The sequence below is a fragment of the Malania oleifera genome, chromosome 6 (genome assembly GCF_029873635.1).
Source record: "Malania oleifera isolate guangnan ecotype guangnan chromosome 6, ASM2987363v1, whole genome shotgun sequence".
Lineage (NCBI taxonomy): Eukaryota > Viridiplantae > Streptophyta > Magnoliopsida > Santalales > Ximeniaceae > Malania > Malania oleifera.
The window spans coordinates 40,737,385-40,803,577 of record NC_080422.1 but is presented as its reverse complement, the minus strand read 5'-3'; the positions used below and the strand labels follow the sequence as shown (position 1 = coordinate 40,803,577).

At 36.6% G+C, this 66,193-nt stretch overlaps 1 protein-coding gene across 1 annotated transcript; it reads right to left on the bottom strand.

Moving 5' to 3' along the window:
- Positions 1-25,446: 25,446 nt before the first annotated feature.
- Positions 25,447-39,121, bottom strand: LOC131157441 (protein MANNAN SYNTHESIS-RELATED 1). The gene is made up of 6 exons (XM_058111610.1): positions 38,749-39,121; positions 38,186-38,330; positions 38,001-38,074; positions 28,153-28,238; positions 26,720-27,299; positions 25,447-26,063 (listed from the first exon to the last, which is right to left on the bottom strand). Exons 1-6 carry the CDS (start codon positions 38,848-38,850, stop codon positions 25,785-25,787), a joined length of 1,266 nt encoding a protein of 421 aa, XP_057967593.1. The 5' UTR covers positions 38,851-39,121; the 3' UTR covers positions 25,447-25,784.
- Positions 39,122-66,193: the final 27,072 nt, after the last annotated feature.

The window sequence follows — 66,193 nt, the reverse complement described above, 5'->3', positions numbered from 1 at the left end:
CATATCAGGTTGCATAACGTATTAGCACAGAGGGGAGCTACATGTATAGGTGTGTAGGTATGGTTTGAGTATGGTTTTATAATTGTGGTTAATTAACAACTGATGATACTTTGTATACATTCAAACACACGTTGGCTGCACACTGATACTAACTTAATCTATCTTACTGAGAAGTGTCTCACCCCAATATACAAATCATCTTTTCAGGATCATATCGAGATTATGCTTAGTAAACTCCAAGGTGGGGTGATAGATAGTTTCATTTTTTTGTGAGTGTTTGTTAGAACTCTAATGTAATTAAGTTATGTTTGATGTCCCTGGATGTGTATTAGTATTGTATGGGCTGAGATGGTTTTTTGTATTATATTATGGCCTGTAATATGGATATTTGGAGACCTTTGTGTATAAAGGTAGTTTAGAACTTTGGTAATATGTTTTGGAGAATGTATCATTTATTTCCAATGCATTTTTATATGATGAATATGCTATCAGGTACGCAGACGTCTAAAGTAGCACCTTGGGTCCCACGTAGCGGGTTGGGGCATTGCAAGTAGTATTAGAGCCTAGTTTTCTAGGTTCTGTAGACTTCGATGGTTAATAATTACCATAACATAGGTTGAGATAAGTTAAGGATAAGAGTGGGTAGAATAGGCGAGTCTTGGTATGGAAGCTTAGAGGCGGAGATCCTTTGATGGTCTTTTGTTTTTTTTTTGGAATGAAGATTTCAGGAAAACCACAGTAAAACCATCGATGGTTTCGTTTCTAGGCGGAGAGACTGAAACTTGGATACTTAAGTTGGAATGTTACGTTGGGTGAGTATGTGGTAGTCCCGGAATTGTGATTAGGAGCCGATACGTTAATGTGATTAAGTTTATACAAGAAGCAGAGGGTAGTGTGGTTTGCAGGAGGCAAACCATCGACGATTTTTTGGAGAAATATAAAAACCGTCGCCGATTTTCTTCAAAAAAAGGTCTCTGTAATTCAGGTTTTTCATCGACGGTTTTGGGCCCCCCCCCCCCCCCCAGAAAAACCGTTGACAGTTTTGTGGCGGAATTGTTTAAATGATTCTTTTAACTGCAAACTCAAATGTTATTATTATATCTTTGTTCCATACTTGCATTAACCATGATAAATGTGAAATTTCTAAGTCGATTTCTATCCTATCTTCAAGATGGATTCCAAGGGGAAGGACATCATAGCCGGAGGGGATAATCATGTGGATACTTCCAGTGAGGATGATGTCGATGCCTCGGCAGTGCTGCGAAGTATAGTGCGGAAAAGTAGGAAGGGAACCCAGAGAGACTCTACAGAGCAGCATCAACCACCGGTTGGTTGGGGCTGCACTTTTCAGCATTTTACCCAGACGAATTCGCCGATTTTTGCAGGAGGACAAAACCCGATCGCAGCTGAAGATTGGGTTTGGGAGATTGAGGAATTATTAGGTGTGCTGGAGTACACGAAGGAGTAGAAGGTGCGGTATGCCACTTTTAAACTAGTGGGGGAAGCGAAGAGGTTGTGGAGATCGGTAAAGATGGTGGAGGAACAGTGGCTAGGACTTGCGACTATAACCGGGAGCCGTTTCAGGGAGGTATTCTTCGACAGGTACTTCTCTAATGCTACTAGAGAGGCAAAGGTAGAGGAGTTCCTGAATCTTACTCAAGGACACTTGACCGTACAATAGTATGCGGCCAAGTTTATGGATCTATCCTGCTTCGCTCTATACATGATCCTGGACGAGCCGAAGAAGGCTTGGAGGTTTAAGAAGGGTTTGAGGCAGGAAATACGTGCACAGGTGGTGGCATTGTTAACTTAGAGTTTTTTTGAGTTGGTAGACAAGGCCATGGAAGTTTAGGCCATTATCCAGGAGGGTGAGAGAGCAGTGAACCAGAAGAAGAGGCCCTTGCCTCAGAGATTTCGGACTAGTACTAGCCAAGGTACATGGAGGAGGCCTGGTAATTTCATGGGCTAGTGGCAGGATATGGGATATCGAGCCCATCAGGGGACTCCACCACATCCTACCTGTCCCAGATGCCATTAGAGGCATTAGGGTGAGTGCAGGGATGGACCTGCTACCGGTGTGGTAGGGCAGGGCATATAGCGTGATACTGCAGCGCGACGTTGACTCACACTCCTCCACAGCATCAGTATTGGGGAGGTAACTAGGCACCCTGAGGTGGTCACCAGAGGGGCTCTGCCTAGGTGCGAGTGTACTCACTTATGCTGGGAGATGTGGAGAATGCTAGGATGTGGTGACAGGTACTATTTCCATTTTTTTGAATAGTGCTGTTGTTTTATTTGATTTAGGTGCGATGCACTCTTTTGTATCTTGGGGATTGGTTAAATTATGAGGGGTAGAGACTCAGTTGTTAGATGCCGAGTTAGGTGTGGTCTCACCAACAGGGTCAATTGTTGTGTGTTAAGGTGATAAGAGATTACCCAGTGGAGATTCAGGGGAAAATGCTGCTAGCTAGCTTAACTTTTTTTGACATGCATGAGTTCGACGTTATTTTGGGGATGGATTGGCTAGCATCTAGCTATGTGAGCATTGACTGCCACAGGAAGGAGGTAGTGTTCAGACCTCCTGGGGTGTAAGAGTTTAAATTCATCGGGTCATGTGTGCGCTCTGCACCATAGATCCTTTTAGCAATTTAGGCAAAGAGGTTACTTTTGGAGGGTAGCAGGGGGACCTTGCATTTGTAAATGAAGCACCGAAGGAGGGACTTAAGCTGGAGGATATCCCAGTGATAAGGGGGTTCTCAGATGTTTTTCCTGAAGACTTACAGGATTGCCTCCTGATCGCGAAGTGGAGTTTGCCATTGAGTTAAATCCGGGGACAGCCCCAATTTCTAAGGATCTATACAGAATAGCTCTGGTTGAATTAAAGGAGCTAAAGGAGTAGTTATAGGAACTTCTTGGTAAGGGTTTCATCAGGCCAAGCGTATCACCTCAGGGAGCGCTGGTGTTGTTTGTAAAGAAGAAGGATGGGCGATGAGGATGTGCATTGAATATAGAGAGATTAATAAGATAACAGTAAAGAACAAGTACCCCTTACCCTACATTGACGATTTGTTTGACCAGCTAAATGGCACACAGGTTTTCTCCAAGATTGATATGCGATCCGGGTATCATCAGGTGAAGGTGAAATCAGAGGATGTACCAAAGATGACTTTTCGTATCAGGTATGGCCATTGTGAATTCTTGGTTTTGCCGTTTGGATTGACAAATGCTCCTACAGTGTTCATGGATATGATGAACAGGGTCTTCTACCAGTATTTGGACCAATTCGTGGTAGTGTTTATCAACAACATACTGGTGTACTCAAAGAACCCAGAGGAACACGAGGAACATCTGAGGATAGTACTTCAGGTATTGAGAGAAGGAAAGTTGTATGCTAAATTTTAAAAATGCAAGTTCTGGCTAGAACAAGTAGCATTTCTGGGATATGTAGTGTCCAGGGAGGGAATTTTAGTGGACCTGAGCAAAGTAGAGGCTGTAGTTGATTAGGTGAGACCGAAGAATGTGTGTGAGGTTAGAAGTTTCTTAGGTCTGGCAAGATACTATCGCCGGTTCGTTGAGGGATTTTTTAGGCTATCAGGTCTTCTGACTCAGCTTACGAGAAAGAACAGGAAGTTTGAGTGAACTAGTGAATGCGAGCAGAGTTTCCAGGAGTTAAAGCAATGACTAGTCACTGGCCTTGTGTTAACCATTTCATCAGGAGAGGGTGGATTTGTGATCTATAGTGACGCATCTCAGAAAGGAATCAGGTGTGTATTGATGCAGCAAGAAAAGGTTATTGCGTATGCTTCTCGCCAACTCAAGGAGTACGAGAAGAATTATCTGACACACGACTTGGAGCTAGCCGTTGTAGTTTTTGCATTAAAGATCTGGAGGCACTACCTCTATACGGTGAAAAGTGCGATATCTTTACTGATCATAAGAGCCTTAAATACTTTTTCACCTTGAAGGAATTGAACATGAGGTAGAGAAGATGGCTTGAGTTGATTAAGGACTATGACTGTACCATTAGTTACCACTCAGGAAAGGCTAATGTGGTAGCTGATGTTTTGAGTCGGAAATCGGTGGATGCGTTAGTTTCAGCGGTTGTTGTTCAGCATCAGATTATGATGGATCTGAAGAGGTTAGGTGTAAAGTTAGTGGATAAGGATCCACAGGAAATCATGGCTAGTTTGATCATTAAGCCAACCTTACAGGAGAAAATTAAAGCCGCTCAAATAAAAGACGCGGAGTTGATGGAAATTGTGGAGAAAGTATGGAGTGAGCAGCAACTAAACTTCAATGTTTCTGAGGATGAAGTTCTTAAATTTCACACCAGGTTGTGTGTACCTAATGACACGAAAATTAAAAAGACGGTTCTGGAGGAGGCTTATCACTCTCTCTTTACTGTTCATCCGGGAAGTATGAAGATGTATAGAGATCTGCGAGAACCGTCTTTCTCACGCCTCGAACCCACAGATGGGTCCAAGGTGTGAATATAGTAACCTAACCTGTCTTTATATCAGTTCAAACATACATGATACAATACAATAAGAGGGTCCAACCTCATGAGGTACATGGATGCCCTATACACATACATATATACATCCATACTCATCAGTTACGTAGCAGAAAATGCTTCTTCTATCTATATAACATACCATACCAGAGTCCGTACAAAGTTAGGATACACGAACCCATACAATACTAAGGTATACAATCCTATAAATACCATACATACTCCGGGTGTCTACAAAACCATCACGACAACCCGCTTATAAAATCTCGTACCTAATCAAGCACTAACAGCAGCTAACAACACCCCCACTTCTGATTGCTAGGATGCTAATTACGGCTACCTGATGGACCTGAAAACATTGTACGTACATTTGGGGTGAGACACCTCTCAGTAAGGAAGAAAGTAGGTTATATCAGTGAGTGGCATACCAGTGTTAATACAAAACATAACACTATACAATACGATACAGTTCGAAAACATTTCCATACAGTTCCATAAAGTTCCAGCATTTTCACAAATTCATTCTAGTACATACGATACCCTAAACATACGGTCAGTGTCGTCACACTCATACGCAACTATGCCATGAAACCCGAAGCTTCACAGCGATTACATTGCCAATACGATGTAGCTCACACTAGTATGCAACTACTCCATGAATCCAAAGCCTCACAACGATTACATTGCCAATACGCAACTACTCCGTGAAACCCAAAACTTCATAGTGGTTACATTGCCAATACAGTGTAGCTCACACCCCTCGGTGACTAGCCGAAATACATAGTGATATTTCACACCCTCAGATATAGAGCCGGACACTCTCGCTCACGGTTTTCACACCGGTACATGGCGCAGCGTACGGTATTTAGCCGCCACATAGCTGTTTCGACGTACGGTAATTAGCCGCCACTAGCCGATTTCACAAAATCTGGAATCATTTTGGAGCTCACACTCCTTTACATATCAGCGTATGGTAATTAGCTGCCACTAGCTGTTTTACAAATACCTGGAACAATTACATACAACCATACATACCACACTTATTTGGTTTACAGAAAATCATATCGTCTCCCAATTCAAGTATATAGTTTATACAAATATGGATAACAGTCATCTCCATAATACAGTTTAAACAAAACTAACGGTTTTCCAAACAAAGCAGAGATGATACCCGAAATCTCCAAATTTTCCTGAAACTGTAACCCAAAAATCCCATATTTTTACCCAATAGATTTCCCCAAATAAGATACCAAAACATACATACGATCATAACCTACAAGCTTATCGATCCCGATTTCGAAAATAAACTGATATAAACAGAATCCCCTTACCTTAACCCGAATTCCAACTACGAACTCTACGGTCCCCAAAACTACGAACCGAGACTCCAAAACCTACAAACCACAGTACAATACATGCTTACAATTCATACTACTACCCATATTTTGAATCAGAAACGAAAAACAAGCCTTACCTCGATTTTAGTCCAAAACCCAAAATCGCTCGAAAAGAAATTTCGATTCGCTCGAAACGTAGAGAATCCTTCCCTGATCCTCGCAGTAACGTTCGATTTACAAATCATGCGACGAACAGCAAAGAAATCAAGAGAGAGAGAGAGAGAAAGAGAGAGCTTCGAGTTTTAGAGAGAGAGAGGGAGAGAAAATCATACTAACTTAGCTTGGAAGCAACCCTTTTGGATATTTATAACCCTTTGACTCGGGTGAATTCGTCGACGAATTGGCGTCCTCGTCGATGAGTCCATAATTACCTTCGTCGACGAGACGGTGGCCTCATTGACGAGCCAAGGTTCCAGATTTTTCCCAAAATCCCTCAAGATCTCCTCGTCGCTGAGACACTGAATTTCGTCACCGAGAACAGAAGGGACTTCGTCGACGAACTTTGGCTTCATCGACGAACTTTGGCTTCATCGACGAAGCTTGCCCAAATTACCATTTTACTCTTCTTTCAAATATTAAATCCACATACCACGGTTCGGGTTCTTACAACCTCCCCTCATTTCGTCCTCAAAATTTGCAATCTCTCATTACAAACACATTCATACTACTACATACATACACACTCTGAGGTGAAACGACAGCCATTTATACGCAGCCCCTTTACGATACATACATACTTTAAAGAAAACGGAGGCCATTTATATGCATCCCCGTCACGATACATACATACATACATACTCTAGAGAAAACGGCGACCATTTCTACACAGCCCTATCACAATACATACATACATACTCTAGAGAAAACGGCAACCATTTATACGCAGCCCCATCACGATACATACATACATACTCTAGAGAAGACGGCGACTATTTCTACGCAGCCCCATCACGATACATGCATACATACTCTAGAGAAAACGGTGACCATTTATATGCAGCCCCATCATGATACATATATACATACATACATTCCCTCACTCATGGCGGAGGAATACCGTGGTTACATACATACGTTTCCTCGGGAGCTGACAATACAACAGGACTCTCCTAGAGACTAACCACCAAATACTAATATGATAACAAAGTATTACATACATACATACATACTCATACCACCCTGCTATCCAACTACTACTCGGAACAACTGCGGATACTTTCGGCATATTTCCGTTTCCACTTCCCAAGAAGCTTCCTCAACCTCGTGGTTTCATCATAATACCTTCACTAACGGTATATCTTTGGTACGAAGCTTCTGAACTTTACGATCCAGAACATGAACAGGTATTTCCTCATACACTAAAGTATCCTCAATTTCCAACTCATCATAACTGATAACATGTGATGGATCCAACATGTACCTTCTCAACATGGATACGTGAAACATATTGTAGACCCTTGAGAGTGCTAGGGGTAGTGCAACTCTGTAGGCTACTGGACCCACTCGCTCAATAACCTCGAATTGTTCGATGTACCTCGAGCTCAACTTACCCTTCCTCTCGAATCTCATCACTCCCTTCATCGGAGCGATTCTAAGGAATACCTTACCCCCCCACCTCAAACTCCAACTTACAGCAGCGAACATCCACATAACTCTTCTGTCGACTCTAAGCCGATCTAATCCTCTCCTAAATCAAACCTACCTTCTCAGACGCTTGCTGCACGAGTTCAAGTCCTAAAACCTAACATTCACCGACCTCATCCCAATACAAAGGTAAACGACACCTCCGACCATACAAAGTCTCGAACGGTGCCATCCTTATGCTAGCCTAGAAGCTATTGTTATAGGCAAACTCCACTAGTGGCAGAAACTGAATCCAACTACCACCGAAGTCTAATACACAAGCCCGTAACATATCCTCCAAGATCTGTATCATCCTCTCTGACTGTCCATCAGTCTGGGGGTGGAACGTTGTACTGAAAGTAAGCTTTGTTCCTAGTGCTTCCTACAAGCTCTTCTAGAATCAAGAAGTAAACCTTGGATCTCGATATGAAACAATGGACACCGATACGCCGTGCATTCTCACTATCTCATGCACATACATGTCCGTTAGCTTACTCAAAGGGTAGCAACCTTCATCGATACAAAGTGAGCATATTTCGTCAACCTATCCACGATTACCAAAATAGCATTCTGCGTGCGAAGCGCTGGCGAAAATTTGGTAACAAAGTCCATGAAAATGTGCTCCCATTTCCACACCGAAATAGGCAAAGGCTGCAACGGCCTTGCCGGCCTCTGATGTTCAGCTTTCACCTGCTGACACATCATACACTGCTCCACGAATCGTGCAATATCCCTCATCATACCACTCCACCAGAAGGACTCGCGCAAATCCTGATACATCTTCGTACTACCTGGATGTGCCATATACAAAGAACGATGCACTTCCTCCAGAATCGTCCTTCTGATCTCATCGTCGTTTGGAACACACAACCTGGTCCCAAACCTCAATGCACCTTCATCAGAGATGTTAAAATCCGCAGCCAAACCCCGCTACACTTTTTCCACAATCTCAGCTAACTCCGCATCACTAGCTTGCGCAGCTTTAATACGCTAAAAAAGGTTGGCTGGATCACCAAGCTCGCAATGAAAGCCTGATGATCACCTGACACCAACTCCACGCCAAGGCTTTTCAGATCCCGTCTGACATGATGCTGAGCGACAACTGCAACTACTGCTGCACGTTCTGACTTCCAACTTAACGCATCCGCTACCACATTAGCCTTCCCTGGGTGATAACTGATCGTGCAATCATAGTCCTTGATCAACTCTAGTCACTGCCTCTGCCTCATAGTTAGCTCCTTCTGCATGAAAAAGTACCTGAGGCTTTTGTGGTCAGTGAAAATCTCACACTGAACACGGTACAGGTAGTGTCGCCAGATCTTTACAGCATTAACCACCGCAGCCAATTCCAGATCATGTGTAGGGTAATTCTCCTCATACTCCTTAAGTTGCTGAGAAGCATAAGCTACTACCTTACCCTGTTGCATAAACACACATCTTAAACCCTTCAGGGACGCATCGCTATGGATCACAAAACCATCATTCCCCGAAGGAATGGTCAATACTGGAGTAGTAACCAGTCGGTGCTTCAACTCGAGAAAACACTGCTCGCAATCACTAGTCCAGTCAAACTTCACCCCCTTCCTGGTCAATCGTGTCAGAGGTCCAGACAGTTTAGAGAAACCCTTTACAAACCGACGATAGTAACCCGCCAGTCCTAGAAAACTCCGAACCTCCTGCATACTCTTCGGTCTCGCCCAGTCGACTACAAATTTAACCTTACTAGGATCAACTGAGATACCGCCCTTAGACACCACATGGCTTAAGAACGCGACCTGATTCAACCAGAACTCACACTTCTTCAGCTTGGCATACAACTTCCTCTCTCGCAGAATCTGTAGCACCAACCTCAGATGATTCTCATGCTCTTCCGGACTCCTCGAGTATACCAGAATGTCATCAATGAACACCACTACGAACTAATCAAGGTACTCATGAAAAAACCTATTCATCAGATCCATGAACACTGCCGGCACATTAGTCAATCCAAACGGCATAACCAAGAACTCATAGTGGCCGTATCTGGTTCGGAAAGCAGTCTTCGCTACATCCTCAGATCTAACCCTCACCTGATGATACCCTAACAATAGATCAATCTTCGAAAAGACTTGCGTTCCCTGTAACTGGTCAAAGAGATCATCTATACGAGGCAAAGGGTAACAGTTCTTCACCGTCACTTTGTTGATCTCATGGTAATCAATGCACATACGCATCGACCTGTCCTTCTTTTTCACAAACTAAACTAGAGCTCCCCAGGGTGAAACACTCGGTCGAATAAAACCCTGGTCCAGTAATTCCTGCAACTGCTCCTTCAACTCTCGAAGTTCTGTTGGAGCCATCTGGTACGGAGCTTTAGAGATTGGTGCCTTGCTAGGTAGCAACTCTATCGAAAACTCCACCTCACGATCCAGAGGTAAACCGGGTAAATCATCAGGAAACACATCTGGAAACTCGTTGACTACCCGAATATCCTCAAGTCTCAACTCATCCCGCGGCGGTTCCTTCACACAAGCTAAGTGCCCCTGACACCCGTCCAAGAGTAGCCTCCTTGCTTGTAACGCTGAAAGAACCTGTGGCATCGAATGCACACATGATCCTACGAACTCATACTCCTGCACCCTAGGAGGTATGAGCACTACTACCTTCCTACGACAATCAATCACTGCAAAACTAGAGAATAGTCAATCCATCCTCAGTATGACGTCGAAACCATACATGTCGTATACTACAAGGTTCGCTGGTAGTAGCCTCCCCTGGATTTCCACTGGGTAGTTCCCTAACAACTTACTACAGATCGTTACACTCCCAGCCGGTGTATTCACAAACAACATCTCATTCATCACACAGGTTTCAGCCCCACACAACTTCACAAAACTAGCAGATACGAATGAATGGGTTGCCTCCGAATCAAATAAAACAATAGCTCTATTCGAAAGCAATAACATGGTACTTGTTACCACGTTCCCAGTGTGTTCCGTATCTGCTGGAGTCAGTGAATATACCCTCATCGAAGCCGTGGTTGCGTGGTAACTTCCCTGAGGCATCTAATTACTCCCACGGTTCTGACTTTGTGCAGGCGTATCTCTACTCGGTGCCTGACAGCTTCGTGACATGTGGTCCGGCTTGCCACAATTGTAGTAGTTTTCTCAGAACGACTGGCATTCGCCATCGTGCCTTTTACGACACTTGGCGCACAGTGCGGGGCCTGAGAACTCATCGGCCTTCGCATCCCGAGTGGAGAACGAAAAGTATCTCTCAAAAAATACCTCTTTAAAGCAGTTCCACGTCATATCAGATGGACCAACTCTCTGCCTCTCAAGCAGACTCACTGCCGTCCACCATCGCCCCCCTCCCCAGTCAACTAGAAAGTAGCGTACAAGACCTTCTGCTTCTCAGTGCAGCGGAGGACTTCCAAAATCCTCTCGATCTTCTCAACCTAGTCCTCCGCCACTATCGGATCAGGTCCTCCCGTAAATGTCAAAGGGTGCATATGTGTGAACCTCTCGATGGTACACCCCGCATCAGTAGGAGAGCTCTCGCATCTCCTAACACTCCGCCCAATCTCTCGGATCACCTGTCTCACCAAACCACGAGACACAAAAGGAGACTCATTGCTTGCCATCTCCTCGGAGCCACTCTCCATGTTATTATCCTTAAGCTCCATTCTAAAAACAAAATAGGAATCTGTTAGAATTCATATATCGTACACAGTTAACAAAATCATAGACCTAATCATGTTAACTATTACTCTCACAGGTCTAAGCCTGCCCCGTCATACCGACACAAATCCATCAATGGTTTGCCCCGCCTTTACTAGAATAGTCATCCCAGGAAAAACACGGAATACCGCCGACAAATCTCGGTCTAGCAACAGAACAACCCTCGACCAACACTACCCATTTCCTACATCCTATACTCTAGTATGTACACATCAATACTCCTAACAAAGTCTACCAGACCTAGTAACTTGGTTAGCTCTGATACCAAGCTATCACGCCCCGAACTCGCAGATGGGTCCAAGGTGTGAATATAGTAACCTAACCTGTCTCTATATCAGTTCAAAAATACATAATACAATATAATAAGAGGGTCCAACCCCATGAGGTACACGGATGCCCTATACACATACACATATACATCCATACTCATCAGTTACGAGGCAAAAAATGCTTCATCTATCTATATAACATACCATACAAGAGTTTATACAAAGATAGGATGCACAAACCCATACAATACTAAGGTATGCAATCCCATAATTACCATACATACTCCGGGTGTCTACAAAAACCATCATGACAACCCGGTTAAAAAATCTCATACCTAATCAGGTACTAACAGCAGCTAATGACACCCCCGCTTCTGATTGCTAGGATGCTAATTACGGCTACCTGATGGACTTGAAAACATTGTACGTACATTTGAGGTGAGACACCTCTCAATAAGGAAGAAAGCAGGTTATATCAATGTGTGGCATACTAGTGTTATTTTACGCAAAACATAACACTATACAATACGATACAGTTTGAAAACATTTCCATACAGATCCAGTATTTTCACAACTTTATTCCAGTACATATGATACCCAAAACATACGATTAGTGTCGTCACACTCATACGCAACTACGCTATGAAATCCGAAGCTTCACAGCGATTACATTGCCAATACAATGTAGCTCACACTAGTACGCAACTACTCCATGAATCCAAAGCCTCACAGCGATTACATTGCCAATACGCAACTACTTCGTGAAACTCAAAACTTCATAGTGATTACATTGCCAATACAGTGTAGCTCACACCCCTCGGTCACCAACCGGGATACGTAGTGATATTTCACACCCTCGGATATAGAGTCGGACACTCTCGCCCACAATTTTTACATCGGTACATGGTGCAGCGTACAGTAATTAACCGCCACATGGCTATTTTGGCGTACAGTAATTAGCCACCACTAGCCGATTTCATAAAATCTGGAATCATTTTGGAGCTCACACTCCTATACATATTAGCGTATGGTAATTAGCCACCATTAGATGTTTTACAAATACCTGGAACAACTACATACAACCATACATACCACACTTATTTGGTTTACGGAAAATCATATCGTTTCCCAATTCAAGTATATATTTTATACAAATATGGATAACAGTCATCTCCATAATATAGTTTAAACAATACTAACGGTTTTCCAAACAAAGCAGAGATGATACCCGAAATCCCCAAATTTTCTTGAAAACTGTAACCCAAAAATTCCATATTTTTACTTGATAGATTTCCCCAAATAAGATACCAAAACATACATACGATCGTAGCCTACAAGCTTACCGATCCCGATTTCAAAAAAAAACTGATATAAACAAAATCTCCTTACCTTAACCTGAATTCCAACTACGAACTCTACAATCCCCAAAACTATGAACCGAGACTCCAAAGCCTACAAACCACAGTACAATACATGCTTACAATTCGTACTACTACCCATATTCTGAATCAGAAATGAAAATCGAGTCTTACCTTGACTTTAGTCCGAAACCCGAAATCGCTCGAAACGAAATTTTGATCCGCTAGAAACGTAGAGAATCCTTCCTTGATCCTCGTAGTAACGTCCGATTTACGAATCATGCGACGAACGGTGAAGAAATCAAGAGAGAGAGAGAGAGAGCTTCGAGTTTTAGAGAGAGAGGGAGAGAAAATCAAGCTAACTTAGCTTGGGAGCAACCCTTTTGGATATTATAACCCTTTGACTCAGGTGAATTCATCAACGAATTAGCATCCTCGTCGATGAGTTTGCAATTACCTTTGTCGACGAGACGGTGGCCTCGTCGACGAGCCGAGGTTCCAGATTTTTTCCCAAAATCCCTCAGGATCTCCTCGTCGACGAGACACCGAATTTCGTCGCCAAGAATAGAAAGGACTTCGTCGATGAACTCTGGTTTCGTCGATGAAGCTTGCCCAAATTACCATTTTACCCTTCTTTCAAATATTAAATCCACATACCACGGTTCGGGTTCTTATAGTTTTGGTGGAGTAACATGAAGAGGAAAATTGCTAGATTTGTAGAATAGTGTCTAACATGTCAGCACGTAAAAGCAGAGCACCAGAGGCCAGCGGGACCACTTCTGCCACTTGATATCCCTAAGTGGAAGTGGGAGCATATCTCAATGGACTTTGTATTGGGGTTGCCTTTAGCAGTGCATAGATAGAATGCCATATGGGTAATTGTGGATTGGCTAACAAAGACTGCGCACTTCATTCCAATCAGAATAAGTTATTCTACGATTAGACTGGTAGAGCTTTATGTGCAAGAGATTGTATGACTTCATGGTGTCCTGGTTTCCATTTTTTTCAGATCAAGATCCACTGTTCACCTCTCAATTCTGGAAAAGTTTGCAGGACGCCTTGAGATCTCAACTCACTTTCAGTACATTTCACCCACAAACGGATGGGCAATCCGAAAGGACCATTGAGATTCTAGAGGATATGATGCGAGCATATGTGATAGATTTTGGGGATAGTTGGATTTGGTATCTACCACTCGTTGAGTTTGCATATAATAATAGTTATCAAGCCAGTATCGAGATGGCACCATATAAGGCTTTGTATGGTCGTTAGTGCCGATCTCCATTGTATTGGGATGAGGTAGGTGAGCTGTAGATTTTGGGGTTGGAATTAGTTCACCAGACCTCTACAAAGGTTGAGCTCATCAGGGAAAAGATTAAAGCAGCATAGAGTCGACAGAAGAGTTATGCGGATACTCGTTACAATTTTGGTATCAGAGCCTATGTTGTTAGGTGTAAAGACCTGCTATTTATAATTTTTTTTTATTTCTATCTGAATATAATAAATGTCATCCGTCTGAAGTACTACTGGTAAACTCAAGCTCTAAGGAGTGCTGAGAATAATTCTATATATCATATGCATCTAAGCAGCGGTAACTGAAAAACTGTACACTACCTTATACACAATACCAGAAAACTATAATAATTTGAAATATATTTTTACAATACTAAATACCCAGTGACAACATCAAAATCTGGAAACTATCCCAAATCACGGATACCAAAACACACCTACCCTTCCAATAAGGGCAGCTCTAGTCAACCTTTACCCGCAAGCGTGATCTGCTTGCCTAGCCGGATCTCCTGAAAAATAGTAAGTCACTGGGATGAGACAACGCTCAGTAAGTGGAAATATGTTATTACTAGTGTATGGCGGCTGAGTTAAACATTTAAAATAATAAAATAATACTGATACTGTAATATGAGAAAGCCGATAAACTGTACAGAATTTATATTATGTAATTTTAAAGTACAGATGTGTATCTGAGTTTGCTATATGTACATACTGCTAATATAATAATATAAACTGTTGCTGTGTAATATATCTGTACATAGGAACTTTTACTATACCCTGAGATCTGTGTACTTACTCTAGTTGGCCTACTAGGTAAGTCAATATATATCTAACATTCGCCAATCTAGCCCACTACAATCTCTTCGGGCAATCTCCAAACTCTAACATCGTCTAACCGGCCACCTCAACCCAGCTCGCTGGGGAGACTGCAATCTCTCCTGACACGGCTAGACGGAATCCACATACTATCTGAGTTATGTGGTTACACTCTATTCTGTACTAGCAACAGTACAGTGCTCTACTGTATATTTATCTGTCTGAAATTTCCACAGGGTTCTGATATCGTGTAATACTGTATGCATAGGTAAGTGTATATATATATCTTGCTGCTTTTAACATGATTTCAAAAACAACCATAACACTATCATTCTGAGCTGTAATATCTGAGATATCTGACTAATATATATATATATATATATATATATATAATATCTGTCTGTATCATCTGTGATTTCTGTTTGTACTATCGGTAATATCTGTATAAAATATCTATATATAATATCTGTATACTCTGTATATAATATCTGTAATCTCTAAATAATCTAATTATAGCATCTTGATGCTATAACTGCATAATCTGTCTGAGTGTTATGGTTTAGAAATCATGTTTTTCTGGGAAATATTATCAGTCTCATTTCTCCTATTCATCTGTATAACTAAATATATGTAATGTTACATGATCAACATACCATATTGTAATAAACTCATGCCACACATTTAAATACTAAAAATCTCATGCTCAATTTTTGTAATTTCTGCTGTAAAATAATATTCTGGAAAAATAACCTGATTTGCATGCTTGTAAATACACATTCATAATCTTTTGTAATATATAACAAAATCTCTAGCATAGCATATTTCCATAGATTCTGGAAAAACCCCTACTGAATTATGGCCTTATACTCACAGGGTTCCCAGCTTAACATCCTAAAAATAGCATCCCCCAGAACAAAATATCAATATTTTTCTGCATACAACATTTCTTCAAATTTCGAGGATGAAATTTTATAAGGAGGGGAGAATGTAGAAACCTAAAAAAATATAATATTGAGAATAAATAAGAAAAGGATGAAAAATGGGTTGGTGAGGAGAAAATCAGCGATGGTTTTCTAGAGTGTTAAGAAAACCGTCAACGGTTATATAGTTTTAACGCAGCCGGGTAAAAGGGTAACAGTGAAAATTGGGTAAGGTTAAAGATAAAACCAGCAAAGGTTTTCTGGGAGCCTAAGAAAACCGTCAACGGTTTTTTCCAAGGACAAAATTCATATAAGCAAGTCATTTTTTTATTTTAAAATTTCAAAACCCTCTCTCTCTCTCTCTCTCTCTCTCTCTCTCTCTCTCTCTCTCTCTCTCTCTCTCTCTCTCTCTTTATTTTCTCACTCTAGACTCGCCCAATCGACGATCAGACTCCATATCTAAGGCCTAGCAGTGATTGCCTTCAATTTAACCGGAACAGAATTATATTCTGAGGATCCCAAGCGCCATCCCAAACTGAGGTGAGGAAGTTGTTTATGATGTTGATTGGTGTTTTAATTAATTTAATGGGTGTATAGGTCTAGGAATGTGAATATGAGCTTATTCTGGGATGAATTGATAAATTGGGATTCGTGGAATACAGGGTTTTGGTGTGAATGCTGCAGGCGTGGGTTTAGGGTTCCTGCAGTACGGTAATTAGCCGCCACTAGCTGTTTTACAAAATACCTGGAACAATTACATATAACCATACATTCCACACTTACTTGGTTTACGACAAATCATATCGTTTTCCAATTCAAGTATACAGTTTATATAAATACGGATAACAATCATCTCAATAATACAATTTAAACAAAACAAACGGTTTTCCAAACAAAACAGAGATGATACCTGAAATCTCCAAATTTTCCCAAAAATTGTAACCTAAAAATCTCTTATTTTACCCAATAGATTTTCCCAAAAAAGTTACCAAAACATACATACGATTGTAGCCTACAAGCTTATCGATCCCGATTTCGAAAATAAACTGATATAAACAGATCCCCTTACCTCAACCCGAATTCCAAACACGAACTCTACGGTCTCCAAAACTATGAACCGAGACCCCAAAACCTACAAACCACAGTACAATACATGCTTACAATTCATACGACTACACATATTCTGAATCAGAAACGAAAATCGAGTCTTACCTCGATTTTAGCCTGAAACCCGAAATTGCTCGAAACGAAATTTCGATCCACTAGAAACGTAGAAAATCCTTCCCTGATCCTCGCAGTAATGTTCGATTTACGAATTAGGCGACGAACGGCGAAGAAATCAAGAGAGAGAGAGCTTCGAGTTCTAGAGAGAGAGGGAGAGAAAATCAAGCTAACTTAGCTTGGAAGCAACCCTTTTAGATATTTATAGCCCTTTGACTTGGGTAAATTCGTCGACGAATTGGCGTCTTCGTCGACGAGTCCGCCATTGCCTTTGTCAACGAGACGATGGCCTCGTCAACGAGCTGGATATTTCCAATTTTTCCGAACCTCTCGGCATTCCCTTGTCGACGAGCCTCTGAATTTCGTCGACGAGAAGCCACTAGCCTTCGTCGACGAAGTTTGCACAATTACCTTTTTACCCCTCTCTTAATCAATTTAATCCATATACTACGATTCAGGTTCTCACAAGAACTATCTATTATAGTTATAAGTATATTCAAAATAGAAAACTTATTTTAAAAGGCTTAGGTGTGTGTTATGATTTATTTTACATTTAAATGTTATCACAGTTACAGTTAAATTGATAATTTCATGAAAAACTCATTTACCACACATTGGATGTAATTTATTCCGTCTTACTGAGAAGTGTCTCACCCCAATATTCCAAACATTTCAGGTGATCCAGATAGGCAAGCGGAGCGTGCTCCGAGATAGAGGGAACTTTTGTATTGCCCTAACTGCAGGGTAAGGTTTTGGTTGGGAGTTGTATTTTTGGGTATGCATTAGGGCTTTTTGTTTATTTTGGGAGATGTATACGTATGTTTTGGGAAATACTGAAACTATGGTATTGTAAATAAGGTTAAAGTGTTTTTATGTTTTCCACTGCATAGATGGTGTTTTATAAACAACTATCCTTGGTACCACTTTGGGTCCAAGACGTTATAGTGAATAGTATTATGGGTATCAGAGTACTGTTATTTTGTTACAGGATATAGATATAAAAAAAAATGGTAATAATTTTGGAGTCGTCACAGTTTGACTTTTCAGTCTCTCAATTATAGTTGCCAGATTGTCGACATTGGACATTTTCCAAGAGGGGGGACGAGTGAGGCAACAAAATGTGGCATGGTGCTCCCAAACAAGAAACTAAGGAAAGGGCTGTGCAATGAAGGGAAAATAAAATAAGAAGGAGCTAGCCATATTATTATTTTTTTTAATAGGCCAAAAAGGGTAGGAAAAAAAAATAACCTAGATAATCTATGAAGAACAAAGTTAGGTTCTAGAGTACAACCATGCATAGAGAAGGAGGTTGACCAACTAGTCAATCAACACCTTTGTCCTCACTCATTCTAAAAATGGTTACCGTTATTACATATACATGTACTTGAAAGAAAAAGACAAAAAAGGAAAGAAAATATACAAAATTGAGACTACTTAGATCATTTGGTAAAATTCTTATCATTAGGAAGGACTTTAAGAATGGTAGGGAACTTTGAGTCCTCGATCTTAATCTTTATGAAAAGGGGTGACCTCAAAACCACAGTTTTTGAAAAATAGAATAGAATGGATGAGAGGTATGTTTGAAAATTTTTGACTTTACATGTCAATTTGAAAAAATGAATTGTGAATAAAAACTAGAGTTGGAAATTAGGGTTTCATATTTCCACCTTTAGTTTGTCATGGAAATTTGATTTGATGCTAATATAAGATTACCCAGAGTTCCAAATTCTCACAAAATATGAGAATTTCACTCCATCATCACCTTAGATAATATTTCATTCCTATGGACATTTAATACAAGAAAGTAAATGTCGCCAAGATTCAGCCATTTGAAGTAAAAATCCTTTATAAAATAATATCATCACATTATTGTGATATATAATAATAAATTATTGTAATATTAAACATATGGAGTAATAATATATGAAGCAATAGTATTATTATTATTATGTTACAATAATATAACATAAAACTATATAATAATAGATTATTATATGCTTTTTGCTGTGGCAGTAATCAAATTATACAATAAAGTATGCAGTATAGTGTAATTAAAAAGTTGCCACATTTCCAATAATAAATTTGTTATAATATTGAAAGATAAAAAAATATTACATTGTTATAATAATATTATATTTTTTCCCACAAACAAGGTGAGAAACACTTTATGAGAACATGGAAAAACAAAGCTACAAAACAGAGGGAAGCTATTTCCCAAAACAAACAGGCAGCTGGGCCAATGCCCAATTCAACCTAAGCTTCACATCTTGAACTATTTTCTAGATTGACTCTTCATGTTTTAAATAATTTTGGGCATACACCACAGAATTCCTTGATCTCCATACAAGGTAAATGGTTGTAGCCCAAGTTAGCCTGCTAGTGTCTTCCTATTTGCCTTTTTCAAGAGCTGAAAGCCACTTGAGTTCCTCAGCCCAAGAACTGATTCTTCTAGCTCTAGGTCTGTTTAAAGCAGCATTAGAGGCTTCATATGCACTTTTTGAAGCTTCACATTTAAGGAAAAGGTGGTCTCTATCTTCAATAGTGTGATTGCAGAAGACGCAAGAATGGAAAGAGCTTATCCAGTGTGGGGAGTCTCCAAGCTGATTCAAAGGGGAAAATTCTTGAGGAATTTAGAAGCTAGATAGTAGTATATCTTCCTTTTCTTTTCAGTGGAGAGAGGGTAATTGAGTTCAACAACTTTGGCCTCCATACAAATCCCCCACCGCCTCGTGGAGATGAGAATTGAAATTAGGACTCAATGGGGGACATCCAACCAGTTATCATAAAAGAACGAACAAGTTTTGCCATTTCTGCAATTTGTTTGATGTACTGATGAATCTCGGTTCTTTCATTGAAATATTTTCTCCATGTCCAGGTCTATTCAGGGTGAGATTTATTACCCAGATACTCTTCCCCTTTAATTTGTATGAATGAATCCAAATTACCCACAAGAAATTTTTTGAGGAACACTTTTGTTTTTTTTTTTTTTTTTGTGGTAAAAGAGGGCAGCACCTCCTAACTTTATTAGAAAACCCCTTACTTATGGCGAAGGAATATCGTGGTTCCAATCTTGAGACTTTAGGACAACAAAAACAAACTCCAAGACCCTAAAATTAACTTAACCAACATAAATCAAACCAAAAAACCAAAAACCAGCAACCAAACAAAAAAACTAAGAACTAAACCTCTAAAAGTGGAAAACAAACAAAACTCCAGAAGATAACACAAGACATCATGAACGCAAAGAAGGAAAACCCAACAAATCCAATCGAATCATTCCCTTGACTTGTTGAGGAAGATCATCTTGACGACTATATGATCGAGAAATACCAGATTCACCCTGTTTGGCAAAGAAATCTGCACTTTTATTCGCCTCCCTATAAACATGTTCCACTTTGAACTGTATGTTTCTTAATGCTAGCATAAGCTCTTCCCACAATTCCCATAAGTTCCAAATCGAGCACTTCCCAGAATTTATCCATTGAACCAATAAAACAGAGTCACATGCAATCTCCATTTGATCAAAACAGAGATCTTTGCACAAATTAATTCCTAAAATAATCGCCTTCAATTCAGCCATGTTATTTGTTCCATAACCCAATATTGAGGAAAAAGTTGCTTTAAATAAACCTTTTTCAGCTCTTATCATGCCCTCACCACCACAATTACCTGGGTTACCTCTACAGCTCCCATCCATATTCAACTTAACCCAGCCTATTCCAGGTTTACACCATCTGTCTACACGAGGAAGATGAACCCCTACATTTTTTACTTGAATATCCAAAGCACGAAGGACTGCAATATCTGTGCAAGAAGCAGGTGCACAAGTATTTAACTTGTCTGAAATGGATCTCAGCCAATATTTAATATCAAGTCACACAGTTCTCACCGAATCATGAATTGATTCCATTCCGACTCTACATTGACGAGTCTAGAGTCTCCAAATGATGAGACTAGGTATAAGACCTACCAAAATGCCTAACTGTGAGGCCCATCTTGCACAACTAAACTAGACATTAATTCTGCCTTTCCAAGTACTCGTTGCCATACAACTAACACCCAATGCCACTGCTGCTTTTTTCCATACCTCTTAAGCAAAAGATCCAATGCAAAACACATGGTCTAGAGATTCAATCTTGACATTTGAAAAACAATCACATCGAGAGACCATCTGAACACCTACTTCTTTAATACAAGTATCAATCGGAAGACAAGCGAACCAAGACTTTCACATACAAATTGACACCCTTTTTGGCAACATAGGATGTCAGATCCATTTTGCAATTGAGAATTTCTCTTTATGCTCCCTTATAATTTCCCAAGCACTTGCCGTGGTGAATTTCCCATGTACCATAAAGTCTTTAGGGCAGTGATCTCTCTTCCAAAGGTTTACAGACCTCAGTCCATTTAACTTACAGTTCGAAGTACTCCAGCCATTCCCATGCCAAAGGAAAGGCTTGAATTTTCTTTCAAGCTCCTAGACCACAGCAGTAGAGAGAAAAAGGATAAAGGCATAAGCCTTGGATATTGAGAAGAATGAATTTTATCAACTGCAACCTTCCTGCATAAGAGAGAAATTTATAAGTCCATGCCAGATTCTAGCAATTATTTTCTCCACAAGAAAATCACAGTCCATTTTGTTCACTCTTTTACCAAGGGGAGGCCATGATATTTGATAGGAAGAGTTCCCCACTTTAACCCCTCTAAGCTATAATATGATCAGGAATGCCAGAGCAGAAATCTTACTTGACGAATTGCATTGGGGCCTTGATAGGCCAAGGTAAATAGAGATGCTTTAAACACTTTGCAGAGTTTACGTCACCATGAGCAAGGATGAGCAGGTCATCAACAAAATAAAGATTTGTAAAGGCCAACGTGCTGCATCTGTGATCGTATTTAAAGAGTCCATAAGTTACAACATGCTTTAAGAGCCTTGTTAAAACCTTCATTGCCAAAACAAAAATGTAAGGAGAGGTAAAACTCCTCGTCTAATCCATTTTCTCACCATTAACAAAATCGGACTGATTCATTAATGAATTTTTTTTTTTGTAAAAGAGTGCGGCACTTCCTATCTTTATTAGAAAACCCCTCACTTATGGTGGAGGAATACCGTAGTTTTAATTGACTTAAACAATTTATTCAAAACCAATAAACCAAAGACCAACAACCAAACAAATAAATAAGAACTAGACAACCATAAGTGGAAAACTAACAAAACTCCTAAAGATCTCGAGAAATAAACCATCCACTACAGCCTTCACAAATACCAGCACAAAACATCACGAGTGCAAGGAAGGAAATCCCAACAAATCCAATCGAATCGTTCCTTTGACTTGCTGTGGAAGATCATCCTGACAACTGTATGATCGAGATATACCAGATTCACCCTACTTAGCAAAGAAATCCACACTTTGATTCGCCTCTCTGTACACATGTTCCACTTTGTAATGTATGCCTCTCAATGCTAACATAAGTTCTTCCCACAATTCCCATAAGTTCCAAGCCGAACACTTTCTAGAATTAATCCACTGAACCAACAAAGTAGAGTCACAAGCAATCTCCACTTGATCAAACCCGAGATCTTTGCACAGATTAATCCCTATAATAATCACTTTCAATTCAGCCATCTCTTATCATGCATCCACCATCACAATTACCTCGGTTACCTCTACATCTTCCATCCACATTCAACTTAACTCAACCTATCCTAGGTTTACACCATCTGACTACACAAGAAATACGAACCCTCACATTCTTTTACTTGAATATCCAAAGCATGAATGACTGCAATATCCATGCAAGAAGCAGGTGCACATCTAGATAATTTGTCTGAAATGGATCTTATCCAATATTTAATATCAAGCAACACAGTTCTTACCAAATCATGAATTGATTCCATCCTGCCTCTACATCGATGAGTCCAAAGTCTCCAAATGATGAGACTAGGTATGAGACCTACCAAATGCCTAACTGTGAGGCCCGTTTTGCACAACTAAATCAGAAATTAACTTTGACTTTCCATGTATTCATTTCCATACAACTAACACCCAACGCCACTGCTACTTGTCTCCAAACTTCCTGAGCAAAAGATTCCGTGCAAAACACATGATCTAGAGATTCAATCTTGGCATTTGAACAACAATCACACTGAGAGGCCATCTGAATACCAACTTCTTGAATACAAGTATCAACCGAATGACAAGCGAACTGAGACTTCCACATACAAATTGACACCCGTTTTGGCAACATAGGATGCCAGATCCATTTTAAAACTAAGAATTCCTCTTTATGCTTCCTTATAATTTCCTAAGCACTTACCATGGTAAATTTTCCATCTGTTAAAGGTTCCCAAATTACTGTATCTGGACCCTCTTTACAAGAAATAGTAGAGTTCATTACTTCCTCATCCTATTCTTCACCCAACAGATCTACTAATAAATCAACATTCCACTCATCTCTATCCCAACAATCTCGTGTTTGTAGCTTATGGTTTCTGATTTCATGAACCTTAGCACAAAGGGGACCGGAGGCTAACCAACAATCAAACCAGAAAGAGGCCGACCCTTCTTTAATTTGAACCCGAACATGCTCTAATACTTCAGGTATCACACGTGCAATCGATCTCCAAAATCTAAGTCCTTTATCTAGCTTCATTTCTCTCAAGTGGTATCTATTATTCAAATACTTGGCTTTAAAGAATTGGGTCCATAGATTATCTATAGTTAACAATCTCCACACAAGCTTCATATGCAATGATGTTTTTTACTTTCTCAAAATCACTAATACCCAAATCACCCTTACAAACAGGCTTACATATATTAGGCCAGGAACACCATTTCCTCTTCCTTTTATCATTTACCCCACTCCAAAAAAAATTCGATAACAGAGAATTTATCTTTGTGAAGACAATATTAGGAATGTCAATTATCGCCAATTGATGAACAACCATTGATGATAATACATGCTTAATTAAAGTTAAGTGGTCCCCTTGAGATAAAAGCTTAAATTTCCAACTCGCTATCTTTTTCCTCAATTTAGCAACTAGGAACTCTAAAATATGGACTGTAAGACAACCCGATACCAAAGGAACACCCAAATATGTAGCAGGGAACCCCTCCTTCCGTAAAGCCTAAGGAATAGTAAGGAGTAGAAGGAGCGTTACTGTATTCCAAAATCTGAATGCAATGCTCTAGTTGACTCAGTTAATAACCTTGATAAGATTCACTTTTACGGAAAATTTTTAGTAGACTTATGATTAATGAGATATAGATGTAGGAGTTCTTGAGTCAATATGATATTGTCTTGGACCCTTCTGCCCTTGGTGAAGGTGATTTGATTCAGACTAACAAAAGAAGACAAGACAACTATACACTCAAGCTTGCTAAAATCTTTGTGGCACATTTATAAATTAAGTTCAGCAGGCTATAGGTCTGAAGTCAGTGCTAGGATGGAATTCCTACTCTGGGAATCAGGAGAAAAAAAAAAAAAAATGCTTGAACAACTTTGCATTGAAGCCATCTGATTAGGGGAAAGAAATCATTGCTTTTTTTTTTCTTTAAACCTCATTCTCCTTTTCTTTTTTTGATTTCATTCCAGGAAAAACTAAGCATAGATCTCAGATATTGAGGATTGCAATTGAACAGCTCATTATTCACCTTCCCCAAAAGATTTTAAGTAATAGGAAAGAGTAAGCATAAAACTCAGATATTGAGGATTGCAATTAAAAAGCTCCTTATTTTTCTTCCCCGGAAGATTTGAGTAATAGGAGAGAAATTCCTTACAGATATCCAAAGAGTTTGACAGCATAACAATATTATATTACGACATTCAAATATGATAACTTGATTTATTACAAAATTATAATGATATTATGATATTGTACTAGTACAATACAGTAGCAAAATATTAACAAGTTTAAAATCAATATCGTTATCCATTATAAAAACATGAATACTCTATCATATATTATTATACATACAAGTAAAAAGATATGCTAGTTAAGTTGTGAATTATCTTACAAGAATTTTTGTCTCGAACCAAATACAAATATATAAATCTCCAGACATCCAAGGATGCAGTCCAAACAATAATACACACATTCCCATGGGATTCTATTTTTTTGCAAATGAGATTCCCAAAGATCTCAGTCCAGAGAAAAGTTGAAATTTTATGATCCAAACAATAATACACACACACACACTCCCATGGGATTCTATTTTTTGCAAATGAGATTCCCAAAGATTCAATCTAGAGGAAAGTTGAAATTTTATGAACCAAATGCAACCTAAACAGCCGTTTCAAATTAACAACAGAAAAATAAGAGGAATAATTACACTTTCCAAACAAAATAAGTAAACAATGTTTACAAAGGACATTTCCCTGGCTAATTTGGAGACTTTCCAATGGAACAGTTACAATGAAAAATGGTATAAAAAAAAAAAAAAATCCCCTTATACGGAAAACAAAACAACAATTGACAAACCTAGCTTGAATACTCAATCTAAGACCATTCTAAAAAAATAACCTTAATAGAGAAAACCCTAGCTAATTAGGAACTCAAATAGAAGTAAAAGATAACTGGCCTCGATGGTTGTTTACTCAAAAAACTTGATCCATGTAAGGCTTTGAGACATTTGTTTTTCTTCGCATTGAAATTTAACAAAAACATGCATAGGCAAAGTGATTCTTCTTTGAGACATAAGGGGAGATGAAATCAACAGCAGATGCAGAGGATCCAGCTATGTTAGCTGGAACAAGTATCTGATTCCTTCCAGCAGCAATTCTCTTACCAGCCACGTTTGCATAGAACAGGCCAGATATGGCTGGCACAAATACATCACTCTGAGAACAGATGTAAAAGTCAATAGCCTCTTCGAATTCGGAAGCTTCTGAGTCTAGGAACTTTGGCTTTTTATCTGCAGGTATTATGCCATCCTGAAATAATTCCCAAGAGCAGAAGAATCTGAATGATTAGCAGTTTACTATTCCAAGTACCACTCGTCATTTGTTAAATTTCACTGTAAGTTAATAATGAAATTTCACAAAAAAAATTGAATCATGAACCATAACTATGGTAGCAACTTTAAACATCCCATGATAGTTAAATTGCTACTGTTCATCCCATCACCTTTATCACAAAACAACCTATTACTATGAAGATGATAATCATCACTGCTAAACAAGTAGGGCATTTCATGAAATTATAACTCACCTTGTAAAATCTATTGGGTTGATCATGCCCATTTTCAAATGATTGGTATGTTCAAGCACAATAAAGCAATTCAATATCATTGGAATGTCCAAATGTAACTTTGTGCTCTTATATTTATCTTATTCCTCACAGCATTCTTCTAAAAATAATAAGACAGAACAAACAGGTTTATTTTCTAGACAATTTGAAGGAGAACTTGAAGTTATTGAAATAGGCCCTAAACAATTTTATAGGAAAACAAAAGTTAAAGATGAATATCTATGCGCGCATTTGAAATAAACCTTTTGATTTAAAATCTTGGGGCAAAATTTTCCTTTAAGCCAGACTCAGCAGAAATCATGTTAAACAGAATAATCAAAGAATGGGAAAAACCCCTCACCTTAGTATAAACTTTGGGGAAGAAATCCTTCAGAGGATCAAGATGGCTATCCCACCTTGACTGAGTTACATAGATCGTGGTATCACTGTCAAAACCAATCTTCCTCAAAAATACAGCAACCTCCTGAGGACTGTAACAACTCTTCTTTTTAGCGTTACCACTTCCTTGGCAACCCTCAGTCTCCAGGATATCCACCCTCAGGTCCACTGCGATAAAGTGGCCACCTGATTTCCGGCTCAATTTTCGTAATCGCTCAATCATTGAGTCTACCACTTCATGAACCTCTGGTTGCAACTCTAGAGTTCCAAACTTTGCCAGGCATGCAACTGAATCAATGTTACTCTTTTGTTCCGCCTTTCTCATATTTACAGAGGAGAAGTAAGTTGCCAACCTTATGTTTCCCTTTGCTCTAAAAATAGGTTCAATATGCTCTGCAATGTGAACTTCTGTAACCCGATTTGGGACCCTCACAACTGCAAGATTTCTCGATGATATTTCAGCAGGTTGATTCTTTGCCACTTGGACCACCCCATTGAGGCTTTTTACAAACTTCTCAACATCATAAATATCTTCAAAGTTCCTGAAGGATTTCACATAAATTAGCCTTTTAATACTCATGCTTCAGGATTAATTAGCTGTCACTGCCCCTAGCAACTTCATGATGTAGAAATTAGGTATGCATCTGAACAAAATTTACAGCTACTATAGATTAACACAAGCATAGGTTATAAATGAGGATCTCCTTAAAAATGATTAGATTTTGGCACTTTAGATTTCCCAGCTGGATTCATGATATGAATGGCCCCAGAGCTTACCGTTCAAAGTGCAAGCCATATGATTGACATGCCTAGAATGATAGGATCCCTACATAGAACATCTCAGAATTTATGAACCTATTTATTAAATCATCCCTCACATTTGGTTCTCAATACAAACTTAGATCAAGAAAAGCTAATTAGAGTTTCCTACTTAAGTATGCAGATGCTTAATAAATGACTAGAACCCAGCCAACTCAACTGAACAAATTCCATTTGATCTTTGCCCGTAATGTAAATTTGTAAACCCACAATCAAAAAGAAAGAATTCTACTTGTTATGAAATGCATCTGCACATATCTGAATTGCGAGTTTTCAAATGCAACAAGAAAGATTTGAATCGGTAAATTTTTCCAAGTTCCAAAATCTCATGCATTCCACCATTTATAGAAAGCGGCTATCAAAATCTAGGAAAGTGATTACTTCTGTCTCAGTCTATCATGAACAGGAGTTATGTATTTTGTATCTTTGGAGCTGCATCTAGTCAATCTTATAGAATTCTTACATGCTAAATATTCATTCATAGAAACAAGATTAAAAAGAATAAAAATTACAGCCTGCAGAAGAAAGAACTTGCATCTTGATAATAGGATTTCTGAGTTCTATTTGAGAACCTACCTCTCATCACCTGGTTTGTTTCCCCTAATGTCAGGGAGTACAAGAGTTGCTCCCAGATATTTTGCCACTATCACCGCATCAGCAATCTCAAGAAGGAAACCACCAAAGAATGGACCAAAAAAAAATAGCAATATAAGGTTTCACAGTCGATGAGGGTCATAAAGTATAAGTATCAGACTCGTTGAAAAAATAGTGGCAAATATTATAAACACCGTACAGAATATAGATACCAAGAATGCTCTTGTAAGGAGATTAAAAATCCAAGTTCAGGGAAATATGACTTTGAACTAACCAACACTAACTTCAAAGGAGAGACGGTCATCACCACTAAAATTGGGCATGATAAGAGATATGGACTATACTTCTAAGAAGAGTAGAGAGTCATGCAAAGGTTGACAAGTTTGCTTAAACGACATATTCTCAATGTTTTAGGTGCACACAGTTTGAGAACCAAATAATAAACTAGGGCACTAATGGTTATCCAAGATTGAATTACCAGAATCCTTTATTAACCAATAACTAATCATACAACAGACAAAGAGGGGAACTTTAAATTACAAAAAAAAATGCTTCGAAATCAACTGAAATAGTGGTCTTAAACTTCAATTTCAAAAGAAATTTGAGGCTCCTAAAAAATGAAATTCTCATGGAAATTATGACACGCATTTCAATTTCTTTTTGGTAAGTGTGAACTATCTAAACTCCAAGTGAGAGTTGCCCAAGACCAAAGTAAAACAATGAAACTCAAAAACAGAACCATTGAAAGCCACAAGAAAGGTCACCAACCAAATCTACATTTTAGCACCATGAAGCCATAAATTTTCCATGTATCTCTCAGACATAACAAGTTTAATGCATTACACATAACAGGTTTAACACATTAAAAAATCTGACTACAACTACAAAGATGTAACTTTTTAAGCCCTCACGCTCTTCTTCCAAAAGTAATGGCAACTGTTATTATTTTTTCCCACGCCTTGCTTTTATACTTCATCTATATATGTATGTATGTATGTATGAATCCTTTAATAAACACTTCATAATAACAATAAATATATGTATGTATGTATGCATGTATCCTTTAATAAACACTTCATAATAACAACAAATATATGAATGTATGTATGTATGAATGTATGTATCCTTTAATAAACACTAAAATGACGACAACAAACAACAGCTACAAAGCCATAAGCAAGCTAGGTGAGGTTGGCATGAATCCCCTTCTGCCATTCTACATGATCAAGGGCAGTGTTGTCCACTAGTTGGGAGCATTGTCAAATCCTTAAAATACTTATATTTTTCTACAATTTATAATATATAAACTGAGCATTCATATAAATGATGGTCATGTGGGCCATGTAACCACAGCAGCTAGGGAAGTTTGAATACTGGGTTCCAAATTGATAAGGATCCACATCTTGGACTTGGAATGAACCCTCCAAGTTGCAATTCACTAGGGGGCCAACCAAGCTGGGCAACACTGGGTCTGGAATCGCATTGAAACCTATAAGATCCAAATCAAAAAGAACTTGGAACAAAACTTTAATCAGTTGTATTTTTTTTTTGGAAAATGTAGTTAATTTGCATTCTGGTGAGATAAAATGACCTCTTCAGAAAAGAATGAATCTAGAAAAATAATTAAAGCAAGTACACTAAAAAATGGGAAGCTATATGAAACATATAAATATATATACATATATGTTTATATGTATGTATGTAAAATCTAACCAATTATAATGGTTTTGAGTGAAAGATCAAGTACCACCCTAGGGAGTAGGGTTCTTCGGTTAAAAGGCTCTAGAGGAAGATGATCAAAAACATAATTGAAACAGCAGAGGGAGAATATTATGCAGAAATTGAAAGTATAGCTATTACATAATTATCAAAATGACAATGAAGATCCATTTAGTCAAAACAACTGATAAACTGCTCAGAGAACAACAACAATACCAATTATTTGGCCCAGTTTACAACCTGCAATGGGGAAGAACTGGGTTGACATTACAACTTGACAAAAGTTCAATTCAACCACAATATGTTAGCTCTAGACTTTAATTGAACCTTTTTTTTTTCCATTTGCATCACATTTTCTTCATCAATCATTTTTGTCACATTTGTCTCTTGGTTTAAGCACCCTTTTCACCATTGGTATAATTTTACAGACTTCACACACAGAAAAATTTCTATGCGAGCTTTCAGGTATTTAGAATCAGTACAAAAAAACAAAAGAAGGTTGATTCACAGATCACTTCTCTGCAAGCCTAGTACTTACCATGGTACTCGCATAGAAATTTTCGGCCTAGTTAGAAACCCAAAAGAGATTGAGGAGGATGATCCTCAAAAATAAATTTATAGTGGTTCAGCCCAATTTGGCACCTACCCCCACCACTGCTCAAAGGGTTATTGCTTGAGAATTGGTCATGGTTTTAAATAAAAGTAGCAGATAACGTAGCTTAACAGGAACAGGTGTAGTTGAATTCAGGAATAGCAGATTACAGATAACTAGAAGCAGATGTTCACAAATTGTTCTCAAGCTCACACAACATTCTCTATGGTAAATGTGCATGTTTTAAGCTCTCAGCCCCTTAATAAGATTTTTAATGTATTTTGGATCCTTCAGTTCAACTTAAATTGTTTAGTGAGGTTAATTTTATATTTGTTTTCAAATGCTATTGAAAGAAAAATTATATTTATTTTTTTCACTTTTCATTACTTTATGGCCCCAAGCATATACATATAAATGATTAATCAATAGCTTAGGATTGTAATATCACAGAGACTATAAATCCATATCCATTAGGCAAATAAAGAATGCCACAGATTAAACAATTTGCATTATCTTATTAGTTAAAAGTCTTATACAATAAATTCAGAACAAAAAGTTATATTATATGATCAAAGCAATAGAATTACAGTATCATAATCATAAAACTTACATTAAAAAATAAATTATCAAAAACTTGAACAAGACAAGAACCAGGAAAGAAAAGAAGGTTGAGATTGTACAACATAAGATGAAATACCAAATTACTAATAATATTATAAAACAAAATAAAATAAAACTTGTTTAGCAAACAATTGTTAATGTACACATCTTATTAGAGCTTGAGCTTTTAGGTGAAGTGGTAACCAAACACATCCCTTGTGAATTTTACCTAAAAAAAAAAATCATTGTTGTCATCAGCATTATAATCTTCTCCTTCCCCTCCTCTTCACACAGATAATAGGAATTTGATTTACAAAAGGTAAAATAGGAGAAAATGAGAAGCAAAAAAACAGGAAAAGTTCAATTTGTTCTGCAAAAGTTTCATAGTGGTCCCCTAACAGCCTTTAGTGATTTTTATGTGGCCACAGCAGCATGTTGTGCCTGCCATAGCTGTGATTTTTATTTCCACCACTACAGTGATGTGTACCGGTATTGGAACCCCAAAAATTTATTGCTTAATGTAGTTACATAATGGTAAACCACTATTTAAAATCATAGAATCACTATCCAATATTCTTCATGACTGATCTTGAAGACTTGAAGTTTTGCAGTTCCTCTTTAAGTATGCAGCAAGCAGAAACAGAACTCTAATGAATACCAAACTAAGAACATCTAAACAATAGTACAGCCTCACTTCATTTTATATGACAGGAGGAAAAAAAAATGAACAATCTAGGCAAGCAAGAATTTGAAAGTACTACTCAAATAATGTCAAAATAAGCAAGCAAACAGTGATTAACTTAACCATAGACCAGTTGACTTGATGCAGTTGGACAGTTCAAGCTCCAAATAAATCAAGAAAAATGAGATATTGGACACATACCTAAAAGAACAATTCCAAAATGGAAAGCGAAAATATTATTACAAGGACAAACTTTAGAGAGTTAACTCTTTCTTTCCTTCTGAGCCTTTTTTTTTGGATAAGAGAAAATTATATTAACAGAACAGAACACAATTACAAAGCACAGAGGATGAGATGACCTCCAAAAAACAACAAGAAAGAGCAAACAATACAAACAAACAAAGTTAGAGATCATCCAATCTCTTTGAAGGCCAGACAGAGATAGCCCCAACAAACAACCAAAAGGAACAGTTATTCAGTTATTTGGAAGGTTAAAGTTCCCCCAAAAATTAAAGTGTTTACTTGGTTGGTTGTGCTTAACAAAATTAACATCAATAACTTGCTGCAGATTAGGAGACCTTTGAAGGCTCTTCCTCCAGATGTTTGTGTGCTCTGTCATAGGAATTCCAAAACAGTCTCTCACCGCTTTTTGCATTGTGATTTTGCGTGGAGGATTTGGAATGAAGTTCTTTGATTTTAAGGAAGAGAGTTGGGCCTGCCCCTATTCAGTGGAAGATTTGTTATTCACTTCTTTTGCAGGCTTTGGAAGAAGAAAGGATAGGACAGCTATATGGAACTGTAGTAAGCATGCAGTTTTATGGGGTCTTTGGTTGGAACGGAATGCAGAGATTTTTTTCTAGGAAGAAGCTGAATTCGTATTTCGTGTGGGAAAAGATTCAGTTCTTGAATTTTTTATGGTGTATCAGGTTTGGAATTTTTAGAGAAGCTAGCTTTCAGGATTTAAATAGGGATTGGAAGAATTGATTGGATTGGTTTCTGTTTTTTTATGTTTTAGTTTTTCTCTGGTTTGTTCCAGATATTTTTGGGAGATGCCTTTTCTCCCCCTGGTAAATTCTCTTCCTATTAGTGAATTTCTTTTGCCATCCAAAACAAAAACAAAAACAAAAACAAAAACAAAACAAAAAACAAAAAGAACAAAAGAAACAGCCCACAGAAATGCCAAAAACAAAACAAAACAAAAAAACAAAAAACAAAAGAAACAGCCCACAGAGACGCCAAAAACACCATTACATCTCATAATGAGGTAGGAGATTAAGATCGATCCTTGAAAGTTCTAGCATTCCTCTCAAGCCAAAGAGTCCACAAGATTGCAATTTGCAAAAACCGCAATGTGCCATAAGACTCTTCCATTGCTGCTCTTCCCAAAACCCCAGAAGTAAAAAAGATTCCTTGGACTCCTGGGTTCCACCCATGCTTCATCAAAGCAAGAAAAACAAGTGTTCCAAAGTTAGTTTGCCGTCTGACAGTGGAGGAAAATATGAACGCTAGTGTCGCTGGTTTCAGTGGCACATACAGCAGATATCAGGATTGATAGATTTATAGGATCTCTTGGTTTGTAGTGATTGTGTGTGCTAACACTATCAAGAGTTCCAGTCCAAATGAAGGCCCGAACCTCAAAGGGAACCTTTGCCTTCCAAATGATGTGGTGGCTCCAAGGAAAAAGGTTGGTAGAAGGAGTTTTCAAGAGGTGAAGGAAAAAAGATCTGAAAGAAATAATACCTAAGGAATCACCCTCCCACACCTTCTCATCCTCCCTTATCAGATGGAGAAAAATGATTCAGAGCAGTAAGCAAGTTGGATAGCTCATCGAAATCTCTTTCATTGAGATTCCTAAAGAAGTGGAAAGAAAGAGCTAATAGGTGCATTGTGCATGGAAGAAACAAAAAGCTTAAACAAATGGGGCATCATATCAGCTCCAAAGAACACTTGCCCCACCCAAGCATCCCCCCAAGACCGCACCCTGCTACCAATACCCACTCTGAAATGGGCAAGAGGAAAGAAGGCAAGCAACCTGGTATATGAATTTGTAGGGACTTGCATGAGAAACAATGCCGCTTCTTTTTCGTATCCCACACATTTCAAACCCAAGTAATAGGGAGTTAACTTCTAGCAAAAAACTCCAAAACCATTTATCTATCAGAGATGTTTTTGGAAACCACATTGTGAAGCCCCAGTCCCCATTGGGTATAGGATGCCTAACTACCTCCTAGCTAACAAGATGATCTCTCCTGTTCTCCCCGCTACCCAACCAAAAAAACTCACTCATCAACCTCTCAAGAATCCCAGCAATACTTGTCGGCACTTGAAGGGGTAAGAAATAGGTTAGAATGCTAAAGAGGGAGGCACCGGTGAGAGTGATGCGTCCCTACAAGATAAGTGTGCTCTTGTCCACCCCTCCAACCTCATGTCCACCCCATCAACACTAGGTCCTAAGAAGTCACAGACCTAATAATAACTTGGAATGAGAGTAAGGATTTCATTGCCTGAAATCTGTCGAAGGAAATTGCCCATGATTGCATAAATTGGTGGAAAAGGATTCACATAGCCAACCTCACCTAGTGGGACTTAAGGCTTCGTTTGTTGTTGTTGTTGTTAGGTTTCTCGAATTAGTTTGCTTATCTTCCAAGCATTGAAAGACTACAAGTAGGCTCTTATGCATTAGTTTAATAATAATTTTCTTTTAGATAATAACACAATTATATTAAAATAACACAATTACAATGAGATGAGGATAAGAAATCTCCCAATAAAAGCACAAAATACGAAAGGAAAAACTAACAAATTACATCAGAGCTGCTCTCCAATCCCTTTGAATATCAGAGAGCAAAAGACCCCCCAAAACGCCAAAGGAATGAGCCTGGAAAGAAGCAAGAAACGTAACCTTCTCCCAAAGAAATCTTGCTGAGGTCTTTTGATTTTTAAAAACTTTGGAGAGATTTTTACAATTTTTCGGTCACTTTGGTTAGTTTTATAATATTAGAATTGAGAATTGTATGTTGATCTAGCATCAACTAGTATCATAAGTTTCATAACAAACTTTGATATGACACAGTTGTTAGTATTTGATAGGGTTCGCAATTTCAACTCAAGTCACCATGGCTGTTAGTGTTAGACAAGGTCAATTGTGAGTTTACTTAAACTCAAAGGGTTTACAATTTTAACCTAAATCGCCACACATCCTCCTGATATCTACTCACATCACCATTCATCAATGAGTTCTACTATCCCTCCAACATTTCCAACCAGCCACAAGAATATTTTTTAAAAAGTGTGCAGCTACAAATCCCCTCAAGCCCTAACTGAATCAAACCAGACATCAAAGGTTTGACACAATTGAAGCCTTTGTCATTGCCTAAAAGAAGCTCATCATCATCTACTTCCACAGTGAGCCTTGCAGTTGTTTGTAAAGACTTTGCATATCGAAGACCTTTGTTGTCTTCACTAGCAACTTGCAACAGCTTGTCATCATCAACTCAAAGCAACTCAATAGTCATCAACCTCACTTTGAGGATCCATTGGAGCCGACTTCATTAACCCCAGCCACCAACAAATCCATCCAAATTTGGTTTTGTTAGTCACTAAGATTGGGATAGGGCAAGCCACAACTCTAAATGTAAACCACAAATCACCCTCACACACACCTACCTTGTCGATGAATATCTTTTCACCATCAGCAAATCATTTCTAAAGAAGATGATAAAGCTCACATGAAGAATCTCCAATCATTGTTAGGTGTGGGCAGGGTTCAATTAAGTGAACCATGCCCCCAGCTAACTAAAATTGAAGCATTTCAAACAGTTAACCAAATTTTGATTAATTGGTTTTTAGAACAATAACCAGAAACTAACTTAAATGAATTGACCCCCCACGATTTCAGCACTTCAGCCATGAGAGAAAGAGAGAGGCCTTTGTTGTGGCCAAGAACAACTACATGAAGCCTGACCCTAATGCACCAGTGAGGAGGGGCCACGGTCGTCTAGTCAAAGGTGTTGGTGTTTCCAGGAATGGTGGTACCATTGCCAAGGCCCCAAGGTTGCCAGCCAAACCAAGACACGCCTTCACCACCCTTTTTTATGGCAAAGAAATCACCATCTGCAATCGGAGAGCCACACAGGCACCCCTCGAAGAAGCCCAAGGTTGCAGATTTTGCGGGTTTGCTATGGGCAGCACCACAACAGAGTCTTCAACAACTATGACATCAAGGGGCTGGCCGCTGAAGGTGAAGTCTCCCGTGGCTGAAATGAGGTGTTGAGTTGGGAGGTGTGCCAAGTGAGAGTAGGTGGCGAGCTAGGGTTTTGGAAGTTTCAATTTATAATGGGAAAGAGAAAGGATGCTTGAGGAGTTGGGGTTTAGGGATGAGATACGTGAATGCTTTTTTCAAAAAATTATATATTATATAATTATAATATATTGTCTTATATTTTGTAGCATATTAGCTTCTGTTAATTAAAAGTGATTATTGGAAAGGCTGAACCAAACCAATATTAAAAAAAAAAATTCCCAACCCAACCAAAAAATAGTTACCCCATTTTTCGGTTTGGTTCGGTTCAGCTTCCCAGTTTTTCTTGCCAATCCCTAGTCATTGTCTCAAGGATCAGCATCAATTGTCATGAATTATTGACACCACTCATCGATGCAACCTTGTTGCCTGGTGTCTTTGCCGCAAATATCAAACTAATGGGATGGGTAATGAAGAAAGCCCCACCTCTCATTGGTTTTCATTTGAGGAGGAGAACTTTAGAGAACAATATCAAACCAGTTCTTTTCAGTCAGACCAAACCCCAGTTCATAACTGGCAGAGAGCCAAACAAAAAACAACAACAACAACACAATGCTTGTATTGGCCTTCAAAAAGTTCAATTCTAGGATGAGCAAAGCTTGATTCAACACTTCTTTGTCTTATATTGATCATAGAAAACAAGTATTTCTTTCTGGCTATTATAGAAGAGGTGATCCAGCAAGAAGAGGTAGTTAAGGAAACAAATACTGAAATTGTAGAACCATTGAGTGGGAGCTCGAACCCCAACCCATTGAGGTAGTTGAGGAAGCCAATATTGAGATTAAAGAACCAATGCATCAAGAGCCCAATCGGGTTGAATTCATCATTCCAAGCTTAATTTCAGTCTATATTCCTCATCTTTCAGATTTTTAAAAAATTTGAAGTTGAATTCTTTCTAATCGGGAGAGAATGATCCAACACACAAGCCAAGGTTATTTTTATTTTCCAATTTTCTTGTAATTTCGTTTGTTTTATTTAAGGTATTTTTATTGGCTTTGATACCATATTAGATTACCACTTTACCCAAAAGCTTAAACTATTAGATTGTGGGCCAACAATGCATATGGAGCTTTAAGAAGGATCATACCTTCAAGATCCTAGACTATTATAGGTTAAGAAACAAGATTTTAGAGCATTATTATTTAAGGAACTAATATTTTAGTTAACTTAGGTTTCAAAAATTCGTTAGCTTGCCTTTTGAGCATTGTCAGCCTATAAACAGGACCTCATGTATTAGTTCTCGGGGATTGGAATTGAGAATTGAAGTTGTTGGGTGACGGTCCTACATTAGTTATTGAAACACATTTTTTATTATGATAGTAAGATCTTTATGATAATGTTTCAAGATGAAAACATGACTCTAGAGAGGAATGTAAACAAGAGGAGCGGGGAGAAAGAAAATTTTGAACAAAAAAGTAAAGAGTGGAATGCTAAATGCAAATTTCTCTCAAAAGGGGTTATTCTCCATAATATTTATGCCAAAAAATTTAAAAAAAAAAAAAAAATCTACTCCAGGATGTCTTTTTGCATCATTCTGATGACATTTTATGGATGTGCAAGAAGAAAAAATTGAGAGTAATCAACTCAGGCAGATTTCAATATTAAGGGTCTAATGGGATTGTCAACAGTTCTACAACATCACTGAATACTCTAACAGTGTGAACACATTGACAACACGTTCGCATCTGGGTTCCCAAAGGTCATCATTGTAGGAAACTAAATTAGACAAATAGATTCTGTTACATTAAATACCCCATGCTATCCATCAATTAACAAGCTATCCATACTATTCCATAGAATACATTTTTGGAGAAAAAGACATGAGTTAAAAAGGTTGTTAAGCAGGCCAAAAAAATACCGACTAATGTAGCATATAAGAAGTATTTTCCCTTATAGAAAACTCAATCAACAATAGGTCAAATGGTTTGTTAGGATACCTGAGATACATGGTATTCAGGGCCATTAGTCAATGAGAAAATGATGAACCCTTTCGATTGCTCTGCCTCTTTAACTGAACAGGTAACAAATTGTGTAAATATACACGACAAAAATCAAGCAAAAACAAGATAGACAGATTGCTATCTGATTGTTATCACCCGTCAACAACTCAGCACATACTTACCTGGAGTTGGCTTGGTCCAACATGGCTTAAGCTCTTCCTCATTCTCCTTCCACGGCACATTGTGCAAACTAGAACGTTTGACTAGGCTCTGCTCTGTACCCTTGGCAGTATCAAAATGAACCTCTTCTGCACCTGGAAGTTTCATCTTTGAAAACACAAAGTGATCCATATGAGTTGGCAGTAGCTAACAAGAACATCCACTCCCGCACAACTACTTGGATTTGAAGTTGAATTTCCCATTTTGTTTAAACATAAAACATACAACAGCAGCATAATACTGTTACTCAGATCCAAAAAAAAAAACTTCTGGTTTCTGTTCGCCCTGTTTTTTTCATCAACAAAGTGGGGCACAAGGAAATTAAATCGACTATAGATAGCAAACAAAATGAATTACAAGCCACAAAAATAAAATAAATACCAGTGGAACAAACAGGAAAATTCATTCTGAGAAAGAGAGGGAGGAAGGCAGCGCCAAATTCTCAAATTAGTAAAAAATAAAGGGAAATGGAACAAATGGAGAGATGTGAGAGGGAGAAAGGAGCTTTGTGTACTGGAAGACTTACTTGAACAGAATCGAAATGGTCTCTCTTGATCATGTTGGCAAGCATGACGAACATCGTCAGTGTCAAGAACCCAGCCACTACCTGCCTCGGATCTACCGCCATCCCGATCTCTCAAACTCTGCAGATCAGATAGTTTGGGGTTTAGACTCCAACCTACCCCGTTGCTTGGTGTGAGAGAAAGTGAGAGAGGTTGTGATTATGAAAGCGCAGAAGTGGGGTATTGGTTCTGTGAGAGAGAGAGAGAGAGAGAGAGAGAGAGAGAGAGCACCGACAGTGGACGTCCCAACACGACAATGATGATCCGCCTAAATTCTTGCATACCAGTGTTTTGTCTTTTTTTTTTTGACTCGAAATGACAATCTACCTTTTATTTTAACTCCCAAATTTTGTTCAATGTTACTTAAAATGTGAGTTGACTCCCATTTGGAAATGCAACTTTGATTAATAATGGTCACTTTTTGACATTAAATTCAGTTGGAATTGAGTCGGTGTTACTGTTACTCTTTTATGGTTGGTGTATCGATAATCATATGTAAATATAACTTTTTTTTCTCAAATTAACATAGTTTAGGTTCATTGTACTATGTGTGACACGGGTATAAAATCTATCTTTTATGAATTAGTCTATGTGACACACATGTATATAAAATCTATCTTATATGATTAATTCATCCATATGTAATCCAACTTGTATAAATTTGTCCTTTAGGGTCCAGTGAAGATACAACAATAGTTCATTCATGTATTTTTTTTTTCTTAGCTATGTTTAGCTGATATGGTATCAGAGCCAAACGTAAAAAAATTTTAGTCATCCCCATTGTGCTTTCTTGTTTCACCTTGTCATCGTTGCATCTTCCTTACTCAGTTTATTCCTTGGCCATCTCTCCTCCATCTGAGTGCTCGTTTCTTTGTCATTCAAACTACGGCGTTGCAATCAGCCACAATCCAGTCTCCTCTCTGTTATGACACCGATCATCACTGATCTCCAAGCTGTTGAGTCTCCGTTCAATCACTAGAATTTCTCTCTAACTAGTTTTTTCCTAGTCATTGTGTTTCTATATGCCCTCTCTTGCTTGTCCTTCACTATTGTTCTATCACTTCAACAGCCACTGTTGCTCCTTGACCAACACTAGTGGAGCATCTTGTCCAAATCTCCATTGTGCATAGTCATCCTACTAGCAGCTCTCTCGACAAACTAGTATCAAGAAATTTGACGTCTTTCAGCATATCACAATTATCTTTGTGGCCACAATTACAGAGCTTGGTTTAACGAAAAACAAAAGTTTCTTAAAGGACAAAAATGGTGGTGATATGTTACTAGTGGCATCACATTACCCACTAAAATTGCAGGTGAATCTGATGTCAAACTTGTTGATTGTCCCAAAGACTACAATAGTAAAAATCATCATATCATTACTTGGATCTATAATACATCCAAGCCTTCTATCCTTGGGCAATTTAGATTGTTTGAGACTACAAAATAAGTTTAGGATCTTCCAAAAAAATCAATATAGTAGTCTTAATCGTGCACATGTGTATCAATTATAGGTTGACCTTCTTATATTAAAAAAGAGTTCAGTCAATTAGTCAATGAGTTCCTTGCTTAAATACAGACTCTCTAAGATCAAATGGCTCTATATAAACCCCAAGTGGGAGTGTGATGTTGATGCTCAAAAGTTCCTTTTGCACCAGAATCAACTCTGTCTTATTCAATTTCTTATGTCTTTGTCACAAGCATATGAACTTGTTCATGCGCCTATTGCATCAACATCCTCTACCTATATTGGAGCAAACAATTTCTAATTTTTTCTCTAAGGAGACTCGCCTTTGCATACTCAAGCCTCTGAGAGATGATGTTGTTTTGGCTTCTACCTCTCATCCCTACAATATGGGACAAAAATTCTATCGTCATTGCTAGAAATCAGACACACTATACTTGATTGCGCTACTACAGAAGGTTGTGCACAAAAAGGCACATCTATACTAATTCTTATTTCCCATCCAATGTCGTTTTTGAGTGTCATTGTTGCAAACTAAAGGGTTGCTTAATTGACAATTGTTCTACAAAACCATCCAAACTAGATAGCTTCAAATTTTCAATAGACCAAGTTAGTCTTCTATACTTGGTATTACTATAACTAGTACCACAGAATCTACATCCACTGCTCTCTTGGAACCTACTGTCTTTGTTAATGAACTCCAAACCCTTCTTAACCAAGTGATATCACAATCTCCTTGCCCAACTATTGCTTTTCTTTACAATTAGTAGTTCTACAAATTCATCGGTTATTCATACTACTAATGGAAACTATATGTATGTCAATCACAGTGGTTATGTCTCCACAACTGATTTAAACCTCCATAATACTTATCTTGTTCCCAAGTTGTCCTATAGTCTTATCTATTTTAGACAACTCTGTGATCTTGGACTTAAACTTGTGTTTACCTCTACTAGTTGTCATTTGTAGGATTCGAAGACAGGGGAGGTTTTTAGGACAAGGCACAAAGTTGGACATCAATATGAGCTTATATCTTTACACCTCCTACTGGTTCTCCACCTTATACTTGTGTTATCTCTTTTTCCTCTAAGTTATCTTTATGAAATTCTCAGTTAGGTCATTCTTCTATTAGCGAACTTTTAACCTTTACATAAACCTGGTTTGATTGGTGATGCTACCTGTAGACACCCCATTTTTACCCAGGCCCAATATTATTATTATTATTATTATTTTGCTATTATTATTATTATTATTATTATTATTATTATTATTACTATTATTATTTTTATTATCTTTATTTTATTATTATTATTATTATTATTTTACTATAATTATTCTAGATTATTATTACTATTATTTTTATTTATTTATTTTTTTATTACCTTATTATTATAATAATAATAATAATAATAATTATTATTATTATTATTATTAGCATTAGTATCTTATTTTGGCTATTATTATTTTTATTAGTAATGTTATTATTATTATTATTATTATTATTATTAATTATTATTACTTTTAATATTGTATTATTACTTTATTTTTATTAGTATTATTATTATTATTATTATTTTACTGATAATATCTTTATTATTGTTATTTTTTACTATAATTATTTATTATTATTTACTATTAGTAGTAGTATTATTATTATTACCTTATTGATACTTATATTATTATGATAATTATTATTATTATTATTTCTATTTTCATTATTACCATAAGAATAAAAGTATAAAAAAAAAAGAGAAAAAAAGAAAAATAAAATAAAAAAAAAGGAAGTTTTTTTAGGGTTTTCAAAATTATTATTATTTTTTTTTTATAAAAGGGGAGGCCAAGGGCACACATAGGGTGGGGACGCACGGCCAGGAAACCAAAGCAGATAAAATTTTTTTCTCTCTTCTTCTTCTTCCCCACGGGCAACCAGCATCATAGCTCCACAGCACCGTCCTTCTCCAGCACCATCCTCTGCAACTCCGACCACTCTCTGCCATCACAGCAAGTACAGCAGCCACCACAGCAGAGGACAGCAGCCATCTTCTTCTCCTCTGCTCCACGGCCAACCAACATCATAGCTCCATAGCAGCTCCACAGCACCGTCCTTCTCCAGCACCATCCTCTGCTGCCGACCACACTATTCCCCAGCAGCTCGTCAACCTCGAACAGACAAGCCAAGGCTAGCCACGCCAGTTAGGGCTCTGGATTCTCTCTTAACGACACCACAGGGTACCCCGTCGTCATCACCGGCGTCCGTCGCTGCAACAACCCAGCAGCTCGTCATCCAGCTGCTCCGGCAGACCATCGGAACCCCAACGGCAACCCACTCCTCCGGTAAGCCTCCCTGCTCCCATACACACGCACACACATTCACGTGCCATTTTTTATTTTTATTTTTATTTTTTATTTTTTTGTTTCTTTTCTTTTTCTGTTTCTTTGCTGGTTTTTATTCGTTCTAATATCTATTTTTTTTTTCTTGTATGCAGGTATGTAGGTTTTTATTTTTATAGTTAGTTTAATATTTAGTATTTATGGTAAGTTTTGGTTGTATTATTTAGATAAGTTAATTGTCTTTATTGTGGAATTTTTATAGTTGAAATTTATTTAGATATTTAAAGTTTAGTTTCGTTTTATTCGTTGAATTGTTAATATTATTATTGCATACGTAGTTAGAATAGGTATCATAATTATTTATATGTTTAGGGCTATTCAGGGTTTTCATCATGTATGTCCAATTTTAATTATTTAGGGTTTTCTTTATTATATATGTTATGTATACTCATATTAATATTTTAGGATAGTTAGTATTAGTATTCTAATATTTTATCATGTTTACATATAAAGGTATCAATCATTATGGCAAGTTTAGAGTTTTGGTATACGTTTTGCTACTATATTTAGTATGATATTGTATGGAATATTATGGTATAATTATTATTTAGTTTCACTTATTAAGGCATCTTTTATAGATAGTATTACCTTGTTTAATATATTGAGTGTTTTAATATATATATGGTATTTTATTGCCTATTTTGACATTTATAATATTTTAACAGATATGCTTATTATTATTATTATTATTATTATTATTATTATTATTATTATTATTATTATATACATTGTGATAATTTAATATCTTAACTTATTATCTTATTAATATATATTAAAATCTCCCAACTAGTATTTTAATACTTAGAAAAACCTTAGAAAATTTCCAAAATTTGGGAGTGTATTTTAAAAATTATTTTCGGTTTTATCCCTATGATTTTATTGCGGGGGTATGAGCCTTCGGGCATCACGTACCTTAAACTTTGAGGGAATATATATGTATATATTATATTTATTTATTTATTTATTTTTTATCTGTATTTATAAATTCATAAAAATGAGTAATATAAAGACTTATTAGATTAACTTAGGGATAATTTTAAATTAATTAGGTACCGTTCGTAAGAACGGGCGCGTAAGGGGTGCTTGTACATTCCTCTCGCGTAACCGAACTCCCGAGCCTAACTCTGGTAACGTAGACCCATTCTACCCCTAACGGGGTAGTAATCATGTGTTCTAACCACACTAAAAGGTTAGTGGCGACTTTGACATTCCCTATTTTTCTTGAAAATTAAAATTAATTTTTTATTTCGCAACCCGGGGCACACGCACTCCGGGTCGTCGCGACACTACCAAGTGTGCTTTGAAATATGTTTCATGTCAAATTTCTAAACAACTAGCCTTGTCCTTTAATAAGAGTGATCTCATGTCTCACACACCTTTTGATTTAATTCATTTTGATGTTTGGGATCCATCTCCAACCCCTACTATAGATGGTTCTTAGTATTTCATATTGTTCATTGATGATTTTTCTAGATTTATTGGTTATATCTTATAAAAAATCAATATGAATTACCACAACTTTACCTTGAATTTGGCACCATGTAATACACACAATTGCAAAGAAGATTAAAGTCCTCCACTTCGATAATGCCATGGAATATTTAGATTCTACACTTCAACACTTTCTTAAGAACCATGGCACCGTTTCATAGAAGTCTTTTGTAATGCCCCGAACCCAAAACTAGGATCCGGAGTGCTATTTGAAATATATCTCTGATATCATCTAGCGACGCCCCGAACCTGCCTAGTGGGGCTCGAGTGCCATGTATTCTATTACCTACCCTTGGGTTTATATCAGTTACGCAGCGAAAGTAATAACAATTTTTCCATAATATACTAGAGTTTCTACATATATATATACATCTAAAAAACATAACCCAACATCCAGTATTCACAACATATACATCTTTGAAAACATAAATATATTACAACCCCAAAATAAATACACATCCAAAGTTTATACCCTCGCTTTCTTTCAAAAATGCTACACCACCCCGAGCTCACTAGGCTCGATCACGCGAAGGTCCTGTAAAAGATAAAACTTATATCGGGTGAGACACATCTCAGTAAGTCGGAATAGATTAACACCAGTGTGTGGCTATCATGAGGTTTGTGTACAAATATATATGTAATCTGTGAATTACGGTGTTACCTAACAACGAGGTTAATGTTTCACAATTAATTAATCTAATATGTGTCTTTGTCAAGCATACACTTTTACCTAATTACTCACAGATGTAACAAGTGTTCAACACATACAAAATGCACAAGTAATTTAAATACAATGCGGAAATTAAAAAGGAGTTAAGGGTAAGAGAGATGTAAACACGATTTTACGAGATTCAGCCAACCTGGCCTACGTCCTCATCTTGAGCAACCTACTCAAGGATTTCACTAAATCTTTGCTCCTTTAACCGGGATGGAGCTTCCCTTACAATCCGCTACTTACAAGAGGTGCAACTTCCTTCTACTCCGCTGCTTACAAGAGACACAACTTTCTCTTCAAACCCGGTTCACAACCCGAACTATGATTATAATATAGAAGTTACAATTTCTGCAAATACACTCAAATGCTTCTACACAAAGCTAGTGAGTACAATAGAAAATTCTAACAAATATTTATATGATAAAACTTGAAGCTCAGTATGTATATAACGATGTAATCGTTTTATGAATGATATGCTTCAAAAATTACCTTCAAGTTAATATTTCTGAAAAAATAATTTCTTATAAATAAATGCTTTGGAGATTTTAGGGTTTTAAAACAATCCACTTGATGCAAGAATATCAAGATACGATCCTTGCAAAAATAATCTTTAATAACACTCAGATCTAGGTTCTAGCTATCAAGTAATTTGTAAGATTAAATCTTTGAATAAAAATATGACTTGAAATATTGCAAAGATTTAAACAATTTTTTTCAAAACTATATTTCTAACAAATATATATTGAAACACTCTCAAAGTTTGCAATCAAATAGTTATTTTAGTAGTAAATATTTGAACGAAAATATATTCAAAAATATCTCAAAGATTTTAGTTTAAACAAATTTTTCTCAAGTATGTATATTCAATAAGTGAATATAAATATTCAAATTATTATTCTTGTTCCCAAGAATATATATAAAATCTAATGAGTATGGGAAAACAAAAATAAAATTTAAATGCGTAAAATAATTTTACCAAACCTCAAACCTCAAGATGAATGATACGTTATAATAAGATATGATTGAATGCTCTTGAATCTTGAAGATCTAGAATGAGAATGCCCAAAATTTTATGTGTATAAGTTCGAGTGCAGGCAAGAAGTGTATTTTCTTTTAACGCTCTCAATATCAATCAAAAAGTGAGGCTCTAGGGTTTAGGGCTTTTGTTTATAAAGTTTTCTTAGAGTGAGTTTCCTTGTTGCCCTAGATACTTGGAATATCCCTTATTTTTATAACATTTAAATTTGAAAAATTTAAAATCTCCATAGGGTCAGTCGACTGAGCTATCGGATTCAGTCTTCTGATGTTCCTTAAAGCACTGAAAATTATAGTTTGGACATAGGGTCAGGCGACTAAACTGAAGGTTCAGTCTTCTGAGGTTGTTCTACTTGTTCTGTGTTTCAACAAATAAATCTTTAGTAGACTAAACTAATTCTTTGGTCTTCTAAAAAAATACTTCAAACGTCTAAAGTAACACTTCAGTAATATGAGGTTGTTTCTTCAGACTTCTAAGGGTACACCTCAGTCGTCTGGGCAGACCAGCTTCAAAATTTTTTATTTTTGTTTTCAAAATCACTTTTTGCTCTCTTACTTTGATGTCTTATAAAACATTTTCTGGGTTTTGAAATACGGTCTCTAAGTCCATGTCTAACCCTAGAAGATTTTCATAAGATGCATGTGTCCTAAGGTTAGTCTAGGGTATATTTTGAACTTCTAACTATATCATATAAAATATGCAAATACAATCAATTCTAAATACCCATTACCATGACGATCTTGAACTTTACACTTGCATCTTCATTCTTCTACTCTTTTAGTTCCATGGATTGTGTCAGGTTGTATATGCTTTAATCCTCGTGACTTCCATGACTTCCTCACCTTCTGTGCATGCTAAGTAATGTTCTCGCTCATATTCTCAATGTACAGGTCAAATACGAAGTGATTTGTCATTATCAAAACAGAATTGGACTCATAGAGTCAACAACTTCCCCCTTTTTTAAGATGACAAATACATGAGTAAAAATAGAAAATGGGTTACGCCTAACAAGGCTCCCCCTCGAATAATGCACAATCTAAAATTCAGCAATATGAAATATGCTCATACATAATGTAAAATAAGCAATAGTTTTGCACGTATAACTCATATACTTATGTACTTTTCTCCCCTTGCATTCAAAAACTTTTGCAAACTATTATTTTTACTATAAACTTATATTCTTCTCCCCCTTTTGACATCAACAAAAAAAGTGTAGATATAACAATATCGTTCTAGCATAACTTTATCACATCTTTTAACATAAATATATATCTCCTTATGTCACTCACCTTACTACTCTCTTGTTATTAAGAAATAAGCAAACTTTCACCCTTTCTAAGATATGTCTGTGTTGTTTAATCAAATTTCAATGAGAACATACACAACATTTTAATTTTTCATAATATGGATAAGCACATCAGTCCAATAAAGTCCAAAATTTATGTGAGCATGTATCCATAAAAAAAATTAACATGCAATAACCATTCTTTAGTTTTACTACCAAATGTGAAAAATGGAGCCAAATTTGAAAATTCTAACCAATTATGAATATTAAATGTGAATTATTAATTGATGTTGCTCCCCCTGAGTTATGTAATCTAATATAATTTTAGGCAACTTCTCGACTATGCATCAGGCCTAATTCATGTCTAATTTGGATAAACCTATCATCCGCAAGTGGTTTTGTAAATATGTCTGCCCATTGTTCATTTGTACATACAAAGTCAAGTTTCACATCTCCTTTTTGCACATGGTTACAAAGAAAATGATGTCTAATTTCTATGTGTTTAGTTCGTGAATGTGATATAGGATTCTTTGAGATGTTTATTACACTCATATTGTTGCATTTTATAGGAACTGTGTCATAGCTTAATCCAAAATTCATAAGTTATTGCTTCATGTATAGCGTTTGAGTACAACAACTTCCAACCGCTACGTATTCAGCCTCAATTGTGGACAGAGCAACTGAATTTTGCTTCTTTGAAAACCAAGATACTAAAGAATGTCCTAAGAAATGACATGTGCCACTCGTGCTCTTTCTATCCACTTTACTATCGACAAAATCAACATCTAAATAACTAACAATCTCAAAGGATGTATACTTAGGATACCATAATCCAAGTTCATCAGTTCCTATCAGGTATCTAAGTATTCATTTGACAGCTAATAAATGTGACTCTTTAGGTGCAGCCTGAAATCTTGCGCACAAACATACACTAAACATTATATGGGGCTTACTAGCAGTCAAATATAGTAAGCTACCAATCATCCCACGATAGAGCTTAACATCTATTGGTATACCTTGTTCGTCTTTGTCTAATTTCAAAGAAGAGCTCATAGGTGTCCCTAGTATTTTTTTTCATCTTCCATATTAAACCTTTTGAGTAAGTCTCTAATGTACTTCAATTGATTTATAAAAATTCCATGTTTTTCTTATTTGATTTGAAGTCTTAGGAAGAAATTGAGTTCACCCATCATGCTCATCTCAAATTCATTTTGCATAGTACTTGCAAACTCATTGCACAATTCTTCATGTGTTGCTCCAAAAATGATATCATCTATGTATACTTGAACTAGGAGCATGTTATCATTCTTAGATTTTATGAATAGTGTTGTGTCTATCTTCCCTCTAATAAATCCATTATCCAGTAGAAAATTGCTTAGCCTTTACCAAGCTCTAGGAGCTTGCTTTAAACCATACAAGGCTTTAGTTAGTCTATAAACATGTTTTGGATACTTATGGTTTTCAAAACCTGAGGGTTGTTCTACATATACCTCTTCACTTATGTAGCCATTTAAAAATGTGTTTTTGACATCCATTTGATGTAGATTGAAATCCTTAAAAGCAACATAAGCTAACAACATACGAATAGCTTCCATTCTAGCTACAGGTGTAAAGGTTTCCTTAAATTTTATTCCTTCTTCCTAGTTATATCCCTAAGCTACTAGTTTTGCCTTATTTCTAACAACTATCTCATGTTCATCTTTCTTGTTCTTATATATCCATTTTGTTCCAATAACTATCTTATCCTCAGGTTCAAGAACTAATGTTCATACTTTATTTCTCTCAAACTGGTTTAACTCTTCTTGCACGGACATCACCCAAGATTCATCCTCAATTGCTTCACTCACATTCTTAGGTTCTTCTTAAGATAAGAATGCACAATGACTAATCATATTTCTAAGTGAGGATCGTGTGGTTACTCCACGTGATGGTTCACCTATTATTTAATCAATGGGGTGATTCTTTACGTACTTCCATTCTCTAGGTAGTTCATTAACCTCATTTTCAATTTGATTGTTTTCAGCAAATGATTCTTTAATTTCATTTCTCTTATCTGAATCATTTTCAATAGACAGTTTTTCAAACTCCTTATTTATCTCAATTTCATCCTCATAAGTATTTTCAGAGAAAAGATTTGACTCATCAAATACTACATGGATAGATTCTACAACAGTTATTGATCGTTTATTATATACCTTGTAGGCTTTACTATCTAAGGCATATCCTAGAAAAATACTTTCATCTGATTTCACATCAAACTTTCCTAAGTATTCATTGTCTCTAAGCATAAAGCATTTGCAGTCAAATACATGAAAATATAAGATGTTTGGTATATGGCCATTCCATGATTCCTAAGGAGTCTTATTTAGAGATGGTTTAACCAAAACTCTATTTAAAACATAGTAGGTGGTATTCACTACCTCAGCCTAGAAGTACTTAGGTAACTTATGTTCATTAAGCATAGTTCTGGTCATTTATTGTATAGACCTATTCTTTTTTTCAACTACACCGTTCTATTGAGGTGTTCTAGGAGCTGAAAAGTTATGATATATTTCTAATGAATCACAATATTCTTCCATATCTTGATTTTTAAATTCTCTACCCCTATCACTCCGTATATTTTTTTATTATATATCCTTTTGTATTTTGAATTTTCTTGCATAGTTTAATGAATTGTTCACATGCTTCACCTTTGTGACCTAAAAATAGCACCCATGTATAACTAGAATAATCATCAACTATAACGAATGCGTATGATTTTCCTCCTAAACTCTGAATTGGGTTTGAACCAAATAAATCTTAGTGTAGCATTTGAAGTGGCCTAATAGTAGAGATTACTTTCTTCTTCTTAAAATTAAATCTTGCTTGTTTTCCTAGTTGACATGCATCATAGATTTTATCTTTCACGAATTTTGACTTAGGCAGTCCCTTACCTAAGTCTCCCTTAACTAGTTTAGATATTAAGTCCATGTTTGCGTGTCCTAGTCTCCTATGCCAAATCCAACTAATCTCATTCATAGTATAAAAACAAGTTACGTGTTGAGAAGCAAGATTGTCAAAGCCATTGGTGTAGACATTTTCATGACAATCAGTAGTAAACAATATTTTATTTTCAGATTTGTTCTCTACAGTGCATTTGCCATGTTCAAGTGAGACTTTATAACCTTTATCACACAGCTGACTTATACTCAATAGATTATTGTAATGACCTGCTTTTTCATGCCATTTTTTTTCCACTTAAACATATAAAATATATACCAAATCTCTCTCTGTATTACCTGCTGAAAATATCTCAGGCTCCAAGGGAATACTGGGGAAACTCTGTTCACATTACACTCCTAAGCAGCGGTAAACATAAAACTGTAAACAATACTTACAATACTTACAATACTTAAAATACCAGAAATCTAAAAGTCCCAAAATATACATCACAAAGTACCCAGTGACATCATCAAAAATCCTGGGATCAACCCAAACAACCAATACCCAGGAAACACTCACCCTTCAAAAAGGGCAGCGCAAGAACCTCCTTATCTACGAGTCTGATATGCTCGCCTAGTTGGATCACCTTAAAAATGTTAAGTCACTGGGATGAGACAATGCTCAGTAAAAGAAGATATGCTATCACTAGCGTGTGGCAGCTGAGTTACACATTTAATATACTAATATAATACCGAAACTGTAAAACTAATAGTTTAGTATACTGTATAGATTACATTTATTATAATTTAAAATACAACTGTATATCTGAGTTTTCTAGTTACACATAATTCTAATATTATAATAAAACTACTGCTGCACTGTAAATATATATATATAGAAACAACTGTGATAATACCCTAGGAATTGAATGCCATGATTTAACCCCTTATGACAAGGTTGTGCGGCTCGTAGGCGGGACTTAACTCTGGTTGGCCTACCAGGTAAGTCAATCTGAATCTCTACCAATCAACAATCTGGCCCACTGCAGTCTCTCCGGGCACAATACTACTCTACCTCGTCAAACCGGGAACCTCAACCCAGCTCTCTGGGGAGACTACAATCTCTCCTGGAATAGTAGATGGAATCCACACACTATCTGAGATATATGGTTGCACTCTGATCTGAAATCATAATGGTACCGTGCTCTGCTGTCTGAATCTGACTGAATATTTCCTCAGGGTCTGATACTATTTAGCACTAATGTAAATAATTATCTTACTGTTTTTACCATTATATTGAAATAACCATAACATTTCAAAACTGATCTGCATAATCTGAATATCTGACTGAATAACTGAATAACTGAGTGTTACGGTTCTGTAGTCATGGTATTCTGAAAAATAATATAAATCATATTTTCTAGAAACTGCATATTGATATATTCTATTAGTATACTGTAAAACATGATATTTGTAAAACTGTATTAATACTTTACTAAACTGTTATGAACCAATGCCACACGATTAAGCAATTAGATTCGCATGCTCTAAAATCTGTGACTTCTACTGTAATAATAATAATAATAATATTCTAGAAAAATTGAATAATAAGCTGATATATATACACACATAATCTTCTGATATACTTTCTAAAATTCCTAGCATAACATATTTCCTTTACCTATCTGTTTGGGAGGCTAGCCTCCACTTCACTCCACTATCACACCCTCGGTGTACCAACCTCAAAAACCTGCATTTACATATACAATTTCTTTAGTAAATCAATACACCTATAATTCTTGAAATTGCCTATTCATAAATTCCTTAAACTATAATTTACCTAGGTTCCCAAAACAGATACTTGCTAGGATCCTCAACCCACGGCTATAGAGGCCCAAAACACCCTATTCTTGAATGACACCCCAAATTTATTCCACAAAACACCAGTATGTTCTCATGGTATACAAAATCTAGCTCTAAATAATACTAGTAATGCTGAAAATATCTAAAAATTCACTTACCCAAATTTTAGGATGGTTCCCAAACTGCTCAAATCGAATTTCTGCTCCAGTTATGTTGTAGAGAATCTTCCCAAGATCACCGTGGTAGCTTCTGATCATCGAATAGGGGAGAATCTGAGCTAGAGATTTAGAAAGAAGTGAGAGGGTGCGTTTTCTAGAAAGAGAAAATGAGGGAGAGAAATTTTTTTTGCTGAAAACCCTGTTTTACATATTTATAGATGGCTATCTACATGGCCTCGTCGACGAGCCCAAGAAGGTGGTTCATCGACAAAGGCATTGCCCACGTCGACAAATTTCAGGCCCCGTAAATTGCCCCTCGGTAAATTCTTGTCGACGAGACACGCGTCCACGTCGACGAGCCCAAGTAGATGATTCGTCAATGAACGCTCTGCTATCGTTAATGAGGCCCTGTTGTGTCCTCCTTTAAAATTCTTTTTCCTTCTCTTTTCTTTATTATTTAACTCCAATAATTATCTGAGTTATTACAATTATGCTTTAATCCATCAACTAATAACATGTTATCAATGACAAGGGAAGGTTCCTTACTAACTCCAATGATTTTACCATTTGAGTTATCCCCAAATGTAACTAATCCTCCATCTTTGGATATGATAGATTCGAATTTAGATTTATCTCCTGTCATATGTCGCGAGCATTCGCTATCCATATACCATTTGTCCTTTGAAGTGGACAATCTCAAACACATCTACAAAGCATAATCAGATAACTACTTTTGGTACCTAGATTTTCTTGGGTCCATGAGGGTTAGTGCTAGACTCTCCTTTGACTTTCCAGACCTTTTTAATTTTAACATCTTTGTTCTTAAAAAGACAGTCAAATTTTATATGACCTGACCTCTTACATTTAAAACATGTAATATATCTATAAGAATCTTCTGTTGGAACATAAGATTTTGACTCTCTTATAAAACATCCCATGTAAAGATGCCTCTGTTTTAGGTTATCCTTTCCATTAAAATCATTACCTTCCTTTTCTAGGGAGTTTCTTTGAGCTCCAAGGAGTTTTTCAAAATTAGTTTGACCTTCTATAAATTTACAAATAATCTTAGATTTATCTTTCAAATTCTTTTCTAACTCCTCAATTTTCAAATCCTTGTCTCTCACTAAGGATGCTTGAGATTCATTTTGACTTTCTACTAACTTTGAAAGTTCCTTCAATTTTAACTTAAAATCAAAATTTTTCTTATTCATTTTCTCAAGCATTTTAAGTGTATACAAATATTCCTGTTGCAGTTTATCATAAAAGAGTATGCTATTTTCATTTTCTAAATCACTAGAATAATAAGATGAAACAGAACAAAAAGATTGTACCTTGTGGTCTTCGTGAGCCATCAGACACAGATTTGCAATCTCATCATCACTGGATTCGGATTCTGAACTACTGGTATTGTGAGTATCCCAACCAACCTTTAGTGCATTCTTTTTCTTCTTAGACATTTTCTTTAGTTGGGGACAATCTGGCTTGATATGCCCAACTTGTCTACAATTATAGCACGTAGGAAGATCATCCTTTTGCTTCTTTCTACTTGACTCTCCCTTTTCCATTTTTGAGCTCTTGAATTTTCTGGTATATTTCTTGTTCTTTCTCATGAACTTTCCAAATTATCATCTGATTCTAAATCACTTCCTTCACTGGAGCTGTTAGATGATGCTTTAAGTATTATAGCTCTTGAATTTTCTGGTATATTTCTTGTTCTTTCTCATGAACTTTCCAAATTATCATCCGATTCTGAATCACTTCATTCACTGGAGCTGTTAGATGATGCTTTAAGTACTGTAACTTTTTTTGCTTTATTTTGCTCTTTCTTCCTTTCATTTATTGCTAGTTCATAAGTAATGAGTGATCCGGTCAGTTCATTAACCGACATCTCCTTCAGATTCCTTCCTTCTGCTATTGATGTAGCCTTAGCTTCCCAAACTGGCCATAGTTTCCTAAGTATTTTCCTGATCAACTCATAAGTAGGATAAGATTTACCAAGAGCATTTAAAGAATTCGTGGTGTGTGTGAATCTAGTGTACATGGATTGAATAGAATCATCAGCAATTATTTTAAATGCCTCATAATCAATAGTAAGCATGTCTATCCTACTATATTTTACTTCCTCAGTACCTTCATATGTGACTTCTAATTTTTTCTAAATCTCTTTAGCAGTGTTACAGACCATCACCCTATTAAACTCATTCACATCTAGTGCACAGAATAGTAAGTTCATTGTAGAAGCATTTATTTGCAAAAATTGCCAATCTTCCTCTATATACTCATCTTCAGTCTTAGGAACATTTACCATGTCGATTACTTTCGTAGGAACATGATTTCCTTTAGATACAATTTTCCACACTTTCCAATTAACATTTAAGAGATATATACTCATTCTTCTTTTCCACTAGGTGTAATTTACACTGCAAAAAATAGGTGGTCTAGCGGACGAGTGTCCCTTACCGAATAAGGTTACACCGATGTGTGTCATGTGATCTTTATACAAAAATAACAGTTAAGTCTATGTAACCTCTCTTTAATACCAAATGTGAATTACGGTGTTATCCTAGGAGGGGGGGGTGAATTGGGTAATTTTAAAAGATTATGACCTTTAAGATCTAATTTCGAAAAACCTTCAATTACAAACTTTCAAGTTACCTAACAACAAAGTTAATAGTTCATAATTAATCAATCTAATATGTGTCTTTGTCAAGTATACACTTTTACCCAATTACTCACAGATGCAACAAGTGTTTAACACATACACAATGCATAACTAATTTAAATACAATACGGAAATTAAAAAGGAGTTAAGGGTAAGAGAGATGCAAACACAATTTTATGAGGTTCAGCCAACCCGACCTACATCCTCGCCTTGAGCAACCCACTCAAGGATTCTACTAAATCCTTGCTCCTTTAACTGGGACAGAGCTTCCCTTACAATCTGCTGCTTACAAGAGGTACAACTTCCTCTTACTTCGCTGCTTACAAGAGATATAATTTTCTCCTCAAACTCGGTTCATAGCCCAAACCGTGATTACAATTTAGAAGTTACAATTTTTGCAAATACACTCAAATGCTTTTACAAAAAGCTAGCGAGTACAATAGAAAATCCTAACACATATCCATATGATAAAACTTGAAGCTCAGTATGTATATAACGATGTAATCGTTATATGAATGATATGCTTCAAAAATTACCTTCAAGTTAATATCTCTGAAAAAATAATTTCTTATAAGTAAACACTTCGGGGATTTTAGGGTTTTAAAACAATCCACTTGATTCAAGAATATCAAGATACAATCCCTATAAAACTAATCTTTAATAACACTCAGATCTAGGTTCTAGCTATAAAGTAATTTGTAAGATTAAATCTTTGAATAAAAATATGACTTGAAATATTGTAAAGATTTAAGCAATATTTTTCAAAACAAAATTTCTAACAAATATATATATTGAAACACTCTCAAAGTTTGCAATCAAATAGTTATTGTTGTAGTAAATATTTGAACGAAAATATATTCAAAAATATCTTAAAGATTTTAGTTTAAACAAAATTTTCTCAAGTATGTATATTCAATCAGTGAAGAAAAATATTTAGATTATTATTTTTGTTCCCAAGAAATATATTTATAATCTAATGAGTATGGGGTAACAAAAATAAGATTTAAATGCGTAAAGTAGTTTTACCAAACCTCAAACCTCAAAATGAATGATACATTGCAATAAGATATGATTGAATGCTCTTGAATCTTGAATATCTAAAATGAGAATGCCCAAAACTTGATGTGTATAAGTTGGAGTGCAGGCTAAAAGTGTATTTTCATTTAACACTTTCAATATCAATCAAAAAGTGAGGCTTTAGGGTTTAGGACTTTTGTTTATAAAGTTTTTGTAGAGTGAGTTTCCTTGTTTCCCTAGATACTTGGAATATCCCTTATTTTTATAACATTTAAATTTGAAAAATTTAAAATCTCCATAGGGTCAGTCAACTGAGCTATCGGGTTCAATCTTTTGATGTTCCTTAAAGCACTGAAAATTATAGTCTAGACACAGAGTCAGACGATTGAACTGTAAGTTCAGCTCTACAACATTTCATGTTCTTAATAGTTCATATTACATAGTTCACTTTCATAGTTCACATTACTTGAATCTTATATATAGTCCACATTACGTGGATCTCTGAACTAATTCTTTGGTCTTCTGAAGAAATACTTCAAACGTCTGAAGTAAAACTTTAGTCGTTTGAGGTTGCATCTTCAATCGTCTAAGGTTGCATCTTCAGACATCTTAGGGTACACCTCAGTCGTTTGAGCAGACCAACTTCAAAATTTTTTATTTTTGTTTTCAAAATCACTTTTTACTCTTTTACTTTGATGTCTTATAAAACATTTGCTAGGTTTTGAAATACGGTCTTTAAGTCCATGTTTAACCGTAGAAGATTTTCATGAGATGCATGTGCCCTAAGGTCAGTCTAGGGTATATTTTGAACTTCTAGCTATATCATATAAAATATGCAAATACAATCAATTCTAAATACCCATTCCCATGATGCTCTTGAACTTTATGCTTGCATCTTCATTTTTCTACTCTTTTACTTCCATGGATTGTGCTAGGTTGTATATGCTTTAATCCTCGTGGCTTTCATGACTTCCTCACCTTCTGTGCACGCTAAGTAATGTTCTTGCTCACATTCGCAATGTACAGGTTAAATACCAAGTGATTTGTCATTATCAAAATAGGATTGGACTCATAGAGTAAACATAATCATCATTTACAAACATATCACAATTATGAAAACATTCTCTATCCCTACTCACATACATGCAGTTTGTTTTAATAAAACGAGAGAGTTCTTAAGAATTGGGGTGATTACCCGCCCATACAAGTAGCACCCCTCTGCTCTGATACCTTATGCACCCGTAGCTACAACTGAAGCATATCAGGCACTTACCTTACTTAGTAAGCCCTTAGGTGGATAATTTATCTCGTACACACACACACACACACACACACACACATTCAAAAAAAAGTTTACTGGTGGAAGTTCCTGAGAATAGGGAAGATTGCCCACCCATACAAGTAGCTTTCCTTTGCCCTAATATGTTATGCAACCCGGTAAGATTACATCTGATACCTATTAGGGTGCTCACATTTCTTAGCAAGCCCTCGAGTGGAGAGTATACTTCGCCCCAAATAATTATGGTACTACAATATACAATTAATTCTTACTTATTCTGTATCAGTTATCTTTGTATAATACAACATTTCATGTTCTTAATAGTTCATATTACATAGTTCACTTTCATAGTTCACATTACTTGAATCTCATATATAGTCCACATTACGTGGATCTCGTGTAAAGTTTCCATCACGCGAATCTCATATAAAATCCACATTACATGGATATTATGTAAAGTCCACCTTGCGTGGATCTCATGTAAAGTCCACCTTGCGTGGATCTCATGTAAAGTCCACATTACGTGGGTCTCATCTAAAGTCCACCTTACGTGGATCTCATGTAAAGTCCACCTTGCGTGGATCTCATGTATAGTCCACATTATGTGGATCTCATGTCATATACATTATCTGTAATAGTTCACATCTCGTGAATCTCATATCTTATTTAACAATACACATGCAATACATATTCTTATCACATTTCAGTATTCCCAACATCTCATAAATATACATATCATAATTCATCACAGTATTTACATTTTACTCTTGTCACACTGTTTAAATAATACACATAATTATATCATCTAAAATAACAAAAGCCAACCTATGCTCATTGTTCCGTTTACTGAAAATATACATTTAATATTCTTCAGATATATTCAAAAAATTCATTACCTTCCATATTTCATTTTCACAAATAATATCTACACAGCCCTAAGCTCAAAATCGTAGTTCAAAAAGTTGGCATTTCTTCTAAAACCCCCCTGATAATCATATACATTTATATACTCTTATATTTTCCATTTAAATCGATAAATCCATAAAAACTATTGGTTTAATCTATTCCCCTAACCCGATTTCCTAAATTACACCGATAAGAACCTCAAAATGATACCTGCGGCACTCACCCGAACCCTGAATCAAAAACCCTAGTTTAATTAGATAAACCCCAAATAACCTACTATTTTAGCATTTTCTCAACCCATAAACCTCAAATAAACATTTAAAAACCCAAAAGCTAGAAATCCTAACTCTTACCTCAACTTTGGAGCATTTCCTGAAAAGCCCAGTTTAAAATCTGCTCTACTAGATGTGTAAAAAATCTCCCCTAGATCCTTGTAGCGGCTTCCAATTGTCGAATCAGACGACGAACGGCAAGAATTCAAAGAGAGAAGGTGAGGAGCGCCATTTTTAGAGAGAGAAGAAGAAAGATTTTTGATTGCTTAATGAATAAGAAACAAAAATTTCATTTTATACTTGGCCAACCTTGTCGATGAGATGACGTCTTTGTCGACGAGTTACTGAAAGATGTTCGTCGATGAGAAAAGGACTTCGTCGACGAACCCTAAACCTGAAATTTCTATTATTCGGGATCTCTTTATCGATGATGCCTGAACTTCGTCGACGAAAACAGGGGATTCATCGACAAAGCCTACTGTTTCCTTTTCTTTAAAATTTTTCCCTTCTTCTTTTCTTTATCATTTTCCATAAATTAATTTTTTGGGTCTCTACATTCTCCCCTAGTTTAAGAAATGTCATCCTCGAAATTTCGCTAATCATTCATTTTTCACATTTCTTACAATTGTTAACTCAATATATCATAAAGTTCAATATATACCATCATTTGAAATTTTATATTAACGACAATCAAATAAAACCTTCATTATTTTAAACATAAACTCATACCTGCCCCCTTGGCATTATATGCCTCATCCAAGGTCATCATGTAGACTCGTGCTAGTCTACCTCCACCTTGGGGTACTTTCTGATTTCTCCGGTTGTAATTCAATGCAGGTGTATTCGGCAACAACACATGACGGTTCTGCATAACATGCTCCGGCCTACCGCACCTATAACAATTAGGACCCCCAGCACGACATTCACCTATGTGCCTTTTATTACATCTATGGCATATAGGGTAAGATAAATCATTCTGATACCCATAATATTTCTGATCTCTCGTCTTCTGCCTTGGGCCCACAGTGTCCCTTTCTTTCTTCCACGAGCCCTGACTACCCTTAGCCTGAAAAACTAGAAGGTGCAGGTCTCTTCATCTGCTCTGATGGCTCTGTACCGCCCTAGATGCTCTTTTTAAGTACCAAAGCTTTATCTACCAAGTCTGAAAAATTTTGGACCTGGAACCCTACCACTAGTTCATAAATCTTTCGTCTCAGGCCTTTTTCAAACATTCTTGCCTTCCTCGCCTCATTGGGGATCATAAAGGGTGCGAAGCGAGACAACTCCACAAATTTTGCCGCATACTTCCCAATTGTCATATTCCCTTAGGTCAAATTAGTGAACTCCTCAACCTTTTCCTCTCTAGTGGACGAAGGAAAATACCTATCAAAGAATAGCTCCTTGAATCATTCCCAGGTCAATGCCACATTCACCACTCTCCGTCCCTCTAGCAGCTTCATATATAGCCACTAGCGTTTTGCATCTCCTGCCATATTAAATGTAGCATAGCAGACCTTCTGCTTGTCCATGCAGCCAAGTACTTCTAGTATTTCCTCTATTTGTTGGACCCAGTTTTGTGCAATTATCGGATCAAGTCCTCTCTCAAAAGTAGGAGGATTCAACCTCATGAATTCCTTGATGCTACAACCCTGATCCACCATTGGAGGTATCAATATTTTCTTCACTAGAAGTCAATGAATTATCCCTTCTTCAACCTCTACATCCTCACCCCTAGGATCCATCCTGCAAATAGGATAGAAAAGAGATAAGAATTCCATTATCATAATCCCTATCAACACAATCATTAATCTAAATTCCAATATACATCCAACTTTTCAATTTAGGACCAGTCTCATAGCTCAGAAAAAAAATCATCTAAGGTTTACCATGGCTTTTCTTAGGCCATCGACTGCTTCATAAAAATCACAAGAAATCTTCGACGTGTTTCCGCCTCCAAGCTACAAAACAAAATCCTAAACTTCTCAACACCCAACCTACCCATTCCTATCCTCATTATCACCTATTCCTATACTATGGTATTAATCATCCTTGAGTTTGCAGGATCCCAAAACCTAAGGCTCTAACACCAAAATGTAACGGCCCGAACCCAAAACTAGTATCCGGAGTGTTATTTGAAAATTTTTTTTTCTGATATCATCTAGAGGTGCCTCGAACCCGCCTAGTGGGGCCTGGATGCCACGTGCTCTATTACCTGCCCTTGGCTCTATATTAGTTACGCAGCGGAAATAATAACAATTCTTCCATAATATACCAGAGTTTCTACATCTATATACATCTAAAAAACAGAACCCAACATCTAGTATTCACAACATATACATCTCTAAAAACATAAATATATTACAACCCCAAAATAAATACACATCCAAAGTTTATACACTCGCTCTCATTCAAAAATGCTTCACCACCCTGAGCTCACTAGGCTCAGATCACGTGAAGGTTCTGTAAAAGATAAAACTTATATCGGGTGAGACACATCTCAGTAAGTCGGAATAGATTAACACCAGTGTGTGGCTATCATGAGGTTTGTGTACAAATATATATATATATATATATATATATATATATATATATATAATCATCATTTACAAACATATCACAATTATGAAAACATTCTTTATCCTTGCTCACATACATGCAGTGTATTTTAATAAAACAAGAGAGTTCCTAAGGATTGGGGTGATTACCCGCCCATACAAGTAGCACCCCTCTGCTCTGATACCTTACACAACTCGTAGCTACAACTGAAGCATATCAAGACACTTACCTTACTTAGTAAGCCGTCATGTGGATAATTTATCTCGTACACACACACACACACACACACACACACACATTCAAACAAAAGTTTACTGGTAGAAGTTCCTGAGAATAGGGAAGATTACCCGTACATACAAATAGCTTCCCTCTGCCCTAATACGTTATGCAACTTGGTAAGGCTACATCAGATAGCTATCAGGGCACTCGCCCTTCTCAGTATGCTCTCGGGCGGAGAGTATACTTCACCCCAAATAAATATGATACTAAAATATAAAATTCATTCTTACTTACTCTGTATTTGTTATCTCTATATAATACAACTTTTCATGTTCTCAATAGTTCATATTACATAGTTCACTTTCATAGTTCACATTATTTGAATCTCATATATAGTCCACATTACGTGGATCTCGTGTAAAGTTTCCATCACGTGAATCTCATATGAAGTCCACATTACATGGATCTCATGTAAAGTCTACCTTATTTGGATCTCATGTAAAGTCCACCTTGCATGGATCTCATGCAAAGTCCACATTATGTGGGTCTCATGTAAAGTCCACCTTACGTGGATCTCATGTAAAGTCCACCTTGCGTGGATCTCATGTATAGTCCACATTACGTGGATCTCATGTCATATACATCATCTGTAATAGTTCACATCACGTGAATCTCATGTCTTATTTAACAATATACATGCAATACATATTCTTATCATATTTCAGTATTCCTAACATCTCATAAATATACATATCATAATTTATTACAGTATTTACATTTTACTCATGCCACACTATTTAAATAATACACATAATCATATCATCTAAAATAACAAAAGCCAACTCATGTTCATCATTCTATTTACTGAAAATTTACATTTAATATTCTTCAAATATATTCAGAAAATTCATTACCTTCCATATTTCATTTTCACAAATAATATCTACACAACCTTAAACTCAAAATCGTAGTTCAAATGGTTGGCATTTCTTCTAAAGCTCCCCTAATAATCATATACATTTATATACTTTTATATTTTCCATTTAAACTAGTAAATCCATAAAAAACTACTGGCTTAATCTATTTCCCTTACCTTATTTCCTAAATTACGCCGACAGGAAGCCCAAAATGATACCAACGGCATTCACCCGAACCCTGAATCAAAAAACCTAGTTTAATTAGATAAACCCCAAATAACCTACTATTTCAGCATTTTTTCAACCCATAAACCTTAAATAAACATTTAAAACCCAAAAGCTAGAAATCCTAACCCTTACCTCAACTTTGGAGCGTTTCCTGAAAAGCCTAGTTTAGAAATATGGTCCACTAGATGTGTAGAGAATCTCCCCTAGATCCTTGTAGTGGCTTCCGATTGTCGAATTAGGCGAAAAATGGCAAGAAATTGAAGAGAGGAGCGCCATTTTTAGAGAGAGAAGAAAAAAAATTTTTGATTGCTTAATGAACATGAAACGAAAAATTCATTTTATACTCGACCAACCTCATCGACGAGATGACGTCTTCGTCGACGAGTTACTGAAGGACGTTCGTCGACAAGAAAAGGACTTCGTCAATGAATCCTAAACCTGAAATTTCTATCATCCGGGATCTCTTCGTCGACAGTGCCTAAACTTCGTCGATGAACTACTGAAGAACCTTGGTCGACAAAAATAGAGGATTCATTGACGAAGCCTACTGTTTCCCTTTTTAAAAAAAAATTTCCCTTCTTATTTTCTTTATCATTTTCCATAAATTAATTTTCTACGTCTCTACATCTTTTCTAGGAACATCTCAATATAATGGTCATGCCAAAAGCAAACATCATCACACTCTTAACTCTATTTGCACTAGGCTCCTTTCTGCACAATATCCAAAACATTTTTGGGGTGAAGCAGCACTTAATGTGCTTTATGCTATCAATTGTGTTCCCTCGAATCTTTTGTCTTATGTGCTTCCTTTTTAGGATTTAGATGGTACCTTTCCTAGCTATAATTTCCTCAAAACTTCATGCTGGGCATGTCATGCTTTCTTGAATCTCTTTTAAATGCACTAAACTTGGCTTTTGTGCTTGTTTATATTGTTTTCTTAGTTATGGGATTGCTCATAAGGGATATCGTTGTTAGGATCCTATCTCAGGTCAATTACACATATCTTGTCATTTTGTTTTTTAGGAACAAATAATTTTCTCTTACACCGTCTTTCTTCAACTTGTTCTATTCTCACTATTCTCAATAGTTTTCACTAATCATTCTGTTGACTTATTTTCTAATACTTCTAGTGAGCTCTATATCGATGTTCCATCTATATTGAAACCTTCCTTAACTAACGCACCTTCTCACGGATTTTTTGTATCACCTTTGAAAGAAATGAATGTTTTTAATACTTCTTCCAAGTGTTCTAATATAATTAGAGCTATTCCTTCTTATCTTAAACACAAATATTGTTACTTTGTTATTGCCTCCCCATTTGAACCTTCTTCCTATAAGTAAGTTGATACTAACCTAGAAAAAAAATGACTTATAAGTTGTAGGCTCTGAAAAAGACTCATACTTGGGATATGATGGATTTTCCCCTTGATATGTCTTTGGTTGGTTGCAAGTCAATCTACAAAATAAAATTCAAGTTTGATGTTTCTATAGAACATTATAGAGCCTGCCTCATATCTATACATAGTCTCCTTGCAGTTACTACCATATGTCAGTAGTCTCTACTCCAAATGGATGTTAAAAATGTCTTCCTAAATGGTGATCTGTAAGAAGAAGGGTATATACACCCTCCACCTAAGTACTTTTATTCCAAGAATAAAGTATGCCACCTATGTCATGCACTTTATATTTTGAAGCAAGCTCCTCATGCTCTGTTTTTAAGTTCAGTTCCTCCATTACTACCATTGGATTCACTTCTTTTATATATGGTTTAACTCTTCTATTCGCAATTGTAAAGGGATTAACATTCTCTTTCTTTATACTGATGACATGATCATTACAAGGAGCGACAGTGAAGGTATCTAAGAATTACGAAACATTCATCATTGTAAATTTTATATGAAGGATCTTGGTTTCCTTCATTACTTCTTGAGGTTTGAAGTTTCTTCTCTTGATGATGGTTATCTCTCACTTAGACCAAATATGCTACTGATCTACTCTCTCATGTCAAGCTTATAGATCACAAAATTGCTTCAACTCTAGAACCCAATGTTAAGCTTAATATGACAAATGGTTCACCATTTTCTGATCCTACATTATATTGCCAATTAGTTGGTAGTCTAATCTATCTCATGGTTACTCATCTAAATGTCACATATGCAATAAACTTAGTCAGTTTATGACTAATCCCAAGTTGATACTATTGGCGCCAGAGTCGAGTCTAGAGGGGGATGAATGGACTCTTTTTCGTATTTAAACTTTTCACTACAAAATAAGAAACTTGGCCAGATTATATTACAATATAAAGAATATAATTCATGCACAAGACGTAAATTAAATAGTAGGTAAGAGCAGGGCCGCCCTGACCATAAGGCCGTTGAGCTTTTTGTCTAGGGTTTGGGGTCCCCAAATTTTTTTTAATGTTAACATTATTTATGATGTCATCTCTTCCCACACTCCTTTCTCTCACCAACGATTAACTTTCCCTCTATCTCAAAAGTAAATGAAATTGTAATTTGAAAAGTAAAGTAAATGCAATTTAATTCTTTCTTTTTCAAGTCCCAATGTCTTATGACTGTTTGGCACAACTCTTAAAAGTTGAAATTGGCTACATCTTTTATGTCTTTAAATATTCTATTGACTATTACATTGCCCATCCGTCACACGGTCTCAGGTACTCTTTCTCAGTCATTCTCGTCTCTAACTCTCTATTACTCTCATCTCTTTCTCTCTGTCTCTTTCACTCTCTGCGATATTTTCTTTGCACTTCAACGTTTTCGATTCTCTGACTTTTTGTGATTTTGCATCTCAAAAAATTAATTTTAAATGAAAATAAAAATTAAATTAAATATAAAGAGGTTCTAATTAAAACATTCACCTAGGGACCTTTATTGTGAAGAGCCGACCCTGGGTAAAAGAAGCTTGACAAACAATATTAGTGTGGTTTAGCCCCTTGCCTATGTCCACGCCCTGAGACACACTCAAGGATTCCACAATCCACTAAACAACCTCTTTCACCGGTGGAGAAGTCTTTCGCTCGCCCATAACCTTTCAGCAAGGTTCATTAAGAACCCTTGCAATTTGGTTCACCAAGAACCTTCACATGGGAACCAATCCCTGTTGCTCACAAAGAGCCCAAACAAGGGAACCAATCCCTTTAACACTTGGTTCACAAAGAACCCTTATAAGATGAAAATGAATTACAAACAAAGCTCCTTGAATGAGAAGATATTTAATACAATAAAAACCTTTGTAGCAACCCAAAAAATTTTTACTCTAAAATTCTCTAATACCACCTGTAGTGACTAGAATATTTCATACAACAGAAGACCTCCATAATAATTATTAGAGTACTAATTATCCCAATATTATGGTATCATTTCCAATATCACAATTAACACCCCTAAAATTCTAAATACATAAAAAACATAATTTAATAAAGATCTATTCTAAATAAAACCTTCTATTTTACCCACGCTTCCACTGTGCTACTCTCATTACTATTATACTCACGGCATCTGAAAAATATTAGATAATGATTGGGTGAGACACATCTCAATAAGACGAAATAAATTATTATCAGTGCGTGGCAACATGAGTTTTAGTATAGTAAAAACACATCCATTAATTAATTTAACTTTAACTGTGAAATCATATAAAACTGCATTCACACCTATATATTTAAAAATACTTACTTTCTTCTCAAAACATGTTCTAGCTTAATAAATTTCTATATATACATAAATTCACATATATGGATAAAAGAACCTTCCTAAATGGATAATTATACAACATCATGAATTAACCCCACATGACTGGGTTGTGCGGTCCGAAGACTAGACTTAGCCATGACTAGCCTACTACCAGGTTAAGTCAAACTGTATCTATATCTGTAATTGTAAGTACGATTTGCCTACCCAAATGGTTTGGACTCCAGGTGGTAACTCTACTCTTCACTGGCCAAATCGGTTGTATACCACCAACACTTTCACAATAGTGTGGCTGCAATGGTATTTATGAAGCTATGATACTG

Excerpts from the sequence above, each read along its gene's own strand:
- LOC131157441 (XM_058111610.1), bottom strand. The coding sequence starts at position 38,850 with ATGGCGGTAGATCCGAGGCAGGTAGTGGCTGGGTTCTTGACACTGACG. Across the intron at positions 38,331-38,748 it reads ACCATTTCGATTCTGTTCAA|ATGAAACTTCCAGGTGCAGA; the intron begins GTAAGTCTTCCA and ends GTGTTTTCAAAG. Across the intron at positions 27,300-28,152 it reads AACAAACCAGGTGATGAGAG|GAACTTTGAAGATATTTATG; the intron begins GTAGGTTCTCAA and ends GAAATCCTTCAG.